Source organism: Eublepharis macularius, chromosome 10, assembly GCF_028583425.1.
Source record: "Eublepharis macularius isolate TG4126 chromosome 10, MPM_Emac_v1.0, whole genome shotgun sequence".
In the NCBI taxonomy this organism is placed as follows: domain Eukaryota; kingdom Metazoa; phylum Chordata; class Lepidosauria; order Squamata; family Eublepharidae; genus Eublepharis; species Eublepharis macularius.
In genome coordinates this window covers 93,026,619-93,098,707 of record NC_072799.1, presented here as the reverse complement: position 1 = coordinate 93,098,707, position 72,089 = coordinate 93,026,619, and the positions used below count along the sequence as shown (strand labels likewise).

Below are 72,089 nucleotides of genomic sequence, written 5' to 3'. Positions count from 1 at the left end.
ATTCAAGGTGATTTTCTGCTCATTTCTGAATGCTAGACACTTCCTCATGTAGTGACTTGAATCTGGTGCCACCTTGCCTGTTCATATATTCCTTGGCCATCGTATTATCCATCTGTATTATCAAGTGGTGACCTGTAAGAAGATCCTGGAATCTCACTAGACCCAGTCTGATGGCTCTGAGCTCCAGGAGGTGTATACTGTTGATCATCTCGCCTTTGACCAGGTGCTGTATGTCATTCTTGCCTGGGCATGGATTCCCCAGCCCCATAGACTCGCATCCATGTTCATTATCATTCTCGTTGGTTTCCTGAGTGGGATGCCATTGTGGAACCAGACAGGGTCCAACCACTTGATCTCCTGTTTGAGGATCGCTGGCAACTAAACCATCTTGGACCTCCTGTGTGCTTTTATCTCTTGGTATGGTAACAGGAATCTCTGGAGTGCACAGGCCCAGAACCATGCCCACTAGAGGCCCAGAACCAAGCCCACTAGAGGACATCCTGACAGGACACCTGCATACCCAGCAGCTGAGACAGGAGCGTCACTTCCACCTCCTGGATCCTTAAGACCCCTGATGCCATCACCCAAATCTTTGTTGCCTTTCTTGTGACAGAAAGACTCTGTCTTTATCCTCATGTGCAATATTTACTGGTCGAAAGGAAAACTGCTCTTTTTCTTGTTGACCATGAATTCATGATCCCGAAGACAGGGTACTGTCAGTTTCACCACTCTCACCCCTTGCAGCAAGGATGGAGCCAAGATCAAGATATCGTCTAGATACAGAAAGAAAGAGCCACTCTCTGCAGTCTCAGATGTGCTATTGTAGCCCTTGTCCACTAGAGGGAGATAAAGAGTTGGGGTATTCCTAATAAGGAAAAAAAGGTGCAATTTCCCCTGAGAGATTGGAGGGCCTGAAGCTGCAGGGAGAAGCCCTCTCTCCTCAGAAACACTCCTTTCACAAACTCTCTATTGATGTTGTAAGTATGAGAATTTCTTACACTTATTACTGGAAGGCAGGATTGTGTTTATATTAATTGGCTGTTAGTTGTATTTTGATTATTGTTGGGACTATTTGAAATGAATGTTACATGTATGAATTTTCCTTGAGAGACTGGAGGGCCTGAAGCTGCAGGGAGAAGCGCTCTCTCCTCAGAAATGCTCCTTTCATGAACTCTCTATTAACGTTGTAGACTCCTGTGAAGAACAGAAGACATCCCTATGCAGAGCACAGCTACAACTTGTTGCAGTTCAAGGGACTGGCTAGAAGAAGTCAGAAAGACTTGAGTAAAACAGGCCCGATTTGTTACATGTTTGTTGTTGTATATGCTTTATTATTGTTCCAAATAAGATTCCCCCCCCCCAAATTGGTTCATTGTTATTTTTATAAATGCAAGTGTCACAAGGTGGGATCACACTGTCATAGACATGAACTCTCGCAGTTCTTAAATTATATATATATATATATATATATATATATATATATATTTGATATTGTTCCTTGAACTAAACAGATTACACTATCAGGGCTACTAGGATTCTGGTAAACACCCTGGGTGGCACTTTTAGGTCAAAAGGCAGAGACCGATATTGGAAGTGCCTCTGAGAGATCGATGGAAGCCAGAAATTCTCCCTTCTGAATGGCAGTCTTGATAGATTTGAGCATTTCCGTTCTGAACTTTCTTGTTCTGATGTGTCTGTTTTATTTGACAAATTCTTTTGGATCTGGAGGAAAAGCCCAGGTGGCACAGAGTTGAACTTCAGTAAATACCCATTGGTCACTGCATCCAGCTCCCACCTGTTGCTTACTGTCTGTTGCCAAAGGTTTACTAAGCGTTGTAAGCCCCTTCCTATCCAAATGGTGCCTGCCACCTCAGCATAGTCACTCTAGATTCCCTTCTTTGGCCCCTCTGGCTCTGTTTTTAGATGAATTAAGGGTTGCTATCATTTGTTTATCACTGATAGGCAGAAAAGTACTATTAGATACTTCTCTGAAGACATTATGAGGGAAACAGAACTACCATCTCCTTTGCAAATATAACAACAATAACATTGTATTTATATACCACCCTTCAGGATGACTTAACACCCACTCAGAGTGGTTTACAAAGTATGTTATTATTATCCTCACAACAAAACATCCTGTGAGGTGGGTGGGGCTGAGAGAGCTCCTAGAAGCTGTGATTGACCCAAGGTCACCCAGCTGGCTTCAAGTGGAGCAGTGGGGAATCAAACCCTGGTCTCCAGATTAGAGGCCTGCACTCTTAACCACTACACCAAACTGGCTCTTGTAAACATAATACATTATTTTTATCCAATAAATAATTCATTATTCAAAAGTGGAAGCATATGCCTAGGATGGGTTAATTTTTCCAACAAGATATAAGAATATGGTTGGGGGATTCATAGAACTCTAAGTATTTTTGTAACAAAAAAGCTTTGTGGGATTATTCTGCAGCTTCATTTGGTTCTGTCAGATGCAAGCCTAATGGCACAGAAATGTGGTTGTTCTGTTGTGTGGTTGTTCTGTTGCAAGTCCTTCTCTTCACCTCCTTTAGCTCTATATTAAAACACAATGATGTTTGTAAAAGTCCAAAAAGAATTTCAGCCTGAGATTTTATTGAAGGAAAGAAAGCCAAACACAAAACACATTCGACAGTCTTGGGGTTCAAGGTAAAAATTGCTTATAATTCACAATTTATTAAAATATTCCCTTTTCCTTTCTCTTTAGCTTATCCTTCTTAAAATAGGCTCCGTTGGTGTCAGACTGTCATATGTGTCCATTAAAAAGCTGCAGTCATTTTTTTTCAAAACAACTGTCTAGCTTGTTTAAAAAGAAAAAGGTAACATCAATCTAATTATCCCCTGTGAGCAGGGCTTTTTTTCAGCAGGAACGGAGTTCCGGAACCTCTTGAAAATGGTCACATGGCTGGTGGCCCCGCCCCCTGATCTCCAGACAGAGGGGAGTTGAGACTGCCCTCCTCATGGAGGGCAATCTCAACTCCCCTCTGTCTGGAGATCAGGGGGCGGGGCCACCAGCCATGTGACCATTTTCTCCGAGGGCAACCCACTGAGTTCCACCACCTCTTTTCCCAGAAAAAAAGCCCTGCCTGTGAGTCTGTTTTCCATCCATTTCCATTTGTAAGAGAATTGGCCACCATTCTAACTGCAGCTTCAAACAGGTTTTCTAGATTTCTGTAAAGCTCCTGCCTTTTGTTTTCTAGTGTGTATCATCATAACCATTAACTGCTAATAAGATTTGCATCACCGTTTCAAACTCTTTCAGTTGTTGCATTAACATTTTTTTTCACCTCAGTGATGTAAATTTTGTGGCGGGATTGTCATCACCTTACTGCCTTTCTTATAAATTTACCACAGCATTTGTCTGTTGGCTGGATTAGGTAGGTAGATGTTGGTTGAATCCAGTCAATGGAGCAGATAGGTAAGTTTAGTTTCTGGACCTTCCCATAGTTATGAGGAGTAGTAATCTACAAACATGGAAGTACCTTGATCTCAATGGGAGAGGGATCTACTTTGCATTCTGAGGACCACATATTAAGAAGTAAATGTAAGACCATATTTCTGGTCCAAGAAAGCATTTCCAAAATCCATTATGCTTTGGCCCAACTGAGTTGCCGGCTGCTTTGCTGGCAGGGCTTCCATGCTTTTCACAGCTGCGCACAAAGAAAAACAGACAATCTGCAGGGAAAACTTTCTCTGCCTACATTTGCATCTTCTCCTGTTTTATTTCTTCCCATAATGCAGTTGTTGTTAAATTTGCAAGAACTTTGAGAGACAGAATGATGGCAAGCCATGCATGAAATAAAGCCATTCAAATAAACAGGCATTACGTATTTCCATGATATTGAATTCTTCTGTTACAACGCCTGCACATTTTTATGAGTGAAACACATCTGTGAGAGACACACCATCTGAGGTTTCACAGTATGTTGATCTTTTCACACAAAATTTCACAGGTGTGAACAAAACACACATGCATGAACGTGTTTATGCAGCCATTATAATATTTTTTTGAAAAGTCAAATGGATTTTGTACTGTTTAGGGGGCTGCAAACAACTGGAAGAAACTGAATGTTGCTTGGAGGTTTCACATGTTTATACAGGAGAAATGTCTGAGCGATTTTCTTACCTCGCTGTGACCTTCCGCATGACTCTTCCTTCTGTGTTCCTAACATGCACTGTTGATACGTTAGCCCAGTAACTTGCCACTGTATCCGATACATAAATCACAGTTTCAGGCAGAATAAAAGCCTTATTTATGCTGCTGCTTTTTGCCCAAATCAGAGTTATATTCAAATTGTCTGCTTATAGCATGAAATCAGCAATATGTGATACCCAATGAGCAGGTCTCCTTGTGACTTGGTGGAATTAATATGCAAGGAGAGGCAGCAAGAGGCGGGTAGCTTAGTAAGATCTCCACCTGTGTATACGAGAGTGCCTTCCTCTAGAGAGCTCTTTAAATAAACAGGCAGATGTTCAACCAAAAGGACTTTTTAAATTTATAAAATAATAAATACCTATGGCATAAAATACACACAGCAAATACACATACAGCACATACACAGAGCTAATGAGAGAAACTGTGAGGAAAATGGGAACAGAAGTTCAAGGGTTGTGTGATATTTACCAGTTTCAGAAGAGTGTGGAGAGTGAAAAAGTTTCCATGGAGGAGCAGCATGGATGGCCAGTGTCTCATGAAAGGGGAGAGGGGGATTCAGATAGCCTGAACGTGTGTGTGGAAAGATTCCAGAACACACACTGAACATATGGCAGGACAGTCAGATAAACATGTCCTGAGGCAGGACTGAGAGTCTCTGCCCTAAAGTAATGGATTGATGGTTGTCTCTGAAGGTGGGACAATAGGACTGGGAAAGCTTGGTTGTGCCTTCCTGAGAGGAACTAAAGGTGTAAAAAGATGATTGAGGACTCCTGATGGCTGGATGGGTGAGCTTATCAGTCCCTGAGTGACTCAGGTGGGGGAAATGGTATCAGGAAAGATCGGCAGGGAGGATGACGGGATTAACTCAGTCTTCTGGAGACCTTTTTGTTCTACAGTTCAGCCCATCTCTGGAGGTGAGGGCTGAAAGCTGGTTCCACCCAGGGCTTTTTTTCTGGGAAAAGAGGTGGTGGAACCCAGTGGGTTGCCCTCAGAGAAAATGATCACAAGATTGGTGGCCCCACCCCTGATCTCCAGACAGAGGGGAGTTGAGATTGCCCTCTGCGCCGCCAGCGGCGCAGAGGGCAATCTCAACTCCCCTCTGTCTGGAGATCAGGGGGCAGGGCCACCAGCCATGTGACCATTTTCAAGAGGTTCCGGAACTCTATTCCCCCACGTTCCCCCTGGGAAAAAAGCCCTGGTTCCACCTAACAGTTCACATTCCAGTAATTTCCCATCTTTCTGCCTAGCTTTGGCAGTGTTTCTGTGTTTAAAACATGAGGGAAGGGACTTACGATATAGCCATATTCATAAGTACCTCCAATATCGTGAGAGCATGTCTGACCATGAACATGTGTATGTCATGATATTCAATAAATGAATATCCTGGCCATTTTTTTTTCCAAATCTGCCTTTTTTAAATGTAACACATGCTAATTTTATAAATATAGTATAAAATACTTCCTTAAGGAGCTGTGCTTCATGACTTGTTCTCTTCAACTTCCAAAGCTTTACCACAAAGCAGTCACAGATCGCCATTATCAGATTGCACCCCCCCCTTCTATTATATTGAATAGACCGCCAACTTCAGTTGGCAAATTGTTCCACAAATAATGTGTGTGTAAAGTGCAGTCAAGTCATAGCCTTCTTACCACAACCCCTCATGGGGTTTTCAAAGCAAACAACAAACTGAGGTGGTTTGCCATTGCCTGCCTCTACTTAGGTTACCCTGGATTTCCTTGATGGTCTCCCATCCAAATACTAACCTCAAGACTGATCCTGAGATCTGATGGTTTTAGGTTAGCTTGGGCCATCCAGGTAATAATACACAAATAATACCCAATAACTTCTTTAATTGGGATGAAAATACGGCTTGTTGTTGCTGCCTTTAAGACATTCCAGAAGACACACATCTCCATATGTGAACATGGGATTGCAATGACTTCATATAGCATGAAATGCTAGATCTGTTGTGCGTCACTAAGGAGCCCTATAAGTAGCGTTGCCAGGTTCCTATGCCCTCCTGGTGAAGGAGCTGGCATTTAACTCGTGCTGTCTGCGTACTGCTCTGGCACTGGTGCAATGATGTCACTTCCAGAAATGACATCATCATGATGGCCAACGGGAGTGCTCCTGCGCTCTATGTGGGATGGATTCAGCCTGTTGGGGGCCAAAATTGCCCCCCAATGAAGCATGGGAGCACTCCCACAGCCAGTGCACGATATCACTTCTGGGAGTGATGTTGTTGCGCCCTTTGGGACACAAGAATTTTAAAATATCTGTCTTTAGAAATGTATTTTGGCTTATACACGTGTCCTCAATGTGTAGCTGCAGCTGCAGCTGCAGCACAAACTGGGCCTCTTATAAACACACAATCAGACATGAAGAAATTTGCATACTGGATAATGAATCTTTCCACTCCAGTCAACTTCCCCCTATAAAATGCTGGTAAAAATTGCTTACTCTGTATGAGCAATCAAATTTGGAGACAGACTGATTGTTCTCACCACGCTGACCTCGTTCTACAGATGCTAAGAACCAAGAATCATTTTAATTCTCCCCTTGTGTATAACAGAAGCAAGCAATTTGCTTTACATCTTTTTGTTATTCATAGTTGTTGTTAGTGGAGAGTGCCCTCAAGTCATAGCTGACTTATGGCAACCCCTGGTGGGGTTTTCATGGCAAGAGACCACTAATAGAGGTGGTTTGCCATTGACTGGCTCTGCAACCCTGGTCTTCGTTGGGAGTCTCCCATCCAATTACTAACCAAGGCCCACCCTGCTTAGCTTCTGAGACCTGACAAGATCAGGCCCGTCTAGGCTATCCAAGATGGCATTCATTGTTGTTACCAAGGCAGTAATTATGGACTTCGGGTGGAATCTGAAAAGAAAACGTCACAGCGTTTTCACCCAACAAAGATGTCAAAAAGCATGTCTAATGCATGTCCTCTTCCCAAGGTACCTGGAACAAGTTTAGTGAACCTAGTCACTAAAAAAAGTCTGAGCACTATCACTAAACTTGTTAAATATAATGCCAGTTCCCAGAATTCTTTGTGGGAAGTTATTTGGAGGGAGGACAAATGACAGAGAGAGGCTGATAAAGTGCATTTCCCTTCCCCAACAGCGGCGTTTTGGCTCTCCTTTATTTTTTAACAGTCATTCCCCTTCACTGCTGTGTGGCTGTGGGAAACCCAAGTTGGGTCTGGGGAACCTGGAATCTTTAAAAACCTGCATGTTTAGTTTGACCCGTAGTTCCCCTCAAAGAAACAGAAATGCTGACTCAAATTCAAAATCAGGCCCTCTTGCAGCACAAAGGGGCAGGTGAGAGGGGGACAAGCAAATTGCTGACTGTGAATTGTCGGTAATAAAGAGAATACAAATAGGGCTTCTAGATAAATGCTTGTATCAAGTTATTGCTGACCAGGCATAGTGGAAGCAATAACATTACACTGTGAAAAACGGTCTATAGTAAACCACAAGGGGGGGGAAATCTATTGGGAAACTTTACCAAGCAAGGGCATTAATGCACAGAGTAATGTGTATCATTCTTAGATAGAGCCTTTGATTAGTTATAAACAGGGCTTTTTTTCAGGGGGAACACGGTGGAACGGAGTTCCGGCACCTCTTGAAAATGGTCACATGGCTGGTGGCCCCGCCCCCGATCTCCAGACAGAGGGGAGTTTAGATTGCCCTCCGCACCACAGTGGCTCAGAGGGCAATCTCAACTCCCCTCTGTCTGGAGATCAGGGGGCGGGGCCACCAGCCATGTGACCATTTTCTCCGAGGGCAACCCACTGAGTTCCACCACCTCTTTTCCCAGAAAAAAAGCCCTGGTTATAAACGTTACATCTGAAGAAGAGAGCTATGGTTCTTGAAAGCTTATGCTACAATAAAGTTGGTTAGTCTTAAAGGCGCTGCTGGACTGTTTCCTATTTTGCACCTCGAGGTTGGCAACTGTAAATGGGAGCCCAATGAATGGTCCTGTTGGCCTTAAGAATGTTGATGGGGTCACCTAGAGGTTCTGAAGAGAGAAACCAGGACTTCCAAGTATGGAATTGCGTGGGTAGGTGGATGTAGTTCTGATATGCAGACCCAAAGGGGAGATCCTAGGAGGTTTCAAAATGATTTTCCATGGTTGGGAGCAATCAGTGATACAAACCAAGCAAACGATATGTGAATTGCAACCTGTGCGCTTTCAGATTGAGTCTTACGTGCCACAAGTACACCCAGGAGAACAGAGACAACAGCAGAGCAGACGAGGGGGCCTGGGTCAGGGACTCCCCTTCCTCTAGGAGTGTTCAGGAAGGACCCCCTGCAGGCTTGCAGCAACCCAAGATGTCAGAAGGGACTGCTCAAAAATGGTCCCGTGCTCTACAACCACCACGTCTAGCCCTGCCCTACCCTGTGGGGCACAGCACTTCGGGCAATTCACGTGATCTTGCTGGTGGTCAGAGTCCTTCCACTGGCCAAAGCTGGAAGCTGCTAACTCTAGGCATCTGAACTGAGCAGGGCAGATTTTGCTCCAGGAGCAAACTGAACTTGCTGAGACAAGGGCGGGAAGAAACTGTTGGAATATAAGTGTGTTGCAAGGTCTGAGATTCAGTCATTATGGGGTTAATGTGTTTACCTACCATGCTATTGTTTAGATTGACCTGGAAAGGGAACCTGGCACAAAGCCAATAATCTGCAAGCCCGGGAAACTTGAGAGTGTTTGTAAACTGTTATTGGTCAACAGGTCAGGTGACTGTCCTTTCAGGGTCAAGGAGGAAGAGGAGGAAGAAGATTCTCCATTCCATTATCCCAGCTCTTTGTTGTAAACAGTAGTGAGAAAATGTAGCTCCAGGTGTTTGTTGTTTTTGTAGGCAACCTGTGATCCTTTTCCTTTTAGAAGTAAATGTTTTTAAAAGCTAAACGCGTGTGCTGACTCTCTGTTGATCCAAGATCCATTGCGCCTCTGAAGTAAAGCTTATTTTTAACCTTCCCCCCCCCCAACAGAAACATGCAAAGTTGAGATGGACTACACTTAGGGAAGGAGAGGTTTGTTTGATTACAGTTGTAAAATAAATACTGCTGTACTGGAGCAAGATTTACCACTTTCGGGGGTGGGGGGATGCAATAAAGCTCCTAAAATGAAAAAAAGGAAATAAGAAAAAACTCACGAAATGGCAAATCTTTGCTTCAGGAGACCTGCGGACAGCCAATTCTTGTTGAAGGGCTTGATGACCATTCCCAAAGGGGGGACTACTCAATCTCAGAAGATTTTAGAAAGAAAAACAACAACAAAACAATTACACAAAATGGGATGGATTTGCATCACTTATCAGGAATGATGTCACCTGTACTAGCCAGTAAATTCCCCTAACATTTGTGAAACTCTTCTGCACACAGCCATTGTGAATATGTTTCGGCAGCGTTAGGGTGCAGAGAAATTCAGTGGTTACTCAAAATAACTAAAGATTTGGGTCTAAACATACCGACACCTGCCATCCCATATGAAGATAATGAAACAAGTATTCGTATATCACAAACTGAAGACATCAGTACATCTTTGGAGCATATTGACCTGAGGTACCACATAGTTAAGCACCTGTACGAAGTTGGGACTAATAAATTAGTCTATTGTCCTAGCAACAAAAAGATTGTTGATGTTTTAACTAAAACTCTCCAGAGAGAATGCTTTGAAGCTCTCTGAATGAAGATGGGCCTGGTACACTGAGTCAAGATCCATCGAGAGGGGATATTAGAAAAAGAGGTATCTCTGGCTCAAACCTTCAAGACAAGAACCATAGAGTTAGGCAGATAGATAGGCTAGTATCAGTCTCCTTCCTGCCTACTCTACTATCACTCACTTTCTCTGACTGGTAGAATGTAGTCCAAGGGAACTTCCTTCCTCCACCCGCCCCTTCTTCTTCCTTCCTTTCTTCTCTGCAGGCATCAGGAGAAGCAGTATGGAAGCAGATAGCCTGTTATCAATCTGAAGCCATCCTAGTTAGCTGAATTAGTTAGTCACTTTTACTTGCTACTATATTTAAGTTAATGTACTTCTATAAATAAATAGACCATTATTGGTTCTTTGACTCAAGGGAGAGGCATGCTGTGTGCAATTTGTAAGATAGTGTGGTAAATATTACTTTAGGCCACGCTGCTGCACTGAAGCTCAGGAGGAGCACTCTGTTAATAAGGAAAGGAAGGGCTGTCTGACTGGTCCAGCCATCCTTAACTAAACCCAACAGAAACCTCCCAGCCTTGTAACTGCCCCCATTTAGCAGCACCCACTTCCCTTCCTCTAAGGGCCAAGCTAGAAGCGATGAGTTACACCTGAATGGCAAGCGAATAGACTCACATGTATTCCTCCCTGTGTAATTCGTCACTTCTAGCTTGGCCCTCAATCCTCAGTGTGCCCAAAGGCTTTGTATGTGTGGACTAGATACTGGCAGAGTGCCTTTAACTTCATCACTCAGCTACCATGCTCAGCATGACAACCAGAAGACACGTCCAGATGTCGATCTCCTCTAGCTCTCCTGAGTCTAGCTGGAAAGAGCTTTCCCTCAGCCCTAAGCAATAGCTCCCAAACATCTGGAACTGGGCAAGGTTTCCTCCAGAGCAGAATGTATGGCTTCCCCGGAGATTAGACAGAAGGCAGCTCATTTTAAAAAAATATTTTAGAAACTCTATTTAACACGACTTTCGCAACGGACATTGCTGTGTCGTGTGCCATTGGTTTTTCCTTTGCTGACTTACAGTTTTGAAAGACAATTGCTTGCCAGATCAATAATCTGCTTAGAAAAGGAAGGAGGCAGGACAGGCTCATACATTGATTTCCAACTGCATCTTCAGCGGGAACCACCAAACTGTCACTGTGGGACAGAGGAAAACATTGTCACACATGACAGTCTTCATCTGGAGACCAAGGGGAGGGTTTTTGTGTGTGTTTTGAGCAGCAATCTCCAAATACTAGACAAAACACAAGACACATGGGGACTTTTGCTCTTGTAAATCTGCCTTCATCTTACAAAGAATGGGCTGGTGTTCCTTGTGGGAAAGTGGCCTCTCAACAGTTGGGATGATCAACTAGTAGCCACTAGGCCAAATCCAGACTTCAAAATATTTGTCTCTGCTACAGACTTCTCCACCTCTTCCCTCCCATGACAGTCCCATCCGATGGAGAAATATCTCGCACAATTTCTTCCATAAGGTAAATTTGCAAATGTCATCAGCGACTGAGATATCCCAGATTTTAAAATTTTTGTGTGTAGTGGCCTGGCCGACAGCTACTCTGCTGCTTAATTAACCACCCTGCAGCAAAATATATGGGATTGTTCAGGAAGGCATTTTCAGTAAGGGGACAGGTACAGAGCAGGCAGGGCTCTTTTTCTGGGAAAAGAGGTGGTGGAACTCAGTGGGTTGCCCTCGGAGAAAATGGTCACATGGCTGGCGGCCCCTTCCCCTGATCTCCAGACAGAGGGGAGTTGAGATTGCCCTCCGTGCCGCTCAGCGCTCAGCGGCGCAGAGGGCAATCTCAACTCCCCTCTGTCTGGAGATCAGGGGGCGGGGCCACCGGCCATGTGACCTTTTTCAAGAGGTGCTGGAACTCCGTTCCCCCGCGTTCCTGCTGAAAAAAAGCCCTGAGAGCAGGCATGTATGATACGCCTTACATCGTTCATTGCATTTGTGTTCTTAATTTTTATAGTTCGGTAGCACTGTTTATGGTATTGTTTTTCTCTTTTGCAGTGTTGTTCAAACTTTGTAACCCGTCATGAGCCTCTGTGAGAAAAACAGACTGCAAGCAAGCAAGCAAGCAAGCGAATACCTTATGACATGAACTGAAGAAAAGAATTCCTTCCCTTTCAGTAATATAGAAATTGGCCACCCTTGACATGCAGCACAATCCTATATTGTAGGGTTGCCAGCTCCAGGTTGGGAAATTCCTGGAGATTTGGGGGAGGGGATGCAACCTGGAGAAGGAGGGACCTCAATAGAGTATAATGTCAAAGAGTCTGCCTTCCAAGGCAGCCATTTTCTCCAGAGGACCTGATCTCTATGGTCCCGAGATCAGTTGTAATAAAGTTACTTCTATATAAGTCCATAGAAACTTTAGATGGGGACTCTGAAAAGGATGGCTGCATTAGTGTCTGATCTGGCTTTCACAATCCCTGGACTCTTTGCTTTAGCCGCCAGGAAAATTAGAGCAAATGTGCCACTTAAGAAAGCAGCTAGATGAAATGACATGCAACCTCTGGGTTTGAATGTGAATTTCTAGAGATGGATGTAATATTAGAGAAGCTTTATAATTTTAGAGCTGTATATATGTTTTAACTTGCAAAAGGATTGCCAGTCCCTCACTGGGGACAGGGGATCGCCTGTTCCCAGCCTGCACCCCCTGTCTCTGCTTACATGGCCGACGAGGGGAAAAGGCAGGGGAGCATGCCTCCTGGGGTGTGATCCCGGACAGCGTGGCACCCTCCCACATACCGTAGCAGCCTGATTTGGGCCTATTTGACCCCTTGTGGAGCATGGGAGTGCTCCCAGGGGCGGCACGTGGCCTGTGTGATGATGTCACTTCCCAGAAGTGACATCTTTGCACGAGCTGGGAGTGTGCGGACGCATGTCGCCCACCTCCCGCCCAGAGTATAAGGGGACCAGGCAACACTAAGTAAAGGCCATATACAATAAACTTATCTGTCTATCACTTGTTCACTTACCAAGCCTCAGTTACTTTTTCCCATTTGGAGAAAAGTAGGACAGCTACTTTTCACCTCAAGTTTTGATGGGAAATGTAGGCAGCTTGGCGGAATGTTGGACAAGTGAGAGTTGAAAAGTCCATTGGACAGCAGTCAGAGAGCCAAGCTGTAAAACCAGGACACCTACATTCCCCATCAAAACTTGAGGGAAGCTGACAAGGGTCCAACCTGTGCCTTTTGTCACTTGTAGTTCCGCTCATAGACTGATATGGAATACTGGAAAAGAAAGTGGCTGAGGTGGTATCTCCAACCCATATCACCCTAGAATCAAAGTAGACTAAACCAAAATAAAAGAAGTCCTTGTTGGCCCCATTAATTAAAATTTGTCTCCACTGATTAAAAGAAGTGCTGCATAAATGAAAGCTCAAAGTCTTACTTTCTGTAAAAAATTACTTATAATTTTTTTTCATTTAACAACATATATAACAAACAAAATATATAACTTTTTCTCAACAAGTTTAACATTTACAATAAGAATTTTTGTAATTTGTGATTTTAGTTTCTTCAAGAGCTTTTTGAGAAGTAAAGTTCTGTGCTGTACTGTGTTGTACTTTATTTGCTTGAGTTGGGGAGGCTTTGGTTGAAGAAACCTTTTTCTGTCTTAAGTAGTGTTATTTGATAGTCTGTATACTTTAATAAATGAGTGAACAATATATTTGTATTTCTGATTGTACCCCATCGAGGATTGGGAGCCGGGTCCCCAGCTCGATCACCCCATGACGAGGGCCAGATCGAGGGGGGGGCAGGGGGGTAGTCTGCCCCCGGTGCCACCAGGGAGGGGGTGCTGGGAGCAGCTGCCAGCCAGTGCAAGCAGCAGTGCGGGCAGCCTCGCAGCGCGGGGGCTGTGTGGGCAACCACGCCATTTGCCTGCAGGACAGGGGGCAGGCGAACGGTGCGGGTGGCCATGCTGCCTTTTGCCTGCCCTGCAGGACAGGGGGTGTACAGCAAGCCAGCTGCCCTCTGTCCTGTGGGGCAGGCAAAAGCAGTGGGGGGGGGCTGCGAGGCCGTCCGCACCATTTGCCTGTGGGGAGGCGAATGGCGCAGGCGGCTTCCCAGCCCCGCATGCTGCCCCCTCCGTTCCGCCCTGTGTGATGATGTCACCGAAGTGACATCATAACGCAGCACGGGGAGGTGGTCAGCCTAGGGTTGCCCTGGGTGCGGGTGACCCTAGATCCAGCGCTGCCCATGACCCAGACACAGAACCTCCATCTTCAGGGGATTCAATTTCAGGCGACTGTTACAGCCTCAAGACCCTTGGCCAAGGAATCCAGAGCGAGATCAGACTGGCCGTCCATCAGCAGATAGAGCTGAGTGTCATCTGCATACTGGTGACAACACAGCCCAAAGCTGCTGGCTAACCGGGCGAGGGGGTGCATATAGATGTTAAATAGCATTGGGGAAAGAATCACCCCTTAAGGGACGCCGCATACCAAAGAATGGCGAGTGGACATCTGTTCCCCAAGTGCCACCCTCTGTCCCCGATTGTGAAGGAAGGAGTTCAGCCATTGCAGGGCTGTTCCACAAATCCCCACATCGGCAAGGCGGTGGGTCAGAAGATTATGATCGACCATGTCGAACACTGCTGTAAGATTTAAAAGTATCAGCAGTGCCAACCCGCCCTGGTCCAGGTGTTGCCACAGATCATCTGTGAGGGCGACCAGAGCCGTGTCTGTACCATGGCCACGCCTGAAGCCAGACTGGAATAGATCCAGGGTAGAGGCATCACCCAGGTATACCTGCAGCTGTTCCGCTACCGCCCTCTCAATTACCCAGGAACGGAAGATTCAAAACTGGGCGGTAATTGGCTGGATCAACAGGATCCAGTGATGGTTTCTTTAATCAGGGCCGCACCCCTGCCTCCTTCAGTGAGTCTGGGAAAATCCCAGAACTCAGAGAAAGGTTAATGATGTCCGCTAATGGTGCCCGAATCCCATCACCGCCAGTTTTCACCAGCCATAATGGGCACGGGTCCAGTGGGTTTCACAGCACGCAGGAGCCTGCCTCCCTCCTCCTGGGAGAGTGGCCTGAATTGCTCTAATATCAACCCTGAGGGCGACCAAGGGGCCCCGAGTTCACATCCTGCATCAACCGTGGTGGACATGTCCCTGCGGAGTGACCAGATCTTATCCGCAAGATCTTTGTATTGTGCGAGGAAAGCACTTATCTGTGAATTTTCTCGACTGTATGTTTAATTTTATTCATTTCTCTCATGCTTCACACGCCTGACCTCTTGGTGCCCAAGGCAAACAAGCGGAGAGGCGGAGGGGGCTGAACTGTGTGTGCTGCCCGCCCCCCCCCTTTTGTGTGTGAATGACCGTGCGGACGCTTCTCACACAGATTTACCACATCATGTTAGGCACAGCCACTAGGCTCATTGCCTGCACAGGCTCTCTGCTTGTGATGAGCCTTTGTGAATACAGTCCACAACCATGCAAAGAGAACGTGCGTAGGACGGGTGGAGCCAGCAGATTTGGTCAGTAGCAAAGCTCAGAGGGGGGCTGTACATTCATTCTTCTCTGTGTGAATCTTTCAAACCAGTAAGTCAGTTTTATAGGGTTTTAGTCATATTTGTCTGAATCTTAAAACTGTCTGTTTGGAAAGCTGACAATGTGGTAAGGGCTTAGAGAAACTGTTCGAGATCAAAGTGCGACCAGGTGTTGCTGCAAAGTGCAGGATGTGACACCAAGTCGAGAGAGATAATATGTAGTTGTGAATATTTTCTCACTATATTTTTTAATCATCTCTTTTTAAAAATCATCTCTTTTCCTCAGCAGGTCAAAAAGCAACTTTGTGGAGGAAAGATTTTTGAATAGGAAAATAACCAGAAATGGAAAGGACTTAGAACCAAGCTAGAAGTGACGAGTTACACTTGAATGGCAAGTGAACAGACTCACATGTATTCCTCCCTGTTCACTTGCGCGCCACTCGAGTGCTTAGCAGATGCTCTGCTCGGGCCCTTAGTAGATGCTCCCTTGCTGTTCCTCTAGTCAGCCATGCAACGTCTTGAGTTTTGGTTTTAAAAAATTGTGAAAGATTCACGCAATTTCTTGACATGTCTACTTCGGCAGCAGTCAGCTTGGCTGACCAGACTCAAGAACTGCAGGTTAGCATTGTGCTAAAGTATAGTAAATGAACCAAAATGCAACTCAAAAATTCCATGTTCAGTACATGTATTATAATGAATTCAAACTGAAAAAAGAATGACAGTATTAACTGGAAATGATATACGGCCATTATTCTGATGTCTTTCTTACAGTTCAAGAAGGTCAGAAAGTGTGGGGAGAGCAAGGAGAAAACGACTCAGCAGACAGATAACTGACAGGGACATTTACCAATCAGCAGAATTACACACCGCTCTTCCCACTGAAGGGGACTGTGCTGACCTGTCTTTCCAAAGTGTGATTTACACCAAATCACATTCCTGTCTTTGGGGGGCGGGGCTTAGATTTGATTCATACCAGCCGTCTATACCTGTTTGCTTATTCTTCTGTTCTAATATTGCATTCACTAGGCCCAGGATATCTTCCATCAGGGATAGGATCTGGAATAGTTCTCAGGATTATCAGAACTGACTCAGCAAATCCACTTGATAACCCCCTAGGAGAGAAATAATAGTTGCAAATTCAAAGAACGGAGCTCTGATAGAGAGTCATGATTGTGAAACTATACAACGTCCTCAAAAATATCCTTTTTCTTCTATGATATGGACTTTTAAAATAGCATATATACTATCATGGGTGGTTGGTGGGCTGCTTTAATGTCCTTACTACATAGCTCTGAATTGCTTCTCCCAGGTTCACAGTGCGATGCCCTGCTGTCTAAGCCCACTGGAATCCATTGACTATGGAGGCCTATGGAACTGACCTCTCTGACTCAGGCCACTGTAACACCGAACTTGGTATTAGTGGTAACGAAGCTGGACTGAGTCCCACCCCCTGCACATCAGCACCCATATGGACCACCAGTCACCTGACAGCTCCGCAGCAAGGGTCTGCTTCTGAGCTGAGCCGCACATCAGGGCATCAGGGCAGGCCTCGCCATGGCGCGGGGGGGGGGGGGGGCTCAGGAAGAGGGTGCTGTAGCCCTTGGTAACTGGGTTGGCCCAAGCCCTGGGGGCAGGGCTCAGAGGTGGGGCTGGGTCTCAGCCAGGAAATAAAAGTGGGATCCAGACCCAGAGGTTGCCTCTGTCTAGACAGGGGTTGGGCAGCTCTCCAGGGAGTAGCTGGGAGCACAGATGACGGAACCTCCCAGCTCTCCCGGTTCTGGAGCCTCTGGTGAACCCTTGAGTGAGGGAAGCCAGGACAGCAGGCAGATGGCAAGAGGACCTTGCCCAGCCAGAAGTGCCACAACCTTTCATTGTCGTCATGACTTTGAATTGAGCCCCGTAACTGATGGGAAGCCAATGGAATGACTGCAGAGTGGGAGTGGTGTGCATGCTCAAAATGAGCTGCCATGTTTTGCACCATTGGGACTCTCCAAGTTGACTTTGACGGGAGACCTATGTGGAGTGGATTGCAGTAGTCTAGTCTCTCAATGTCACGATGGCATGAATCCATGCCAGCACTGTCAAGGTAAGGGGCCATCTTCTGGTCTACTCTAAGTTGAGAGAAGGCCTTTTCAGCCCCGGCATTTTCTTGCTTCTCTAGCAGAAGTGTGGGATCCAATATAACCCCTAAGTTTTTCACTGAGTCATCAGGGGTCAATTGGACCCCATCAAAGGTCAGAAGCACAATGTCCTTCACGTTCTCTGCTTTTCCAATCAACATTACTGTGGTCCACGTGGCAGAAAATACACCATGCAACAGCCAGCATGGTGAAGTGGTTAGAATGTTGGCCTGGGATCTGGAGACCCTGGTTCAAATCCCCACGCTGCCTGACTTTGGGACAGTCACCATCTCCCTTAGCCAATGACAAATGTTCCAGCAGGCAGAGTCCGAGGCTTCATGTTATCACTGAACTAGATGCTATTGACATATGGACCTATAAGTAAGGAATCTCTTGGTTTAAATTTCATAGGCCATGTAGTGTAGTGGTTAGACTGCTGTAGTAGGATCTGGGAAACTTAGGTTCAAATCCCTCTCCTGCCAGGGACACCTGATGGGTGACCTTGGACCACTCACACATTCTCAGTCTAACAAGGCAAGTTGCTTTGGGTAACCATTGGAGAGAAAGATGGGGTATAAACTAAGTAAATAAAAATACCACATTTTGACTACACTTGGAGAGTTGTCTAGGCTTCTAGTTGCAGTAAAATATCGAATCAGCAGCACAGAAGTTCCTTTTGCCGTGATGTCTTCTTAACTGAGGGTTCTTTCAGCTCTCTGTTACAGCTACTTTGTAGTCAAATGCACCTACTGGTCCAGTTCTAGACATTTTTTGTAGAAGACGCAAGGGCAATCTAGAGCTGCAAAAGGTTTTTTAAAATCTTAAATGTTAAAAAGGACTTCCACCCCATATATTTATGCAAGCCTAACGATAGCTGTCACTGACACTGTGTAGTGATGAAGAAATGCACACAGATAAAAAATAGTCCAGAAATAATATTTTTGTTAGAAGAATGTCTTGCTCCTCTAATTTGTCTACAGCATCCCATGGAAACATCTGGAATATTTGGCTTCCTTCCTTACTATGTTGTTGGCCATCTGGGTATTTTTGGAAGCTGTAAACTTCAGTCACTAATCATAAATCAGATGATAGATCTCTTGGCCCTCTGAAATCATTCCAGGAAAAAAAATGGCTCTGGCCAATCATGTAAGCTACTCCAGGAGTAAGTACTGTCTGTCGTCCCTCAATCAGGACAGAACTAATGTTTAGTTATCAAATCATTAACCTGTTGTGTGTGATAACTTGAAGCACAGCCTCTTTTTACATTCATGCGTCACCAAATCAAGGCATGTGAGCTTCCTTGTAGATCTCTCTTGCAGGCCGCAAAGCTACTTCAGATGTCATAAATGTCCATAGCTAGCTCACAAGGGTTTTGCATGTCTGCTGTCCTTCTCCTTCCCTCTCCACTGCTCCTGACTTTCTAGGCCCAGCTGCGATGTATATGTATGCTCTTATGTGAGAACAGTGAAAGAGTAAGACGCAACCTCAATGGCAGTTAAATCGGGGACATGGGGCTGCATTGGCACCAACGGGAAGGTGTTGCCAAAATATCCATTTGGCATCTTTGCCCCCAAACTTTGTTCAGAACTTTTGTGTCAGGGAGACAGGGAAAAAGTAACTCCCGCTATAATCTCTTCCTGGTCCTCCTTTCTTTCACAGGAGTACCTTTCCCTCAGGAAGGGAGCACAAACTGCTACAACCTCAGCAGTTTTTGTTTTCTTGTCTGCTAGCAGTGACAGTCCTTCCCCTCCCACATAAAGCAGACATAACAGATGCATAAACACAACCAAAATCACTGTATGTGAGCTAAAAAACAGCCCATCAAAATCCTACAAGAGTATAAGAAGTAACTCTGCTAAATCTCGATTAGAAGTGCTTGCTGCTGAATATAGCTGTTGAAAAATTGAGTGTCAATGAATGTTGCTATGAACAAGAGTGTTTAATAAACCATAACAAGAAAGATAAAGAAGCAGGATATACAAAATCAAATACCAGCTACTACGAGTAGCTGGTAACAAACCCATTTCAAGCAGTTATTTTCGTCAGGTACATTACAGTTTCTTGCTTCCAAATGTTTGTGTAATTATACACACTGCAGTGCATGCAGTCAGATTCTTGAGAAGTAACTGAGCCGCAAAGGGAGTAAATTTATTTTGGAAAACTCCAAGAACAACATATACTCCTGCTTAATAAGCAAGCACAACAGGAAAAATCATGGCTATACAAATCAATAAAGCACCACTTCCCACTATTTCTGAAGAGCAAAATGTCACTAAAGTTCTTTTTGCCAGCTATGTGAGACCTACAGGATGTTGCCGACAATTTGTGAGTGGCTATGATAAGAATTAGTGACATTCAATTTTTCAACAGCTATATTCAGCAGCAAACACTTGTAATGGAGATTTAGCATAGTTACTTATACTCTTGTAGGATTTTGGTGGGCTGTTTTTTAGCTCACACACAGTGATCTTGATTGGGTTTATTCCTTACATACCGCGGTCCCTTGTTGTGTTATAACTAATGCATAAGCAAAAAAAGCAGGCATAACTCATGTCCCTCATATATAACCTGCTTTAAAAGTCAGTCTCTGCTCCATGCAAGAAGTCCTCTGTCTTGCACTTACTGTTGTAGCCACAGATGATGATGTTCCAGGGGGAAAGGTCTTGCTCCTCTACTCATTCTTCTTGTGTGGCGTGAAACCACAACAGCCGTGGGGAAGGTAACTCTACCCAGCCAGTGCTCTCGTCCATTAATTCTCTTGTGTGGGGGACACTAGGAACTGGTACCCTGTTTTTCTCCCCAAAACAATTTGCACCAAAATTAGTCCTATGTTGAACAATCCAGAATTCTTGAATAGTTGCATCGACAAGAGCGCAAACATCATTTGGAGGTGCTTAATTCTCCTACATGTATAAGATTTCTCGTACATCTGGTATGAAGACTTAGGAGACATAAGTGGCCAGAGACAGCAGGTCAAGGTAGTGAGTGATTACCTTGAACATGTGCTGAATTGAAATAAATGTGTCTGAGGCACAGCCCCCGGACTTGCCGGGAGGAGGAGACAGGAGACAGCCGCTCAGTCACCCCAGCAGGCTCCCAGGGCCAGAACCTACCTACACAGGAGGGAAGGAAAGAAGCACTCAAGCCTCAGAGGGCTAGAAGGGGCAGGTGGAGGCCAGCTAGTCCCACCCTCCAGTGGGAGTCTAGGAGGCCAGGCAGGGAGAGTGGGGTCAACCCAGAGAGGGCCAGAGCAGAAGGAAAAGGCAGTGGGGACGGACAGACATCAGCTATCCAAACAGAAATCTTACCAGCCAGGGAGGAGAAGCAGCCACATCAGCTCAGAGCCACACCTCAGCCTGCAGCCCAGCTAGAAGGCAATAACCTCGCCCAGGGGATGCCAGGAACAAAGCAACTCCAGGTGGAACTGCCTGAAGCACTCTGTTGGAGAAGCTGGGCAGCCAGCCAAGGAGACACAGCTGTAGCTGGCCAACGCAGCCAACATAGCTACCCCAGCTGCAACTGCTTGAGGCAGCCCAGGGCAATGCTGGAAAGCAAAAGGGGAGTGTGGCCTGGCAGGTGGAGCCTGGGATGAGGGGTAGGATATAAGGAAAGTCCACCCACAGGGCAGGGTGGGTTGTGTAGGAGGAGTGGAGTAGGAGTTGTTGGAGGTTGGAGCAAGCAAGCAAGCAAGCAAGCAAGCAAGCAAGCAAGCAAGCAAGCAAGCAAGCAAGCAAGCAAGCAAGCAAGCAAGCAAGCAAGCAAGCAAGCAAGCGAAGGAGGTGAAGGAGGTGGAGGAGGACACAGGAGCAGGTTGAGCAGGCTTGCTGGTGGCTTGAGAGGGTGCATAGGTGAGGTATACCTCCCTCCTTCTACGAAGTAGGACCCTGCAACATCCCTAGCGGCACTCCAGTACCAAAGCCAGGTACCCGGGTGCCCAATGCAACAGCGCCCGGGAGAAAACCTGACAAAATGCTATTCCTTTTGACCCTGAAGACCATTTAAGAGTAAGTTGTAGATTAATTTCACTACATTTTAGGTTTATTCTGCCATTATATCCCTCCTCCCTATAAAAACAAAACAACTATTCATGGAAAGTTCTGGACTCCTGAGAAACTGACGTTTAATGCTATGGTGAGAATTCATAGACCAGTTACACTCATTCCCTCAAACTCGTCGAAATGGTCCATCAGTGAGACAGAAAGTGTAGCTACCCCCCTCTTGAGCCTTTTCAATCAGGCTCCAGAGTTTCTTTCTCATGTGATTTCTTGATGAGTACTTCCTGGTAATGTGATTTCATTTTTGGAATGCTGTTGTAGTTATGCCTTTGTTGGAACTGTTCATTTTACGAGGCTGAATTTTATCACAACATGCTACTGTTATGGGCTGTGAAGGAAAGATGATATATACATACAATTAAATTAAAAAATACTTAAATACATCTAGGAGTTTAGTAAGAGGGTAACTAACTCAAATGAATTTTCCAGTGGAGGTAAATATTTTTAGAAATAAAGTGAGTTATAATAGTGCTTAGCATTTGTAACATGTTTGTGGGCAGCTGGACAGATTAAAGAGTTTCAGGACTTAGGAGATGTGCCAGGGAGTGCAGGAGCTGATTGAATGAATAACAACAGCAACAACAACAACATTTGATTTATATACTGCCCTTCAGGACAACTTAATGCCCACTCAGAGTGGTTAACAAAGTGTTATTATTATCCCCACAACAATCACCCTCTGAGGTGGGTGGGGCTGGGAGAGTTCTGAGAAGCTGTGACTGACCCAGCTGGCTTCAAGTGGAGGAGTGGGGAATCAAACCTGGCTCTCCAGATTAGAGTCCCATGCTCTTAACCACTACACCATCCCCTACAGCAGGCCCTATTGTTGCTCTGGACCCTTTACTCTTGCCTTGCTCCTGATCTTTTCAAAAATGAAAGCTCATTTATTTGGCCCATTTTTGTTTGGTGCATTATGCACCTCCTTCCCAGTGTCAGATTTCTCTCTGATGTTAATTCTCCACACAGTCTCCCCTCCCCACCCCATCTTCTGATTGGAAGAAACATCCTCTGAAAAGCCTTACCTCACTGCACATGTCATTTGTTTTGCACCATTGTAATCTGCTAAAACAACCAATCACCAACATCCTGCCTGAGAATCTCCCCTCCCACAGCTGTAGCATATACAAGTTCTGCCTAAATCCATTCTTGTTCTGAGAGATTAAGACAATATCTTCCTGGCCCCTGAAGTTAGAATCTGTCGTGAAGTCTCCTGGAATCTCCTCATAGTACAGGGGCTCTATCCCCTGTATTGTGAGGCACATTTTGCATTTTTATGCTCTGGGTGATCCTCATTGCTCTGACTGTAAGCCGAGTGATCTATAATTACACTGTAGCAGAGATGACTTGAGCCTCAAGTCATCTAGAAACCTTTGGATTACGTCACGTATAGATCGAACGAAGGTGCCAATCAGAGACGCAGTTCTCAGAATGGCCAAAGCAAGGTGGGAGGACAGCAGTGGCTGGACCAAGTGCCTGCAAGGAGCTGGAGGGGGAGGGAAAGGAGAGGAGGACGTAAGGGGGGAGATGAGCTGGACAGACTGAACATTGCGCAGGGGGTGGGTCTAGGGCGGATGGAGGAAAGGCAAACGTAAACATCTGCATGGGAGTCAGACTTGGCATGTTCTCATTGAGGAAAATGTCACTGGAATCCAGCATGCACTAAACTCATGCAAACCTCAGAGCCAAGCTACAAGTGACAAAGTACACTTGAATGGCAAGTGAACAGACACGTGTATTCCTCCTTGTTCACTCAATAGTGATCAAGTGGAGCGCAAGTGAATGGCAAGTGAACAGGGAGGAATACACATGAGTCTGTTCACTTGCCAGGCAAGTGTACTTCGTCACTTGTAGCTTGGCTCTCAGGATAGAGTTGGGAGCACCACTGAAGGTACTGAATGCTGTGCATAAATCAGAAAAACATCCAACATGGGACAGGATCAAATCGGGGACAAATAGCCCATGCTTAGAAGGTTCCAGTCCTCCTGCAGCTGCAAGGAAGTTTCAAGGATCGAGCTTCTGCTTGGAACCAAACACTGGTCTCAATGTGTGTAGCACCTTTATAATGTTCCTAGCATTTCACATTATATTAAATATTTCCAGGGCTTTTTTTCAGCTGGAACGCGGTGGAACGGAGTTCCGGCACCTCTTGAAAATGGTCACATGGCCGGTGGCCCCGCCCCCTGATCTTCAGACAGAGGGGAGTTGAGATTGCCCTCCGCGCCGCTCAGCGGCACGGAGGGCAATCTGAACTCCCCTCTGTCTGGAGATCAGGGGGCGGGGCCACCAGCCATGTGACCTTTTTCTCCGAGGGCAACCCACTGAGTTCCACCACCTCTTTTCCCAGAAAAAAAGCCCTGGATATTTCTACAACAACCTGAGAGGTATTATCTCTGAGTTGAAGGTGGGAGGCTGAGCCAGAGAGAGAGAAAGAGAGAGAGAGCGAGACAGAGAGAGCGAGAGCGAGAGCAAGAGAGAGAGAGAGAGAGAGAGACTTGCTTAAGGCTACCTAGTAAGTTTATGCAAGCTTCTGTGTTGGCACTGCGGAAGGATTAGTAAATCCCTACCACAAAGAGCTTCCATAATTCCTCCTACAGAACTAAATCTCCAAAACTGGCTGCCTGATGCAATTACAACACAAATGCCAACCCATTCCAAACAGCAAGTGCCTTAGGTCTTGAAATTAACTTGTACATTGAGAAAGGAAGATGAATTGAAAACTACGCGAGCATCTATTCCTCTTTTATTCGCTCTCTTTTTTTCAGCAAGCTGCGACTAATGGTCTGGCTTTAAACTTTAATTGAAGTTTGTGGAAGAGCAAAAACAGCGTGAAACAATTTTCCTGCTCTGTGTGTGGGGAATGGATGTTGTTACTGGCTAATTTCAGTTCACGTACCCAAAAGAAGATTGTGATGTGGCAATAATCTGCAACTCTGTAAACCGCTCAGCTGACTGGGATTTTATTTTGCTATAAATTAACGTGCAATCACTACAAAAAGAAAAATATACTATTCAAAGTTCATTCTCTAATTTTGTATTAAGCTAGTTTAATACTTTAATATTTTTGTATCAAAGCTGTTTTAATTGAGCAGCTGTTTGATGTAAAATGCGTGGACCACAAAGCTCTCTGAGGGAAGCCTTCTAAGCGGCTGCCGTCCTCATCCTCCAGTTCCCTTCTAGGGGTCAGCTCCTTCTGTGTTCCCAGTTCTGTGAAGCTGCTCGCAAGATCATGCCTCCCCTACACATCGCAGCTCTCAAGTAAGGCTCTGAAGGGAGACTGTAAAGGGGGCCTGTCATTTTTCCTGAGACAGCTTGAGAAACCTGCAGAGCTTCAGAGAGTGTTCCTGGTACACAGTGACTTTGTGAGATAAGATAGTGAGCTAGCCTTGCTAGCGAGATGGAGCTTCCATGGTACAGTGCCTGCCAATTAACGTTCTTGTCTAATTGGACCATTTTACACCTGCGAGAGAGAGAGAGAGGGGTGGCACCAAGCTGCAAACTGGTCTTCCTCCTCCTTTTGCACATACGCACCTAGCAATGGTGACATCAGTTCTTGGCAGGGCCGGCATGTCTATTGAGGCGATGGGGGCAGCCGCCGCGAGCGCTGAACTTAGAAGGAGGTGCCATCCCCGCTCGCCTCTCTGCCCCTTCACCGCTGCTGCTCACCTTGGCTTGGTCCCGGCGGTGCGGCAGCAAGCAGGAAGGCGAGTGGGGTAGCAGGCTGCCCTTTTTTACCTCTCCGCCCCTTCGCCACTGCTGCCCGCCTTGGCTCGGCTCCCGGGGAGCCGGGCACCCTGGAGGCGCAGCAGCAAGCGGGAAGGCGAGTGGGGAAGCAGGCCACCCCACTTGCCTCTCCACCCCTTTGCCGCTGCTGCCTGTCTCAGCTTGACTCCCAGCTTAAGCTGGGCTCCCCACGGCAGCAAGCAGGTATCTCGCCTCAGGCACCAGAAACACTGGTGCCGGCCCTGGTTCTTGGACTCCTGATTGGTCAACAGGCCTGGATCATTCGAGACTCCAAGAACCATAAGTTAACTACCTAACATGAGACCTTAAGCTCTAGTCAGGCCATAGCTAGAAATGCTGTGTCCCAGCTATTGCTTCAGTTCTGTCTCTGTTCTGTAGGATGGAAGCTCTGTTGCAACCATCTTTGTGTCTTGTTATGCTGAACAACTGAAATCCTGTGTGCCTCTGTAAAGAGACTTTGGTTCTGCTTAACTTCTGTTGGATTACCATGGTATGTATAGTTAGTGCTACTTGCTGTAGGTGTTGTTATTTTAAACCATCTGTCTTGTCTAATTTTGTATGTCTTTTGCACCTTAAATAAATTAATTATATTTTTATTATGTGGTCCTTGACTCTGAAACCTCAAAAGACTGGCAACAGCCCATGCCTGACCCTTGACCACCTACCAAAGTAAAACTCTGTTTTGGGAAACTCTGCTTGTAAGTCAACCCTTGCAAGGTAGACTTTCTGTTTAAGTCCCCTACAGGCTTGAAGTCTCTCCCTTACTTCCTAGCTTGGGGATAGCGTAAGGGAGTGGTGGCAGTTTATCAAGCTAATGTGCAGGGCTTTTTTTCTGGGAAAAGAGGTGGTGAAACTCAGTGGGTTGCCCTTGGAGAAAATGATCACATGGCTGGTGGCCCCGCCCCCTGATCTCCAGACAGAGGGGAGTTGAGATGGCCCTCCGCGCCGCGAAGGGGGAGGGGCCACCAGCCATGTGACCATTTTCAAGACGTTCCAGAACTCGTTCCACCGCGTTTCCCCTGAAAAAAAGCCCTGCTAATGTGAGAATAGTCTCTCATTGGCAAGTTTGGTAAAGTTTCGTCTGCAAGGACCCAGCCGTGGGTGTCTGTGTGTCTGCCCTCTGAGCTAGGGAAGAGCCACGGAACTGCAATTGGGATCCTTGATAATTAATGACCTATTTGTGAGGCATTTTATGGACAGAATTGCTCACATCTTCTGCAACTCGGACCCTGCAGTTTACCCAGCAGTCTCAGGATGCTTTCATAGAGGTAATGCTGGTCAGAAAGGCTGATATTCTAGAGGGACTGAACCTAGGCCGTTTCCTCATGTCTTACAGGCCGTGCAAAATCATGCAAAACGCTCAGAACGATGGTGTCTTCCTGGCGCAATTTCCTGTCATGACTCTGGTTTGTCGCGCCACAAATTAAGAGTCATGATGGGAAATCACACCAGGAAGATGCTATTGTTCCAGGAGTTTTGTGAGATTTTGCGCGGCCAGTAAGATGTGTGGAAATGGCCCTACTTTCTCCAGGTGGAATGATGTTAGCTTCTTCAGAACAGGTCGAGAGCCTGGGGGGGACCATGGGCCCTACCTTACTCTTTGAAAAGCCAGTTGGCATGGTGGCCCAGAGCACTTTTTATCAGCTGCTCCTGGTGTACCAGTTCTCTCATATGACCTAGACTGAGCCAATCTGGCCATGTTTTTCCATGCTTCTGTAACTTCATGGTTGGATTACTACCATGTGTTATAAGTGAAGCTGCCCTTGAAAATAACCCAGAAACTACAAATGGTCCAGAATGTGGCAGCTCGACTATTATCAGGGACAGCTGCTAGAAACGTATGTTTCCCATTTTGCCCAGTCTGTTTCCAAGCTCAATTCAAGGTGCTGGTTATGACTTTTAAAGCCCTTCACAATCTGGGACCCGCATACTTGAAGGAGAATCTCCTTCCATATGTCCCTTTGTGCCATGTTTGCTGAGCCAGTTTAGTGTAGTGGTTAAGAGTGGCAGGACTCTCATCTGGAGAGCCAGGTTTGATTCCCCACTCCTCCACCTGAAGCCAGTTGGGTGACCTTGGGTCAGTCACAGCTTCTAGGAGCTCTCTCAGCCCCACCCACTTCACAGGGTGATTGTCATAAGATTAATAATAACACACTTTATAAACCAGTGGGTGTTAAGTTGACCTGAAGCGTGGTGTGTAAATAGAATGTTGTTGTTGTTGTTATAAGTATAGTCTTCAGGTAACCATCTGCTGATAATCCCACCTCTTAGGGTGGCCCAACTGGCACTGACCAGAGATCAGGCCTCTTCCACTGTGGCCACTGTTCTGTGCAACGGGCTCCCTGAAGGGGTGAATGGAGCCCCCACCTTGGGCCTGTCTGCTTGCCAGGGCTTTTGAAAGGATCTGAAGGGCAGGCAGCTTTTAAGGTGGGGAGAGAAGGAAGAATTGTGAGATTTTAAAGAAAATCTTATTGTTCAGTATAAGTCTATGTTACTGATGATCCTTCACACCTGTGCATTTACACGCATACCCTTGGGAGCTGAAGTTTACCCTTGCCCTGCATTATTTAATTATCCGATCTAACTGTGACCCTGATCACTGGTGCTATAGATCAATAGAACAAAGATTTATTTATTTATTTCCTAGTGGAATTCCTTACCCTTAAACACTGCGGTAGGCCTGTGCAGCTCTGTACTGGTAGGTTTCTGCTGACTTGCTTGCTTAAATTGTGTGGTGCTGTGTGCACTGAATTTCTCATACATGCAAGACCTTCACTCTGGTCTGGATTTGGCTAAGGTTGGCCTGAGAAGGGGCAGCTGATGGATAGGTGCCAGTTGATTACCTGATGCTGTGGGTGGCCATCACTTCTTCTTGGAAGTCCTATTTCGGGGCTTCCTGGAAGCATCTGTCTGGGGATACCACTAGAAAGAGAATTGTGGGCTGGGTAGACTTTGGTCAGATCCTGCTTTATAATCAAATAGTGTCAAATGAATCATCTGGTTGTTTCAGGTCCACAGGATGGACACCACAAAAATGCCTTCTGGTAAGCAACCTTTATCTTGCCCATCAAGATTTTCAGGGTATAAGCTTTTGAGAACCAAGCTCCTTTCATCAGAAGGAAGCTTGACTTTTGGAAGCTTATACCGTGGAGAGCTTGTTGGTCTTAAAAGTGCTACTGGTCCCAAATCTTGCACTTCTACTACAGACCAACATGGCTACCCACCTGAAATTATCTTGCTCATGTTTTCAAATATTCACCACACAGCTCATCTTCAGGGCTTTTTTTCTGGGAAAAGAGGTGGTGGAACTCAGGACCGCACAATGACGTCACTTTGGTTCAGCTGGAACATGGGGGGGGAGGGGGTGTTGAAAGTTTAAATCACCCTCAGCGAAAATGGTCACATGGCCAGTGGCCCCGCCTCCTGATCTCCAGACAGAATGGGAGTATAGATTGCCCTCTACGCCGAGGGCAATCTAAACTCCCCTCTGTCTGGAGATCAGGAGGCGGGACCACCAGAAATGTGTCCATTTTCAAGAGGTTCCGGAACTCCATTCCACCGCGTTCCTGCTGAAAAAAAGCCCTGATCATACTGTAGTCCTCTTTCCTGATAGCTGTGATCAACAAGGAGTGAACGCATGAAGACTCACAAGGTGGCAGAGGTGAGAGACCTGAGGAACACTCACAAGAACTGTAGCAGTGATATGGATCACCTATTAGGGCGAGACCATTTTTATAGCATTTCTGTGTCAAAAACAATATATGATCCAATCTTTACTTTATACCTGCAAAGGCTCACATTGTAAGCAGTCGGCCCCGGCCCCCACCATTTTTAATAGCTGTTTGATAGCTGCCTGTGATATAAAAATCACAAGGCCCCTGGATTAATGCAGCCTGCTCTGCCGCAGGGGAATTCCAGCCAGTGTTGCTGAGTCCCGCCAGGGAAATGAAGCCTGGGATGGGATGTTCATGCAAGTTGCTGAGGACAGAGGTGATTTGATTTACTGCCCCACCAGCTGCAGGTGGAGTCGTTACAAGAAAGGGTCTCGCTGAGTCACCCTGCTTAACACATTGCGATATCCTCCTTCCATGATTAAATCCCCACCCAAGATCGAGAGTTGTTAATCTGCCCTGATAAATTTCTCAATTTTCCCTGGGAACATGTAATCAAGATCCAAATTCATCAACTTAGCTCCAGGAACATTCATTAGCAAACTGCTTCTTTGTGAAGCACCAGGAGAAAATCTGCATTTCCTTTATCACACCCTGGCAGCACCAATCAAAGGTAATCAAACCTTTGTCATTCCCAGGAGATGACCTTTAAGATTTTTGCTCCAACGGCTGAGGGGACATGTTTTGCCCTATAAGAAACAGGGCTTTGCCCCATTTAAACTGTGCATGCTGCGCCTTCAGATCTGAGTGTTGTACCTTTAGGACCACTCTCTCCTGGCCGAGAACGTGGGACATTTGAATCACTCTTCCTCCGTGGACTGCTCTACTCTTCTGGAGAGGTAAATATACCCCTCACACACTCTATTCCAACCTCTGGCTAATTTCCTAGGATTCTGTGTGTGTGTGTGTGTACAAAACCATGTATTTGCCTCTTGTGTGAATGTTGGTTTTCCCTCTTTAAATAAAAATACTCCTTTATTTAAGCACCAGGCTTCGTCTGCTGCTTTGGAGAGGGGACCCCGTAAATACTGGTGGAGTATCCTGTTGTTACCCCTCTTGTATAACCTTCCTCCTTGCTGCTAATTCCCCCTACTTACAAGAAGACCCATTCCAGCCAGCAACAAGATAGTGGCAGAGTTTTCTGTAAATGTATTATTTGTTGTTGGCTCCTTCCCCATAGAATGATGGAGATTTATACATTACATGCTCAGATTCAATACTGGCTTTCGGCAAATGGATCTGGAAATTACCTTGGCTCTGCAAACAGTACTGTGACAGCAGGTGGTAGTTTAGTGGCAATTATAAAATCAAACATGGCTGTCCATTATTCTGTCATATGACCTATCATGCCCATATTTGGACTTCTATTTCTTCCTAGATGTGCACCCACCTGCACCTCATCCTCCCACACATATAAAATAACGTCTTAACTGCCCCTGCCTAGCTTTGTAGTTGGTTCTGCACCTAGAGCTTCTTCCTCAGCTTTGTGGTTAACTGGCTGAATCACTAACTCCCTTCCTTACCACCTCAGGCCTCCATCCCTTGCTTGGATCCCCAGATTCATAGTTGGTTTCGGTTTTTGGATTTTCCTTCCTCTGCCTTAAACCACCATTTTCTCTTTAGAGCTGGCAATGTATAATTTTATTTTCCCCCTTTACTTCCCTTTAGACTCCCCATTTGCACCCTAAGTAGGAAACAACCAAGGATAGAATTGCTAGGATTGCATTACTTTCCCTTGAATTTCATTTTTCTATCACTGTTATCTCAATAGGCACCCTAACCTGGATAGCCCAGGCAAGCCTGATCTTGTCAGATCTCAGAAGCTAAGCAGGGTCAACCTTGGTTATTAACTGGATGGGAGACCTGCAACGAAGACCAGGGCTGCAGAGGCAGGCAATGGCAAGCCTCCTCTGTTAGTCCCTTGTCATGGAAACCCCGCCAGGGGTCTCCATAATTCAGCTGTGACTTGAGGGCACTCTCCACTCCCTCTTAATAGGGGAATAAAGATTTTCTAATTTAAGATTTAAAAGTCTTTTCTTCTTTGGTTCTAAAAGGGGATCTGTGTATAAAACAGGTAGGAACATTCCCCCTGAAATACCTAGGAACATGTGTGTGGTTCTGCCCATGTAGAAGCATTTGGCGGGCTGGACATGGGACCGATTTGGGTAACACTGCCCCTCCTAAATTAGCTAAAATTATTCAAGGGGCTAAAGGTAATTTTTGGATTTGAGTATGTGTGTGTGTGTGTGTGTGTGTGCGTGGTGGAAATGCAGTAGGGAAATGCTTTCTAGAGCTATTTCTGAAAGAATGAGTTACCTTTCTCTCTTCAATGTTTCTGAACTAGACACCAACCTCTGTCTGGAGCAGACTCTTTCACCCTGATATGCTAGTTTTCTGCTTGCAGGATTTTTTTGGGAAACAATAAAAATAAGCACCTCCTGCAATCTATAATTGGAATCTGGAACTGATCCTGATTTCTGAACATCAGCATTGAAATGTGGCTTAAATTTTTTAGTAAGTCGTACGGCTAAAAAGAATATGATAAAAATGTTTTACCAGCAGCATCTAGTCCCTCCTAATTAGCTAAAGTTATTTAAGGGGCAAAAGGTAATTGTTGGATTTGTGTATGTGTGTGTATGGTGGAAACGCAGTAGGGAAATGCTTTCTAGAGCTATTTCTGAAAGAATGAGTTACCTTTCTCTCTTAAATGTTTCCTTTTGAACTATGAAGACCTCCTTCTCAATGGTACTAAATCATTTATTTTAAATGCCATAGCTTCTACAAAGTTAGTCTTTACTAAATATTGGGAAAGAAACATAATCCCAAATAAGGAGGAGCGGTTGGAGTATGTACAGCTGAGTTAGATAAGTTTGATAAATGGAATGTTATTTTGAGTAGAATGGTGAATTGAGTTTAATAACTCCTATACAACTTGTTTATAGAATTGCAGATGAATTTATAAAGCTCTGATTCCAACTTCCATAACCCAACATTTCCCAGAAAATGGCCAGCAGTGCCATTCTAAACCTTTTCGCTTCAAAGGACTTAGGGGTGTAATTCTGCTTAGGGTAATTCTACTACAGGTTTTGGACCTCGAGAGTACACAGCAGAGCCACGTGATGGTAGGTGGGAATGTGCTGGCTTCTTCAGATGGATATTGTAGATGTGATCACACGAACCCTAGCACAGCACACGGCATTTCATACAGAAATCAGTAGTTGGAGCAGCTACTTGGAGAAGCCAATAAACTTGGTCATGATGAGTTTGAGGTTGGCCTTGTGCTCTCCCAAGGTAGTTCTGTGGGAGCTGCCATGATCTGCAAACCACATAGTTTTCCTCTCAGGAACAAGCTTGTGTAGTTCCCTGGTTGCTGCTGCAGCAGCCGTGGCACAGAGCTAATCAGCAGCCACAACAGCAACCAGGGGACCACACAGGCCTGTCCCCATAAAGTTCCCTCAGTTTCCCTGTCCCAGCCCACCCCACATCATCACAGCTTTTCCAGTTTTTTTTAAAGTGGCAATTGAAAATTATTATATCATTACAGTAATCAGAATTTCTGAATTCCTAGCTTTTATTTTAAAAAATCGTTATTTTATTAGTGCAAAGCAAAAACAAAACAAAAAAATAAAAAAGCGAACAGAAAAAAAACGGTGCTGGCTACAAACACAAACACTATTGGCAAATCTATACATAAGTATCTGTAAAAGGTTCCCAAATATCTAAAAATAAGTCCACATGCAATTGCTGTCTCTATGAGATACATTCAAATGTTGATAAGTTTATAAGGTCTTCAGTCCAGTGAATCGCAGGAAGTGGGCTTTTGTCTTGCCAGCGTTGTAGTAGAAGCCTTTTAGTAACTGTAAAGACGCGGAGGGTCCATTTCTGTTGGACCATCAGTTAGATTCCAAGAGACACGAAAACAGTTTAACAGAACATTGTCAAAAATAAATGATTTTTATAATACAAAATTAAAAGGGCTGAATGACTAAAAATGTCCCAATCATATACTTAAAAGATGCATCTGGTGAATTACACTGCCAACAGTTAACACTGAGCAATAACCTTCGGCAAAAAGGCGCTGTAATGTCCAATATATCCTAAACATAATTTTTTTCTGAATTAGCTGCAATTTAAGATTCGTTGCAGATTCTTATCTTATTGAGATCAATATTCTAAAATAAGAAATAGCATCTGAGCACCATCAGAAATATCCCTTAGTAATTTCACTCTGTGATATATTGTCTCCCAATGGCATCAATTTTGTCCAATTAATTGAATAACCAGACAGATCACCAAAATTATTAATCAAACTCATTAATTAATGTGAGATTGAAATAAATAATAAAAGATCATCTGCATGTAAAATAATTTTAAATTCTGATTTATGTATAAAGAGTTATGTATAAAGTAATGCATATTATTATTTTGTCTAATAGCACATGCCAGAAGTTCGAAACATAGATCAAAAATGAGAGGAGAAAGAGGACAACCTTACCTAGTACCTCTTTCAAGAGGGACTGGTACAAAAAGAATACCATTGGTCTGTACCCTAGATCTAAGGGATGAATACAAAATTCTAATCCAGTTCAAAAATTCATAAAGGAAGCCAATGTGGCAAAAACAAATTTCCAATATATTTTGTGAAATGCTTTTTCAGCATCAAGTGAAATAGCAACTAACCCTAACCCTCCCCACAGCTTTTTCAGTTTTTCTTTTAAATTGGCAATTGAATATTATTATATTGTTATAGTATCTGTATATCAGGAATCTGAATTCCTAGATTTTACTTTGAAAAAGTAAGCCTCTACCCCTTTTCATTGTAGAAATATGCCTTTCCCCTTATATCTCCACAGCAAACAATCTAAAGACTACAGCCCGGAAAATCCACAACAACCAATCTAAAGACTTACTTTAAAAAAAAAAAAAGTTGGGAATTCAGAGAATGTGCTCGACTCATTGGTATAACATAATGTCTCTTGAATCTAGGTCATGTTTGCTTTTAAGCTATGGCTTAAATTGCTTTTTAGTACAGAGTATGGAGGGATACCTAGCTCTTTTGAAGCAAAGTTCTTATAGGTTCCTCTGGCAAAAAGCTTTTGATGAGAAATGGTCGGATATGATTAGAGAACTTGGGATGCGAGGTTTAACAGAATTCCCTATGAGAAAAGGCTTTGCCACTGCAATGATGGAGAAATTGAGACTCTAGATCACGTTCTTCTACATTGTCCCTTCTATCAAGATGCTCACTTTAAGCTCATTACTTCTTTGATCAATAGCATACCTGGAAGAACGAGCTTGGAATATGCTAGGCTACTTCTAGAAGGTGGAAATCTGGCAACTACAGTCTCAGTCACAAAATTTTGAGCAATAGCCTACAAAATCTGTCAAATGGTCTCATTATCGGAGTTTATGTAAATACCACCCTTTTATATTGGTGTTTTAATTAACTATTTTAATTTTGTGCTATTTTTACTAATAATTTTACTCTGTAATTTTGTAGTATTTTTTGGAAGTGTTTCTTTTATACTGGTCTTTGACTGTATAATAAATTTGATTGATTTGATTGATAGTGAACTTGGGAAATCAGAGGCTTTTACCATAGAGATTGATTATGCCAATAGGTGATTTGAGCTCATCATGTTCGTTCATCTCAGTTTCTTGGTATTCCTTCTCCAAGATGTATGCCACCATATACATATTTGTTGACAATCTCACACTTTATCAGAGCTGTTTTTCTTGCCAATCCTTCTATAGTTATGAAAGGCAGATACAGGGCTGTTTTTCAGGGGGAACGTGGGGGAATGGAGTTCTGGAACCTCTTGAAAATGGTCACATGGCTGGTGGCCCCGCCCTCTGATCTCCAGACAGAGGAGAGTTTAGATTGCCCTCCACGCCGCTGAGCGGTGCAGAGGGCAATCTCAACTCCCCTCTGTCTGGAGATCAGGGGGCGGGGCCACCAGCCATGTGACCATTTTCTCTGAGGGCAACCCACTGAGTTCCACCACCTCTTTCCCCAGAAAAAAAGCCCTGTGCAGATATGTTACATTATCTTACCCAGCAAGCATCTCTTTGTGTCCCTCTTGTTCAATGGATTCTTTAGAGCATGTTATTGGATTGTCCCTTTTTTGAGGATCTTCAATTGTGTTATATTATTCCTCTTTTATCTGATTGGCCTGGAGTATCTGCGTCTGAGGTAGTGCCTTTTTATTGAGTCACGGGGATCCTAAAGTTACGCTGGCAGTTGCAAAATTTATATCGGTCTTTATGTTCCTTAAGCAATAGGTTGAAATAACTCCACTGCTCAAGATCTACCTATCAAGGAGATTCTAAAGGAAAAAGGAAAGAAAAGGTATAACGTAATGATATATTGATAATAAATTGCTGATAAAAAAGACCCCAACTCAGTAGAAAGGGCTGTCGTGTAGGAGAGACTGGGAAATCCAAAGTTTCCCACCCACAGAACAGCCATCCAGGTTCCCAAAACTACACAACAAAAAAGGGTTTGGGAAATATCAGAGAAAAGGTGGAGGAAACCCTGGAAATGCATGAATGCTGTGGGGAAACAAGCAAAATACCCTGCTTCTTAGCAGCATTGCACCCAGGGCAAATAACCTGTATGAAAACAGCAATGGCATCTAGAACTGCAGAACGGAAAACCTCACGCATTCACATTTCGTATCCAAATGATACAAAAAGCAAGGTGTGCTTTTTAATGTTTTTTTCAAAAAAAAATTCAAGTACTTTATATAGCTTTTTTTACAGTTCACTCAGTAAAATGCTTTTAAAAGGAAACATTCATCGCTTAATGCTTTTGCTGTGCAATTATTAACATTCTCTTCCTGGTGTTATTTCATTTTCATCCATTAAACAAATAAAATGTAAATCATATAATCTAATTTTGTTAATGGAGTTTAATGCATTACTGGGTGGGGGAGAAACAGAAAGCATTAAGATGTGACTTGGTTGAGTGGCGCACAGCACGCATTCGCACATATAAGCTTCCTTCCATGTTAGACCTTCTTTTGACTGTTTAATGCTCTCACACAGTACCACTTTCATCTACAATTCCCACTCACTTTACTTTCACAATTAGGGTCACACTGTTGACACCTCTCTCTCTTTCGCTCTCTCATGCACCATCAATATTCACACACAGGGGCTTGCTTCAGGCATCATGTAAAAACATGGCTTCATTAAACCATGGTTAGCTAATTATTGGTATGTCCATCAATCCACTAACTGTGATTAGAGAAACCATGGCCTGAGGTTGGTTTAAAGTGCAGACCTAAGCACTGTTATACCCTTCTAAACTCACTGACTTCAATGAACGTAGAAAGGTGTAACTCTGCTTAGGATGGCACTGATGGCAACCACAGTCAGTCTTAACTATGGTTTTATGTAGTGTGCTAATACAGAGAACCTGACTTGTTCCCATCACTGCAGGGCTGGCCAGGATAGTAGCCAGATCTCTATTGGGGAGGTAAGAGAAAGAGTGTAGGTGATGAACTCAGCATTTGTTAAACCACACCTGGAAATATACAGGCTGGCTTCGCAAACTAACCAAAGAATAAAACATGATCTTACTATATAAAAGAGTAAGTGTATTCTAGATAACTCACTTCCTACCTTGATGCACCAGCAGAGAGCGCTGCTGCAGCAGGAAACCCAGGCTGAGATCAGGAGCGGAGCAGGTGGCAATGCCTGCTCCCCCCTCTACCCAGTCAGGATCAGGAGCAGAGCAGGCAGTAATGCCCGCCCTCCTTCACTCTGCCAGAATCAGGCTTGGAGCAGGTGACAATGACCACTCCCTGCCTTCACACAGCCGGGATCAGGAGCAGAGCAGGTGGCAATGCCTGCTCCCCCCTCTACCCGGTCAGGAGCAGGAGCAGAGCAGGCAGCAATGCCCACCCACCTTCACTCTGCCAGAATCAGGCTTGGAGCAGGTGGCAATGGATCAGGTGGCTGGGATCAGGAGCAGAGAAGGTGGCAATGCCCACCGCCTGCCTTCACCTGATCAGGATCAGGCACAGAGCAGGTGGCAATGCCCACTCCCCGCCTTCATCCGGCTGGGATTGGGAGTGGATCAGGTGGCAATGCCCGCTCCCTGTCTGCACCAGGCCAGGATCAGGAGATGAGCAGATAGCAATGCCCACCCATGCCTTCACCCAGCTGGGATCAAGAGCACAGATGGCAGCAATGCCCACCTCCTTCACCCAGCCAGGTGAAGGTGTAGATTAGGTGGCAATGCCCCCCCCCAACTTCACCTAGCCAGGATCAAGAGGGGAACAGTTGGCAATTCCCACCTCCCGCCATCACCCAACTGGGATCAGGCATGGAGGAGGAGGCAATGTCTGCCTGCCCACCCTCCCCTTTATAGAGCCTGTTGTATTTTTTCTCACAGTGGGCTTTGTTGCTACTTTTGTATAATGTCTGAACTGAGCCACAATGCAACAACTGATGTGAGTGCTCTTGACTCATTTATCTGCTACATTCTTTCCCACAAACAGCATATACCCCTACTTACAGCTAAGGCATTATATACTCACAGCATTTTCTTTTTTGGAAGCAACTTCTGAGCATTTGTAATCTTTATAATCATCCCATAGGGTTCCATTAGCTGAGTCATTGGCATAGAGGGGAGATTTGAGTCTGAGGAAGTCAGAGTTTGTTGACCAACAAATTCAGTCTTGGTTTACCTAAGCTTCTCTCTCTCCCTCTCTCTTAGTCCAGCCATCTGATTTAGGGAAAGTAAATTGGCATAACCCCCATTCTTCTGCACCTCTGCATCCCTTGCTTTAATTTGACCATTTCTCTGCAACAACACTAAAAGATTTCCTATAACTGGTTTTCAATCATGCAATTTGATATGTAGACGAGGTACAATAGCTAGAAAATGCAGCTCAGAAAACAGTCATAAGTGCAAACAGGCCATAGAGTAAAGCACAGGGGTAGGCTACCAGAAGCTGCTGGCCTTCCATCGCCAACGCGGAAGTGAATATTTTGGAGGCGGAGAGGCTGCACCATCCAATAATGATCAGCGCTAGCAGAGTTCCTAGAATCCCCCTGCAAGAAACCACAGCAAAAGGCAGGAGGGAGCCACTAATTAATACAACTGGAATCATGACAACACGTCAGCTTCTTGCTAATCAAGGGATGCAACCAGGGCTTTTTTTCAGCTGGAACGCGGTGCAACGGAGTTCCAGAACCTCTTGAAAATGGTCACATGGCTGGTGGCCCCGCCCATTTAGACCTCCTACACGCCGCTCATTGGTGTGGAGGGTGATCTAAACTCCCCTCTGTTTGGAGATCAGGGCCACCAGCCATGTGACCATTTTCGCCAAGGGTGATTTAAACTTTTAAAAACTCCCCCCTTGTTCCAGCTGACCCAAAGTGACATCACTGTGTGGTCCTGGGAGCAGGCGCGCACTTTGCGCACGTGCATGTGGTACCAGGGGCACCACCTCCCGCCAAGAGTTGTCCCCTGTGCTGGCAACCCACTGAGTTCCACCACCTCTTTTCCTAGAAAAAAAGCCCTGGGTGCAGTGATAGCCAAGGGCTACCAGCAAATTAAAACAATACAATGTTAAGCCAAACAAACTGATGAATGGCTGAAGCCAAGTCACTTGTCACTTTGGATGAAAAGCAGGTTTATAGTTTGCAGCTTTAAAGAGACTAAACTGCAATAAGTATTTATTTTTATTTATTTTATTTAATTTGTAGTCTGCTCTCCTTGCAAGCAGGCTCAAAGCAGATTCACAACATATACATACATATAATAAAAATGTATAATAAAACATTGGTAGCAATCATATGATACACTACACTCAAAGCATCCCAGGTGACTCACGTTCCACCCCACATTTCAAAAACACCCCCAGATTCTGTGGGCAGGATGGCTAAGATTTAATAAGTACAGGTGAGAGGATGTCTTCCCCCCCCCCACTAGGAGGGGCCAGTTGGGTGATTTGTCTGCCTCAATCTCCATCTTACCGGCCCAGCGAAATGATAACAAATCTTGCTGAGACCAGGCCTCCACAGACAGAGAGTAAATTAGTATTAATTTGCTATTTAATTTACAAGGACTTCAAGACAAACAACCAGAAGCATCTGACGGGGGGGGGGGGGGAAGCAATGTAAACATCATGCAATGCATGTATTATACCATCTTGACATAGGCGTATCTGTGGTACAGTCTGACTGTCTGACTGCAGGCGGTAAAATGCTGAGGTGGGAGAAGGGATTCTACCACTTCCAAATACAGGCAGTAGATCATGGAGGTTCACATTCTGAAATGTCCCCCCGTATTTTAAAAAATCCCTACAAATAGAAAATGAACACAGAGAGGGTGTCACTGTGCTGTTTTTTTCTATGTGCATTTACAGTTTGAACTGTCTTGGTTAGAGGTGGGCACGGACCAAAAAAACATACCAAAATTTGTCACAGACCGGCCTGATTCGATGTTTGTGAACCGGCGGGTTGTGGAGCGTGTGTTTTTCATGGGCATGATGACTTTTGGGCCGGTCCTTCGGGCCGTTGGTCCATGAAACCAGACATCCCGGCGCCGAGCAATCAGTTCCCTAGGCAACGTAGGGGAGTCGCCTGCAGACCTTCTGCTGCCTTTGGAACATACCAATCTTAGCCCTGAAAACCTTGATAGGCAGCTCTGGTTGCCAACCAGTGAGCTCCCATTATTCTCTGAGAGCAAGCAGTATATATAACACCCAGGGTTGAACCATGGTTTCACTTTCCAGCTGGTTACTGAAAGAGGAAATGCTTGTTGCGGGAGTTTTTTTGGATCGCATGAGAGGGAGGCTTGGGGCTTGTGCTGCAGCAAGGCTCTGGAAGCAAGCTTATTGAGTTTTCTCAGCTGAGGGCTCACTCTTCTGTTTAATATTTTAATTTCAATTCTTATTTGCTTATAGGGTGGTGGGCTGACCTAGGGCTCTGCCCCAATCCAGTCTCAGAGCTGCAGTAAGGCTCTGAGTGCAAGCTTATTGGGCTCCTTGAGGGTTTACTCTTCTGTCTCATTTTCCCCCTTTCAATTCTTATTTGATTGTGGAGTGTTGGGCTAGTCTATGGCTCTGCCAATTACTGCAAGCCAATGCAAATCAATTGGCGTTTGTGGCTCCTATTCTATCTACTGGAAGTTTTCTGGGGCAGCCGCTTTGGGGGTTTTGTAACTCTGACCTCCAAAATGCAATCTGGGCCAAACTAGAAGGGTGGCTGTTCAATGACTTCACGCGTGTGCACTCCCAGAGCAGCGCAATGATGTCACTCCAGAGAGTGATGTCATCATTCAGGAGCCCTAAGTGCTTCCGCACTTCATAGCAGGCCAATTTGCACCCCAAATAGGTCCAATTTGGCTCATGCCTGAATCAGCCCACTGTGAAGCGCAGGAGCACTCCTGGGGTGGCGTAATGACCTCACTCCCAGGAGTGATGTCATCGCACAGCCCCGGGAGCATGCCCAGGAGACCTATTCCCAGACCTTCCTCCCACCAGCCAGGTGAGGGGTGGTGAAGGGTGGAGGGTGGGAGCAGGGGATCCCTTGCCCCCACCAGGGGATCTGGGATCCCTAGCTGACAGGGTGCAAGCCAGGTATCCTCTATTCTATTACCTTCATTCTCTAGGCTTTCTGTTTGTTTTGAAACAGTTTCATTAACCTAGGGTCAACCGAAGAGTCCTGGCAACTGTATTCCCTAGAACTACTTTTTCTAGAAACCACAAGCATGCTTATATTTATTTATTCATTTATTACCTTCATTCCTCAATTCCCTTGTTCAACAGATTGAGGGCTACACTAATAGCAACTTCACCAGTACGTAAGAAATACGGGTGACTTTAAGAAAAAAAAGGAAGGCAAATCAGAAATAACCTGTTCCTATTTTCTTGTCCATGTTACTCCTCTTTTCCCCTAAATGCAGTTCTCTCAAAAGACATAATTTGTTCACATTCCTCTTCCCTTGCCAATTCTCATTATCTCTCACTCTCACACACACAAGCACATATTACTGGGAAGAGGGTTTAATTACACATCATACTGAAAGTCTCACAGGTGTAGTTCCCATGTTTTTTTTTTCTTTTTGAATAGTAGCTTTAGGGCCCTCCCCAATTTGATATGGAGGAGTATAGTTCAATCCTTCCACCCACACTGTTATTCCAACCTAAAATGGTCTTACTGACTATTATGTGGCAAATAAGGCTAATTCAATCCTGGGTTGTATCAAAGGGGCCATAGCATCGAAATCGCAGGAGGTCATAGCCCCTCTCTATACTGCCTTGGTCAGGCTGCACCTGGAGCACTGTGTGGAGTTCTGGAGGCCTCACTTGAAAAAGGATGTGGACAAAATTGAGAGGGTGCAGAGGAGAGCGATGAGAATGATCAGGGGTCTGGAGACTGAGCCCTACGAGGAAAGGCTGAGGGCCTTGGGAATGTTTAGTTTGGAGAAGAGGAGGTTGCGGGGGGACATGATTGCTCTCTTTAAATATTTGAAAGGCTGTCATTTGGAGGAGGGCAGGGAGCTGTTCCTGTTGGCAGCAGAGGACAGAACTCGAAGCAACGGGCTTAAATTACATGCAGAAAGGGTACCGGCTGGGTATTAGGAAGAACTTTTTCATGGTCAGAGTAGTTCAAAGGTGGAATCAGCTGCCTAGGGAGGTGGTGGGCTCCCCTTCACTGGCAGTTTTCAAGAAGAGGCCGGATGAATCTTTGTCAGGGATGCTTTAGGCTCCTCCTGCATTGGGCAGGGGGTTGGACTAGAAGGTCTGTATGGCCCCTTCCAACTCTCTGGTTCTGTGATTTTGTGAATGAGGTGAGGCCACTCACTGGAGGAAAGATTCCTTTGCCAGTCCCGGGCTTGTGCCATGCTCCTCTTGATGCTTGGCTTGTGTTTTCTGTCTTCAGCTGTTCTGGTCTTCTCAGTGAGTCCCATGCTTAGTGGGTCCTGGTTCTGGAGAGGCTGAAGACCTCTATATTCACCATTGAGCCTTTTGGTTTGCAATAATGTACAAATTCTTTTAAAAATATTAACATGTGTATTGATTTCCTGCACATTTTTATGATGCTCTGATAGCATGAATACAATATGGTCAGTGGTGCAACTAGCTGTGTAATGTACAGGTTATATGTGGTTATGTTATTCTTCTTGTTTTAAATATATTATTTTTGTTACAAATTTTGCTTCATACACTTCCTATTCAGAATGCCTTCATTTTCCTCCTTTTCCTGCTCATAAGACAGCTCATTCAAAAGGCTGCACATTGTCCTTTTTTATATATATATATGCTATTCCTGTAGAGCTATCTAGAGATTTATAGACAAACTTAAGTAAAGAAAAAAAAGAGAGAGGTACTTGCTCCAAGGATGCTACACATTAAATTATAGTAAGTTCACTGGACATTACATAGATGGTTTCATATGTTGGTCACTTGATTAAATCAGCAACAATTCTGAAACCAGTGTGAGTCTCATCTGGCTCTTAAGCACACACAAGCACTACTGTATGAATAAAAATTATTAACGAGACCAATTACACCTGCTGATTGCTAACAAGGCACAACGGAATAAATGGCTCCTTCAGCATGGTCTGTCCTATCAACAGAGCAAGACATCTTTTAGAATCTGGGCTATTGCCAGCACTGGCTCAAAGCATTCTTAGGAAACTTGGACTAATTACTTTGCTTTAAAAGAACTCCCTAAAAATGAGCATCTGTGACAGCAAAAAAATAAAATAAATTAATGTATATTAGTACATCAGGGAATTTTTCCATTTCCTGGCTGCAGCTTTCCAGAATTGTTCTACAATTTCTGCTACTAATATTTTGACATGGGATAAAAGAGGAAGAGGAATCAACAGGCAGCATGTCAAGTATGAAGCAGAGGATAAGGTGGGAGGTCTAATTCTTTACAGAAAATTGAGTTTGTTGGGTAGAGGAGCTAAAGACTACTCCCACCTCTGTTTTACCTTACTCCACCCTGGTTTTGGAATATTTTTCTTCAAATTAGTTTCTGGCATCAGAACCAGGAAAAATAATTGAGTTGGATCTCAGGGGAAGCACCAAGGGAAAGATCCTTCCATTGGAGGAAGGCGCCCCTGCTAGTGGAATGGATCCGGAAGAACCACCCTTTCGTCTCCACAACAATGTGGCTGACACAAAAACTCTGCAGAGAGCCCTACATCTCACGTGATAATTTTCAAGTTTCCCTCTGTTCTTCCTGTACTTTTTAGGCCGTTGTTTTTGGCACCTTTTAGAAAATTTTTAAAACAATAAACATTACAAGGTCAGTGCCTAAAAATAACCCTTGCACGTTCCCTCAGCCACACAACTGAGGAAATTGACTGATGATCAGTTGGGGAAATTTACATGTTCCCCAGGAAGTAAGCAGCAGAAATGGCATTTTTCTAGTGCAGAAAAAATAAACAGACACCCCTTTGGTTCAACTCTTTCAAGTGCAGAATTACAGAGGCCCAAATCAAATCTGATTCTTGTGGCTCAAATATCCAGAAAACCTTGTGTCGGTGAGTAGGCGGAAGACCCCTTCTCTTTTTTAATGCCTTGTAAACATTTTTCATCGAAGCATTAGGAAATAAAACATCAGCACAAATCGGTGGCCCTAGATTGGCACGTAAATTTAGAACACAAAGACATGCAACTGATTGGCAGTAAGTTCAGTAAAGAGAAAATACATCATACAACAAAGTTAACAGTACAATCATATTATTGCAGATCTGGGATTTGTTGTCACGGGATGTGGTGAAAGCTATCTTTGGGTTGTTTTAAAAAAACGGAGAAATCCGTGGAGGATAAGTCTTTTTATAGGACAGTTACATCTTTTATAAAGGCATCATGTGTTTGAACCCTGGATGCTGGGAAGATGCTGGCCATCATGGGGATGGCCACCACAATTATAGCCTGTTTATAGGCTTCTGCGTCTATCTGGCTGGTCATGGTTGTAAATAGAAAACTAAATTAGATGTATCTGTGATCTGCTCCAATGACATAATTCTTATATTCTTAAATATTTGTAAAGACCCAGCTCACCATATCCTCTTTCCCCATAAATTCCCTCAGACACCTATATGTGTTCACAGTCCAAGTAATCCCAGAGTAACAGCAGTATCCTCCTGCCCCAGCTCGGGCCAGCCTAAGGGTTTTTGGCACCCTAGACAAGCTATGACTCTGGTGACCTCCCAACATTCAATATGGAGAGGTTGAGTGATAACATAGACAGACAGACAGACATACACACACACACACACAATAAAACTGCTTCCATCTAATTTGAGGCCCCTTAAAGCTTGGTGTCCAAGGCAACTGCCTAGTCCACCTATATGGTTGGGCCAGACCTGCCCCCAACCATTCAAAACAACCTACCAACATTCCAGGTGATACACTACTTACTGTAGGGAGAAAAACACTGCATAGCTGGACAGGATCACCATCGGCAGCAGGCAGTAGCCTAGTACACTGGCCACGCATCCATATGAAACACTTGCTATGCTCATCAGGTTCAACAAAGCATGGATTGCGATGCATCCCGTAGCACTCATGCCATACACATAACCAAAGTGAACTTTTCCTGCCTAGGGAAATGAACAAAGATAAGGGTGATGTCACTGTGCCATTCATGGGTGGGCTTGAAAGGAGGTGGGAAGTGTCTTCTTTATATCACAGTAATTGAATTCTTTTTATGGGTTGGATCCTGAGGCCCATTCATGGAACAAGGTCATGGGACTGATATATCTCCATTCTCCCTGCTTTGGTGGTCTCTTGGAAACAGTGGCTGGGGCCTGGGGGCTGCAACTTGGACAGAAATGATCCCCTCCTCCTATTAAGTTCTTCTGTGAATGAAGGAAGAGCTCGTGCAAGAATTAGAAGCAGATATCTACACATTTCCCTTTCTTTCTACATTCCAGTCTAGGGTCCCCTAGAAGTAAGAAAAAATATTTCAGAGGATATGAGAAGGGGGAGAGATCTGTTCCATAAGCACCTTCTGCTTGAGTTTATATGATTCAACTCCATGCACCTATTTAAAAATGACTGTCATTAAGATTTTTTAAACAAATGATCAAGAACCATAAGTGCTAACATTTTATGAAGCAGCCATTAATGAAGGTCCAGCTTTAGACAAAGATCAACAAACTGAATCCATTGAAAAAGCTCTCTTAACCCAGTTAAACACAGATTCTGAACGGTGCATTAGGAGGATCTAGAAGGGAATCCTTGTCACTCTAGTATAGGACTATTAGTTAATGATTAATAAGGGCATCTTTGTGAATTAAATTGTTAAAATAATCATTTTTGATTAGGGTGTTTTTGGAAGTCGTTGGTAATTTAATTATGGCCCAATTAAAGCTGATATTTTAAAAATTAATGGGCTGAATAATCCTCTTAAAAGAAACTAGTATCAAGGGAACTTAACAAAAATCTTTGATGTTACTTTGATGCAGGAAACATATTAGAAAGTATGATCTTAGATATCTAGAAGGGTTGAGATTGGGAGATGTTTATGAAGCCTCAGCAGAAGAAAAGAAGAGTGGCCATTTTTATCAATTCCAAGAGGACTATTAGGATTCCAGACTACAGGAAAAAAGTGACCAGCCAATATGTAATAGCAATTGGGAAATATACTTAAATCAGTGTTACATTTGTTTGTATTTATGCCTCAAGTATAAGATTAAAGCAAGGTGAATTAATTATAGCTGGTAGTTTCAATGGCATAATAGATAGAACTCTAGAGAAAGAAAAAAAAATCAACAGCCAACAATTCTCTTAAATGAAATGGAAGGCTTTCAACTTATTGATGCCTGGAGATTTTTTACCCAGGAATAACAGATTATACTTTTTCCCCAAACACCCCAAATGGTATTCAATAATAGGTCTTATGTTAATAAAATCCTATCTCTGGTACATGATATGAGTATTATCTGTGTATCATCATATAAGCAACTGGGATAGACTATTGGATCATAAATTGGCATGCCTAGGCATTACCCATGATGTGCTAGAAACAATGAGTAGTCAAGAATTGTCCCTACTCACCAGAAGATGTCTTAGGGAACTTGATTACGAGAGCATGCTGCTTAGAGCCTGCAGAGTGTGCTCATCTTTTTCAGTTAATCCTCAAAAAACAAGATTAGGAGTACACAATGAATCAACCTCTAAGCATACAACTTTTACAATTACTCTTAAAGTGACTAGGTGCTTATACACAGTGCTATATATTTTGAAACCAGAATAAATATAATTTCATCAAAATTACATAGAAAAATAGACACACACACAATATACCCCCCTCCTTCCACAGAGCGGGGTCCCACACACTCCCTGAAGGTCCTTTAAGGTTGAAGTCAGGCAGGCCAGCGTCTCACAGGGCGGTGCCCTAGGCAGAACCTCCCTCCCTCCCTCCCTCCCTCTCTCTCTCTCTCTCTCTCTCTCTCACACACACACACACACACACACACACACACAAACACACATGAATAAATAGCATCCATTCACAAATACAAACAGCTGATAATTCATGTTACTTACAAAAATACAATCTATACAACTGACTGTGCAAATTTATATCTTCAGAGAAATTGTCTTTAAAATCTCTTCTAACTCAGTCGGGAAGAAGCTCCACGGAAGATGCAACAAAGCAGGTAAGTAGTAACAAAGGTAAAGTGGATTAAGTAAGTCTGTTTATTCTCTCTGTGGAAAGCAGCATGGATAGAGGAAGGAGTCCAAGTTTGTCCAATGCCCTGACCAAACCGGGGCCGGCTTGTATGTGTCAGCTTTCGTCAATGACTTCCTCAGGGGCAAGGAACCTAGCCACACTTCAATTTACTACAATAAATGAATACACATACCAACAATGAAGGCATGAAAAGTGTAAGGGATTTGAGTCCTTGGAGTGTGAAAAGCCTTCATTGTTGGTATGTGTATTCATTTATTGTAGTAAATTGAAGTGTGGATAGGTTTGTATTTGTGAATGAATGCTATTTATTCATATATACATGTCTATAATATATATCTATTTTTCTATGTAATTTTGATGAAATTATATTTATTCTGGTTTCAAAATATATAGCACTTTGTATAAGCACTTAGTCACTTTAAGAGTAAATGTAAAAATTGTATACTTAGAGGTCGATTCATTGCGTACTCCTGATCATGTTTTGGGGGGATTTGCTTGTATTTTTCAGGAGAGCCTTTGTTGTGTTGCCATTTTTTTCAGTTGCCATCATCCCTCCAACAAAAATGCCGAATTATCTATCTGAGTTAACTATTCTAAAGTAAAGAAGGGCTATTATGTTAGTGCTTGAATGCCGTACCTTCTGCAGCGACGCTAGGAAGATTCAGTGGAATTCCGTATTCAGATAGACTCTGCAATTGTGGCAGTAACAAAATTAACTCAATAACTTTGTTTGGATTAGATAGAGAGTTAGGGTAACATATGAGATCTTGCAAAAAGAGAAGAGCATGGGAAGATTATCATGCCAGAATTTAAAGCTCTACTATTTTTCTGCCATCTTAAAATCCATTTTTAAATGGATTCATACAGCTAGTAAAGCACCATGTCTTATGTTCCTTGGAATGCTATGGATTATAAAAAGATTATAAATGATTGCTTATGGAATTTCAATCCAGTAATCGAGACAGTGTTTGAGACTTGGTGTAAATTCAGGGTGAGACTTACAGTGCAATCCTTAGAAGAGTTACGTCAGTCTAAGCCCATTGACTTCAATGGACTTAGACTGGAGTAACTCAGCATAGGATTGCACTGTTAGTCCCCAAATTTCTCCATTACTATCTTTTATATATTTTAGAATAATGTTGCCATGGAAAGAGTGTGTAGATGTAAATTGCATAAGATTGATTGACATTATGAAGGACAGGACTTGTCTCAAGTTTTCTAACTTAGAACTAAAAGTTCCCGTTCTTAAACTGTTTCAGTATTTTCAATTACATATTTTTTTGTATGATAAGGGAACCTCAACAGAACAGAATTAACATCCTTTGAAAAACTTACTTATGAATGTAAAAAGTCAAAGGGACTTACCTCAGCAATTTATAAGATCTTAAATCATAGTTCTGTCTTGAACTATTCTTGGTTAAAAGAAAATGGCAAGGAAGAGTAGATAATATTTCTGATGAGCAGTGACAATTTATTTTTACCTCTAAGGTAACAGTACGTATAAGTGTTTGTTTGAAGGAAAATTACTATGAAGTCATATCTATCTCCTCATAGGTTAAAGTAAATGTATGGAACCAACAAATATGTACGCTGGAAATGTGGCTCCCATACAGCTGGTGTCAAACATAAGTAGTGGAGCGACACTACAATAAAAAATGTTTTGGAAAGGAGTGTTGAGTGAAATACATCAATTGGTTGGTTTCTATTTACCTGAGGATTGTTTATTAGGGCTGTTAAGCGGTCATTAAACACAGATCTATGGTACGGCATATGCTTACTGCTGCTAAGATAATGATTGCAAGCAGCTGGAAATCTCTAAAAGATTAAATGTTAAAATCTGGATCACTAAACTATGAGAATTACTTAAATTAACAGGCTTGGTTAAGAGATGGAAGGTTTAAAAAACAACATTTTTTTAGATGAGTGGAAACCCTTTTACAATGACTAGAGTGAAAAGCTGTACTTTTATATAGATTTGTATAACTGCTATTTTTCTTTGAGAAATATGTTTTAAAGGCAATACAAAAAGTACTGTTTGAATTATAGTTTGGGCTAGAGGAGGTCAAATAGGGATCCCATTCCCCTGGTGGGGGCGGGGGATCACCCGCTTTCACCCTCCCCCCCCGCCTCCAGGTATCTGGCTGGCGGTGGAGAAAGACATGGGAGTGGGCCTCCTGGGAGGGAGGTCACCATGCTGCCCCAAGAGCACTCCTGCGCTTTACCATAGGCCAATTTGGGCCCCAAATAGGCTGAATTGGGTCATTTGAGGCCTGAATCGGCCTGCTTTGAAGTCCATGTGCACTGCTGTGCCTGTGTAGTGACATCACCGGAAATGACATCATTGTGCAGCTGTGGCCCCACATGTGTGCAGCGCACACAAGTTCACCATAAAGAGTGGGAAAAGAAGGTAAGAGCCAGAAGGGTAAGAGGACCTGGTCTAGCCTAAGCCCAAATGAAACAAGAAAATTGCATTAGCAGGTGATAATGCGTAGAAGAAAAGCATTGAGACAAAGTATGTAGGTATTATTGAAGTGTGGGACTCTAATATGGAGAATTGGGTTTGATTCCCCACTCCTCCACTTGAAGCCCGATGGGTGACCTTGGGTCAGTCACAGCTTCTAGGAGCTCTCTCAGCCCTGCCAACCTCACAGGGTGTTTGTTGTGGGGATAATAATAACAACATATTTTGTAAACTGCTCTGAGTGGGCATTAAGTTGTCCTGAAGGGCGGTATATAAATCAAATGTTGTTGTTGTGCTGTTGTTGAAGATAATGATAGTTGAGATGAGAAAAAGTAGGAATTATGATATAATTGCTGTATTACTTCTCTCACTGAGTAAACAAATGTTAAATTATCCCATTTATGGATAATTATTTATAATCTATCTGACTTGCTGAGTAACGTAATATTATGACAGACCGTGTTTATGGTCTTCTCAACTCAGATATGAAAATACTGTAGTAGAATGAGTTTGTATTGTGTGTGTGTGTGTATAAATTAGTTAAGAGAAAGTTATATAAAAATTAATTAAGAGAAAGCTAAAATTCAGGAAGAAAAATCATCACGATGGGATATCTTCTGACGGAAAGAATCATCCTTAGGATAACTCTCCACTGACACTACTGTTTAAAACATGGCCATTTAATAGGCTGGTGAGGGATGAATCAAATCAGCAGACTCAGTCAAGCCAGCATCAGCCCAGAGATATTTCTGTTTACTGGTTGCTCCAAACCTCTGTGTCTAAAGAATAATGCATAATATGAGCATATGGTTGAGGCCAGTCTTGTGTCCATCTGATGAGCTTCCTTACTGGTCTCCTGTGTCGGGGGGGGGGGGCTGTATAGTCATCTTGTCGTCCCCCACCATACGAGTCACAATTTGACCACAGTGGCTGTCACCTCCCCCTCCCCCATGTACTATTGGCAGGGGTGGATGGTACGGACCGCTATCTTGGAAACCATATTTTACTGTATTTTATGATCGTTATGATTTTATTGTGATTTCCATTGTATTTATACTCAGCTCAGCTGTAACCTACTCTGAGCCCGTTTGCAGGGAGGCCAGGCTAGAAATCAAATAAATAACAACAATAAAAACAACAGCAGCAACAACAATAATAATAACTTTGAATTAAGGGATTTGAGGTTTAAATGACTGTATTACTGTTACAACTTGCAAGCTACCCTGAGAGTCCTTTACCTCTAAAGTAGGTTATAAATTGAGTAGCCCCTAGCTACTAAAGAATGGACTCTGCAGGCACATAGGTGTGGTAGCAGACAGAAGGGCCCTGGGCAGGAGCTTTAACATAAAATACTCTGCATATAGAAAAGGGAAGAGCCCAGACATGGAACACTTTATAGCTGATCATAGTTAATAGAACCTTTTGCACAGATCTGATTAACAAAAGCTGGATTAGAGTAAGGCACTTAAGATTCCAATTTCCTCTGTTTCTTCATATTTCTGATTTACATTATTTGCTCATTTCTCTGTCTGGCTGAATCCACACTTACCGGCATAGCGCTAAACAGTCGGAATGGTAGCACCTTCTTGGCGCAATTTCTGACGTCATTGCGCCACGAGAGCATTCCGACTGTTTAGCGCTATGCCGGTGAGTGTGGATCTGTCTCCGTATGTGTACGGGGAGAAATTAGACCCCTTTTCCATACAAACTGAAGAAATGGCCCCAACACCATTTGCAGTCCCGCAGACACTGACCCATAGAGAAGGCACTGATCTGAATGCCTGCGGTTTCTACCATGCCTTACCAGCAGCAAAGTGGCTCCCAGGCCCAAGCAGAAAACCATCGGCCCCGTCAAGTCAGTCTCATTCATAATGCTGCCATCTGCTGGTTTAATTGGGTTCAGAACTGTTAATGTTTTTTGCCAGATGTGATCAAAGTTGATCCCTAGTTCTGCAACAGGAAAAAAAAAATTCAATATTGTTCAATATCCAAAAAGAACCCCCTGGTATAATAGTTCATCAGGGAAACTTTGAGTCCCAAAATAATAAAACAGAGAACCGGCTGTAAGCAAATAATTCTAATGACTCGTGCGCTGCAGCCAAGACTTAATTTGCACTCTAAATTGGGAAGTATTGATTACTCTGTTACAAAAGTAAAACTGTATAAACCAGATGTCATTGTCAACAGGGACTCCTTGTGGCATGGATTACATTTTTAAAAAAATATATAAGTACCTATAAAACAAACTTTGAATAACTGGGCAAATAAGTTGAAAAACACTGAGGATATCACAGAGACCCTCTCCTTTTTATCTGCCGATTCCTGGCTTGCCCCTTGTACCATTCCTGTTTGTTCTCCAGGAGATCAAAGCGGGGGTGGGGGCAGGCAGGAAAGTTGTGTTTGTGTGATTTATTTACAGAGCTGTGTGCCACCCACCAGAGCTTTTTATCTGGGAAAAGAAGTGGTGGAACTCAGTGGGTTGCCCTCAGAGAAAATGGTCACATGGCTGGTGGCCCCGCCCCCTGATCTCCAGACAGAGGGGAGTTGAGATTGCCCTCTGCACCGCTTGGCAGTGCGGAGGGCAATCTCAACTCCCCTCTGTCTGGAGATCAGGGGGCGAGGCCACCAGCCATGTGACCATTTTCAAGAGGTTCCGGAACTCCGTTCCACCATGTTCCAGCTGAAAAAAAGCCCTGCCACCCACACACCTTTCCTCTGATACCACACCACTAGAAATCATGCGCAGCGAGGAGCATGGGTGGCAGGAAGACTGGCAGGTGAGCAGGTGGGTTGGGGAAGACCAAACAAAAGGGCAAGAGAGAAAGCAGTAGGCAGCAGACCCCACTGGATGCCCTGGACCTTGGCAGCTGCTCCACTGTGGGGCATACTAATTCTGGTCTTGAGAAAGCATGAAGTACAAGTAGAGTTATTCTCAGGTTATGTTTATTTATGTCAGTGGGATCTTGCGGATACAAAAACTTTACGGGCATTAATATAAAGTGATGAGACTGAAGTTTATCTCAGCTAGGCATTTGACAGACAGTTTTTTGAACCATTTTTTTCAAATGAACATAGTTGGTTCAATGTTATTATAGAGATATAGACATAACATGATGCACAAGAACTTTCTTGAGTTTTTCTTTAGAATTAAAATGAGCCACTTAATATTCTTTTCTTTTTTAAAAACTGGCAAATTTATTACAAAATATGTAAACAAGATTATAACTAGTGTTTATTAATTATAGGCACCTTAACATGATCTCTGATTATGCAATATAAATACAGAGGGAAAGGCGATGCTATGAAATCTGAATGCAAAATTTATCGTGAGACTGTCATCCAGAGGCAGTAAAGTATATGATGCATATGCCATAAAAATGACTTAATGCCTTTATTTTCCATGCAAATTGTGGCGCTGCCCTTTTGAATGTAAACATGTGTCTGAGTTACAAATGCAAAACAACAAATCAACCTTTATCCCCCCCCCCCTCCCCTTTCTCTGATTTGGCAGACCAGGATTGAGTATTAGTTGCGAGCATAGTTTTTTTACTTAGGATTTTGACTGTGCTACAGTCGGTCTATACAGGGGTAACCTACCCACATGTCTGCTGACACAGCAATGAAGGCCTGATAAACTACAGGGCTCAGCTTGCATCCCAGCCATTGGTGGCAACATGGGAGAGGACTGCTGTCCATTCCTGAGCAGAGATGGGCACAAACAGCAGTACGAACAAAAAAAGCCACGAACAGCCCAATCTGCTCTTCATGAACAAGCTGTTTGTGAGGCCCCATACTAAACAAACTGGTGGTCGTTGCAAGCCTCATTCGTTGCTGTTCGTCTTGCTGTTCGTCAAGCCAGACAGTCTGGCACCTGCATTCAATTCCCTTGGCAACTTAGGCAGGGATTGTCTGAACTCTGTCTGAACTCCTGCTGTTGCCCTGGAAACCCCAATCTAAGCCCAATTTAGCTTGATAGGCAGGTCTTCCTTTCAAGTGTGGAGTTCCAAATTTGTTACAAGGGAGCAAAGAGCAGGGGGGGAGGGGGGCTCCCGGCTCTGGCTTAGTTTGCAGACAGTGGAGAGGGAGAGAGTTGCTGTTGGCATTTTGATAGAGTGCATTGGAGCGTGAATTTTCTTTATGTGTGGTGGGATTGGGATCTACCCCTTCAAGTTCCAGGGCTGCTGCCAGGCTCTGGGGCCAAGCTATTATTTATTATTAGTACCTTTCCTGGTGCCTGCTCAGGTCAGGTTTCTGGGAGTGATGCAGTAGTGATCTTGACTTGGATGATGGCTGGAGGAGAGCCTGCTGGCCCCCATGAACAGCCAACCACAAACATGTTCGTGAACAGGGCCATGTTCGTGGTTGTTCGTGAGTCCCTGTCCGTGGATGGTAATGAACAACAAACATCATGTTTGTTTGTTTTTCTGTTCATGCCCATCTCTATTCCTGAGCCCAGCCAGCACTGCAGGCCCAAGAGGCAACAGGTGTGCCTTGTTTGGCATCACCAACTACCTTGAACGAGCCCTGGGCCTGTGGTCTAAGGACAACTGACAGAGGTTTGCTGAACCCTATCTGATAGGGTTGCCACTCATTGGCTGACAATTGAATACGACTGGACCCTGGTGTGAAAGTCAGAAGTACAAAATGAACACTGTGCTATGGATTTATGAAACACAACACAAAATCTACTTGTAACAGTGTTTGAAAGGAGAGGCTAAACAGCTCTGAATAATTTACAAGCCTGCTAAGAAATCATAGGTTTGCTGTGTGCAGGCAACTTGTGAAACACGACTCTGAGGAAAGCATTGAAATCCATGGCAATACCAGATGTGCATAGGCTGTTTTTTCTTCCACACAAGGATTGGATATTGATACTATGTATACTGTATATTTTATTTCTGCATATTTTGTATTATTTTGGTTGATGGTCATATATCTTCCTGTTACAAGTAAATTTTGTGTTGTGTTTCATAAACCCATCGGCTGACAAGCAGCAGCAGAGGAAGGTGGAGAAGGGATGGGGGAATGGCATCACAATTCGGCATAAACCCAGAAGTGACATCACTGTGTCAGAGCCAGTTTGGTGTAGTGGTTAAGAGTGGCAGGACTCTAATCTGGAGAGCCGGGTTTGATTCCTCACTCATCTGCTTGAAGCCAGCTGGGTGACCATGGGGTCAGTCACAGCTTCTCGGAGCTCTCTCAGACCCACCCACCTCACAGGGTGATTTTTGTGAGGATAATAATAACACACTTCATAAACTATTCTGAGTGGATGCGAAGCTGTCCTGAAGGGTGGTATATAAATTGAATGTTATATAAATTCAGTGTTATAGGATCCCCCCACAATATGGACCTGTCCCAGGTAAGCCTACCATCTGAGTCTTGTCACTTCCTGCATAGTAGCTCACCCACATTTATGATGCTTTTAGGAGCGCAATGGAAGAACAACAACATATAGCAAATAAATACATTGCTGAGCACAGGGCAGTTTAACATTAGAGTTTAAGGCAGGGCACAGCAATTATGTAATTTTAATTGACTTTTTGTCTGGCATTTATTTATTTATTCATTTAGGAGAAAGCAAATTTTCATATGGATTTGTAACTTCTAGGGCAACTGATGGGAATGTTGGACATGATGTGTGTGTGACTTTGGCTGCATGGCTAGTCCACTTCCAAGAAAAACCTGGATGTGATGTACAGTAGCTCTAGGAACGGCTGGACATTCTATGGTAAAACCATTGAGTTTCCAGCAATTCCTAGAGCTACCTATGTCACTGTTTTAAATTTTTTTTCTCCCCCTGCTGTACAGAGTGGTAGTGGGCAAAGAGGGTTGCCAGTGGGAAGTCTTGAGACTTCGCTGCACTATCACCTCATATTTTGGACTTTATCAGTTAATAGGCTGAGATTTGCTGCTGGATTGTTTTAATTTATTTACTATTATTTATTATACCACACTCTTCCAGTAAAATCCCAGGGATGGCTTGGAGCAAAACAACAATCAAATCCAACTTACCTTTTAACTGGAAAGAACATGCTTTAGTGAATCTATGCAATGTGCCAAAGTCTTGGTTTTAAAATTCTGTTGTCCTTCTTGCTGCAGGAATTTAAGTGTGGGTGTGCCCAGAGGCATGAGCCTTTTGGCATGAACCAAAGGTCTCTAGGCCCCTGGCTCACAACCTACAGCTGTGAGTGAGCCAGTCCATTACATCCAGGGCCAGCTCAGGTGTTGGAGCTGTACTGAATATTTTGTTGCTGTTATTGGTTGTTTGTTTTAATTATATTTTGTGTTTCTTTATAAGCAGCATTAGAAGCCCAGTGGAAAAGGAAGCAGAATAGAAATCAATGAATAACTAAAGCTATGGAGTTGTCTGAAATTGTACAGGTCTATTATATAACATTGTCTAATAGGGTTGCCAGCAGGAGACTGAGGGGGTTGGAGACATGAGGGCAGCTTTGGTGATAGCAGGACGTCGTTTCTGGGGTTTTCCTGGATGATGATAACAACAACAACAATAACAACAGTGTGCTTATACACCACTATGCTACAGCTGCTCTAGGAATTGCAAGAAACTATGGTGAAACTGTTTTGGTGATTCCTATAGACAACTTACATCACTTCCAGGGAAAATCTGGAAGTGATGTCAGTCCTCTCTAAGAATCACCAGGAACTCTATGGTTTTACCGTAGGTTTTGGTAATTCCCAGAGAGGCTTGATGTCACACCATAGACCCACCAGCCACTTTTTATTTTACTCGCACTGCTGCTCAGAGCATAAACAGGAGTGCAGGTCAGGGATCCCCTACTACCAGGTGATGGAGAAATGTGGTTTTCTCCTGTTGGCTGCAGGGAAAGGAACACATTCCAATGGGAAGCATTTGCTATTGCAAGGTTGTCATCAGTGCAAAAAATGTATTTGTTTATTCAATGTTGATCCCACCCACTCATCAAGGAATTCAAGGTGGTTTTGCACAGCCTCCCTTTTATCTTCACAACAAGGCTGTGAGTAGGTTATGCTGAGAGACAGTGATTGACTTAAGGTCATCCAAATGAAATTCATGGCAGAGTGGGGAAAGAAAAGTTCCTAGCTGTATCCAATTAATTCATAAAATTAACATTCCGCCTGCCTCTGGAAATTCAAGATGACATAAATAACTTCTTGTTAACATCATATATTTGGTAGTGTATTATTGAAGTAGAAGATCCTTTACCATTATACATTAAATATAATATCTGGGCAAAATAAATAATCGCTTTCTTGATACCACAGAAATCTGTGATGAGTATGAACAAATTCTACTTTATGCATAGCTACTGGAACATGCAAAAAAGGGTAATTAAGTGTTTTAATTCTGTACCTTCAAGCAAAGGAGGTTCTTCATCAAAGCTGTCAGGATAAGTGTTATCAGATGGAAATTCAGAAGCATTTGCTGGCTGAAAAATCTGGCCTGTGTATGGCTGAGATAATGAATGCATTTCTGGATGAGTGGATGCATTTGATTGTAGCGCATCCCCTGTTTGACCCCTACAATGCAGAGGAGAATAAAACAAGAACAGAGTATGAGTTAAATGCCATGTTCCTGGAAATAATCAGTACCCTTGACTTAGATGAATACTGTGGGTCTTAAATCTCTGGACCTTACATGCAAACGTATTTTTAATACCTGCATGTGATGTTCAACTCTTTCGAAATTTTCCAAAAAGTTTTTTAGAGGTTGGCAGGGTGTCACTTTGAAGCCAGTGGTCCCTATAACCTGAGTGGGATCACTCCGTCTGTTCTGGCTTCTTATATTACAAGCTGGGGACCCACAAGGACTTGCAGGGGGCATCTTATTTTCCCCTTCCCCACTATTTCCTTTCTTTCCCCTGAAAGACAGACACACACACCCCCTTCACTCTCCCGCTCTGAGGCAGATTTTCTTGCCAAAATCCAACCTTGCCTGCTTTGGTGGGCAGCCCCAAGTAGCGTGTCTCTTTTTGTGTTTTTAAAGTTCTTTTGTGTCCCACCCTGATAAGCAGTTATAATTTTGGCTTTTTAGCCCAGTTCAGAAACTTGACGGGGTGGGGCGGGGGGACGGGACAGGAGCCTTCTTCCTCTGGCCGTTTTCACGTGTCTTTACATAGCGCAAAACTCATGGAACGAGGGTGTCTTCATAGCACAATTTTTGACATCATTGCGCCACGAAAATGGAATCGTGGTGCAATGACGTCCGAAATTGTGCCATGAAGACGCCCTCGTTCCGTGAGTTTTGCGCTATGTAAAGATGTGAGAATGGCCTCTGAGTTAGAAATGGCACTGTAGACTACATGACGTTCAAAATAAACAGCAACTTTATTGAATAGGCAGGGATGGAATTAAGGCCAGTTGGAGAATGAAAGAGCTGAGGTAAATTTGTTGGTAGAACAGAATACTCTTTAAATCATGGACAAAATATATTTCTTTAAGCTTAGTTTCTATGTTCTAAATCCTTAACAGTGAGGGGTGTTTTGGTTACTTTGGTTACAGCAACATTTCTTCACAGAGTTCCCTTTTACAACTCCGGTTTCCTGACCTTTCCAGGGGCCCACCAAATGTTTCTAGAAAGTGGGTGGGGCCAGGTGGGGCTTTTGCCAAGCGTGGCTTCTGATAGGCTATTGGAGATTTGATTGGCTATGCAGATTTTTAAAAACATGGCTTTGGCAAAAGCTGTTTCCACAGCACAAAGCTCTTCACTGTGAGACTGAAGGTAAGATGTAGCATCCATTTTGTGGCTGGCTCCATCTCCTGCAGCAGACGTTTTGTGGCAGCCATTTTGTTGCTACTCCCACCACACTGTGTCCGAACTCCAAGTGTGGTTGCAGGCTTTAAAAGGTTGAGGACCCCATCCTAGGCTCTTAACTGAGTCTGCAAGACTCAGACAAACTCCATCAAAAGTGGGGAGTATGTCATACTTCAAAATTTCTGCCTTCCCAAACAGCATCACTTCTATCTTGTCTAGGGATCCCAGACTCCCGGGAGTATGTCATACTTCTATCTTGTCTAGGGATCCCAGACTCCCGGGAGTATGTCATACTTCTATCTTGTCTAGGGATCCCAGACTCCCGGGAGTATGTCATACTTCAAAATTTCTGCCTTCCCAAACAGCATCACTTCTATCTTGTCTAGGGATCCCAGACTCCCGGTGGGGGTGGGGGATCTCCTGCCCCCGCTCCCCACACCCCGCCCCCACTTACCTGAGCAGCGGGGGTGGCGCACACCTTCCTTGCGTGCTCCCCTGCCGCGCGGCGCACTCCTGTGCACCACAGCTGCCAGGATCGGGCCCGTTTTGGCCTGGAGCGGGGCCGCTGCAGAGCGCAGGAGCACTCCTGAGCTCCACAGTGCTCAAAACGGGCCCGATCCGCAGCAAATCAGCCCGTTTTCAGCAGCCCAAAATGGGCCTGTTCTGCCACAGATTGCCACGCTCCTGCGCTCTGCAGTGCCTCAAAACCGGGCCCGATCCGCAGCAGAACGGCCCGTTTTGGGCGCATTCTGCAGCGCCTGGCCGTGTGTGCCATGCCTGTGGGGGCGCGTGTGTGCACCCCCCTCTCCCAAAAGGTAAGTGCCAGGCCCCTGTCCCCCCGCCGGGAGATTGAGGGGGCCTGGCAACCCTAATCTTGCCTGGGTTCAGTTTCACTTTAAAGGAACAGTAAAAATGAACACCAGAACTAAGTACATATGAAATAAAGGTGTTTGAGAATAAAATAATCACTTGGTGCTTCAAGGACCACAGCGAAGTTGAATTCCCTGCTACTAAGGAGACCTTATCTCTATTAACATCTGAATGTGCTTTTTTTGTTTTTGTTTGTTTGCAGGCTGGGAAGCATTTATATAATTTGGCAAAAAAGACGCTTATAGTGACTGTTCAAATGATACAGAGTACACACCCTTAGTGACATGAAGAGTCGCCTGTGCTGGTTGAGTATAAAACTGCCCAAAGCCTCAATCAAGAAAAGTACTGCCAATATGAGAATCTCAAGCAGTATGCTTGGAATAACGTATGTGGTTGATGCCGGAGATCAACGCAGACTGCAAAGGCAAAGTCACATTAAGAAGCCCACCTGACAAAGACAAACATTGCTTTCAGCGTTAGGATAAATAAACGTACCTTTTGCTTCCATGAACACTTCCAGTGGTTCCACGCCCACTGTAATCTTGGTTTTGATCACTGACATTATAGTTTGACTGGTAAAAGTCTATCTCAAATTGCTCGAAGTCTGACATTCTGGAGAGAAGGAAATGTTCTTTAGTAACGATAAAATGTTAAATATGGTAAACGTTTTGTTTGCCTGTCTTTCGGAGGTAAAGTTAGAAATCCTAGAGCTGTGCAAACTAACAGCGCAGTCCTTTGATATAAAGTATATAGAGACTTTAGGTTGTAGATTGTCATTCCACTCCCTGGCCGTTTCCAGACGGCTTACCTGGCTCCGGAACGTTGCGCCATCTTGCGGGGAAAACGCGAAATATCGCGTTTTCTCGCGTGAGTTTTGCGTGACATCATGCGACGTCGCGCAAAACTCGTGCAAGAAAACGCGATATTTCGCGTTTTCCCCGCAAGATGGCGCAACGTTCCGGAGCCAGGTAAGCCGTCTGGAAACGGCCCCTGTTAAGTGAGTTGTCCTCTCCAATAAGCCCTCCCTGCTACAAGAGGCTCTTACGCTAGAATGGGATCCAGTTTGTTGTCAGCTGGCAGGAAGAGAAAGTTTACATAGGAGGGGCTGTAGCTGGGTCACCAACCTCCTGGTGGAGCCTGGAGATCTCCCAGAATTACAACAGGTCTCCAGACCTCAGTTTCCCTGGAGGGTGGAGTCTGTGGCATTATAGCCACAGTCCCTCCCCTCCCTAAAGCTCACTATCCCTTGGCTATACTCCCAAATTTCCAGGAATTTCTCAAGTCAGAGTTGGAGACCCTATGCTGCAGGCAGAGCTAAATTGCATAGTATGGACCTGTTGAACACAAGTCATTCAAAAGTGATGATACGGCAATAGTATCTTGCTGTTTAAAACTGATTTCCTAGCTGAGTTTAACAACTAGAGGATGAACTGACCTTAGACATAAGAGTGTATGACAGTGACAAGAACCGGAAGAGGGCAACGGAGTCTGTTTTTTTAAAAGGGGCCCCAGAAAATGGAGTGCAGGAACGCTGGCCTCCCCGCTGTGGCGGCGCCCTCTGGAGGCCATATTGGCAACAACTCAGTTTTTATCCTGGTGCTCCTGCGCAGGCACAGGATAAAAACTGAATCGTCGCCAATACAGCTTGCCTTTTATATAGAAAGATGCATGCAAGGAAGAGAAAGGAAGAGACCAGGGGGAGTTTGTGAGCCTGGGGATCTCAAGCCTCATTCATGTAATAACGGCCCATGTTTTGGAAAGAAACATAATCTTTCTTTCCATCTCTGGAAATTCTTCCCTCCAGAAGGTGCCCCCTCACTTGATGCCTCCCCATCTGATTCCCAAAGCCAGATCAGGGATTTAGTCAGGGAACACCAAATAAAACAACGATGTCTTTACCCGCTTGTGGAAGATGATAGAAGGACATAGATGAATCTTCTCAGGGAGGAAGTTCCAAAGTTTTGGCACCCTGACCAAAGGGTCTTTATCAGGTCACTTCCCAGTAGGCTTGTCAGCACCCCACTGGTGGGATCCCCACCCCCATTTTTCACCCCCACCCCTGTTCGCCTGGCTAACATGAGGGAAAGGAGTGAGGATGCAGGCCAGGAGCCACCATGGGGTGCTGCCGCATCCTCCCCCATAGTTCACCACCCCTGGAGGTCTCCCCAGGCCTCAGATAGGAGACCCACCAGCGGGGTTGCTTCATCTTGTCTCCTAAACTGGTACCTCCCAAGACCCCAGGCCCCTCGGTGTCCTGGCTGGGCACCCTTGCTTCCTTCCCAGATTGGTTCTGGAGCCCCCCTTTATTCCCTCTCTCTCCTCCATCCTCAGCCCCACCTCCCTGGTCCTACCCCTCGGACATGTTCCATCTCTAGGGTCAGGGGTTGGAGGAAGACCCAGCCTATCCCCTCGCTCCACCTTGCAGGCCCTCTTCTGGGCTGCTGTGTCCCAGGGATTGGGCGGCTTCCTGCTCAGGGCTCATCCACAGGCCCCTCCCCTCCTGTGGTATTTCTGGCTGCCACTTTTCCGGTCCTAGGGATCCCATTTCCCCCAGTGGGGTAGGGTATCTCCCACTTTCACTCTCCACCTTCCACCACCCCTCACCTGGCCACCTGGGGGGAAAGCTGCAGAAATGGGCTTCCCAGGTGCACTCCTGGGGCTGCACAACAACATCACTTCCTAGGAGTGGCGTCGTCACACCACCTCGAGAGCACTCCTGCACTTTGCAGTGGGCTGATTTGGACCCCAAATCACCCTGCTGAAAAACATGCATGCATCCCCCTGCCTGCGTGATGAAGTCACTTCTCGGAAGTGACATCATTGCACACATGGGGGGCCACGTGCACATGAGGAGCATCATAGGAGCAGCTAACGGGTAAGCCCTGTGTCCCCCCCTCCCACTGGGAGGGTAAGGGGACCTGGCGACCCTATCCTGTTCTGCCCCAACCCACTGGCTCATGGCCCACTGAGGCAGCAATGGCAGAGTCGTGTTTTTGTTCCAGCACTTGTACTAGGCCTGCTGCAACCCCTGCTATGTGACCTTCCTCCCGGCGCAAACCTCTAGCTCTGTCGCTGCTCGGGGAGAAGCCTGCCCCTTGATGCTGCTTCCCACCTCCCTGCTGGAGCCTGTGTTCATGCTGGGCACCTTGTGCCGGCCCGGCAGTGGCGAGGCCTCCCTCATCCCCAAGGTATTCCAGAGGTGAGTCGAGTCCTTCCCGGGGGCTAGGGGAAATTGGGGTGGCAACTGCGCTGCTGCTGGCTCCAGAGAAGCTGCTGGGCATTGTCTTGAGTTCAAGTTGGTCTCCTGACACAGAGCATGCAGTGAAAAGGCACACACACATTTCAGAGGCACCAATGACACCTTTGACGTTGGAAACCTGAAGCTAATAATAATAACAACATTTGATTTATACACCACCCTTCAGGACAACTTAATGCCCACTCAGAGCGGTTTACAAAGTATGTTAGTATTATCCCCACAACAAAACACCCTGTGAGGTGGGTAGGGCTGAGAGAGCTCTGGAAGAGCTGTGACTGACCCAAGGTCACCCAGCTGGCTTCAAGTGGAGGAGTGGGGAATCAAACCCGGCTCTCCAGATTAGAGTCCCATGCTCTTAACCACTACACCAAACTGGCTCCCTACAGGGTCTCAGCAGGGCCAAATCAGCCCAAATATAGTGAAAAGAGATGGATCGTGCCCCATGACTGCCTACCAACACCCTTGTCCCCTGCTTTTAAGGTAGAGAGGCTGGCCACCCTATTACCCAGCTAGCCTCAGGTGATGGTGGCAGTTGAGCAGGGCCTCTGAAGTTGTACAAAGTGGTTGGGTAGGTCCATATGGGAGACGGCACTGCCAAATACCAAAGGGTATACAGTATGGGGGAATAAAATGAAGAGGGAGAAGAGAGAGAGAATTTCCACATAGCACCTGTTAGTTTGGGACCTCAACTTGACCAAGCTATAGAATATCTCATTTGTCTTTGAATGCATGAAGCAATAACAAAAAAAATCATACACGGATGTCTTCAACAAGTTTTTAAATCTGATAAACATTTCCTACAGAGATATTTTTAAAACCATGCAAATCACATGTTTATGAATTTTGAATGATATCCTACAATCAAATTACAACCGACTATCGATTGTACTCTGTTGCCTTCTTGCATCAAAAATATTTAACACAAATATTTAACACACAAAATATAACAACTCAGTTTCACACAAGTATACAAATCATACAGGTTTCCAAATTAAGAACAAACATCTGATTTATTTTTAATATGCCCAGTAAATTAGGATTTTTATTAGAAATGTGACTCAGTGAATTATGCACACATAAAATTACAAACTGAAGCATAACCATTTTTCTATCTCTGCTTCATATTTTAAAATTTAATTTTCAGCTGAAATTTAATGCTTTTTGATATTTTTCAGAAGCAGAAAAAAATCTTAGTTATTGCTCTTAATTACTGCAGTGTGTATAAAATAGTTATTTATTACTAGCTAGAAGTTTGAACTAGGCTCCTTAAATAATCTTTTAAATTTAAAGTTCATACCTCTCACTGTTGTAGATGAAAATTTCCTACCATCAATGCAGCTTACATGAAGGGAAGCGAGTCAAGTGTTCAGTTGAGTTAAGTTTGGATGAGTTTGTACTATATATAAAGTCCTAAATTTGGCACTCCAGCAGACTCATGACGGAAAGAAAGTCACTCGGTGTCACGGACAGTGTTTGGAAACAACAATAATAAATGAAACAGAAAGTAGCCACCTCACAAGAGGAAAAACCTCTTGGTTTGGAATCGATTCTTTTCATTTTTAATGTAAAAATCCTCATGTCTAAGTGAATAGATCCAAAGGAAGATAAAGTTTCTGTACTGTGAAGAACTGTACAAAGCCATTTGGGCTGGGCTAAGGACTAAAGCCTTTGGGAGAGGGGGTGACGATTTCCAGACCTTCCATGCTGTTCCTAACTGACCCTCAGGAACAACACAGCAGGGGCTGCCGTGGAAGTGGGAAGTGGATTCACACCAGTGTCTGAGTACTTCCACTTTAGTACACTTGAACTGAGTACTTTGTACTTTAGTACACTTGAAATCTGGGTTTTATTCAGGGTCAGAGTACTGGTACTGCAATTCACTCTTTTTGAACTTCTGATTTATCTCTGAGCCATGCCGTAATACATCATATGCGAACTGTCTCTAAGACTAGAACCTTCTTGAAAAATTAATGCGATCATGCAAGAAGGAAAAGACACTTTCAAATGTCACATTACTATGCAGAGGGGAGGAAAGATTCATTAGCAGCGAAACTCCCTCTCATCAATAACATTTAGTGCTTAAAAATTCCTTTCCTTATGCAACATGTTTAAACAATGCCACCTCGATTTTAAAATTGCAAATTAAAAGCACAGCCAAAAGATGTGAGGATGGCTTTCAATAAGTGTGCTTCTGAACCAGCTTGTTTCTTGAAATATATCCTGGGAACAGCTGGTAGTGTTTGCCCCAAATTGCAGATGAAACCACTATTCAGTTTTTAGGTTCCAGCTTTGGTGTGAGCAAAAGAGGAAAACCCTTATTGCGTGATATCTGAAAAACTCTCAGTGTGACAACTGAAATGGAAGCTTCCTTGGCTTGATAAGCGGATGTTTTTGTTGCTACCCTTGGCCTGGAAATGGTGTCAAATCTATTCATGATAGTGTGGACAGGTGACCGTTGTCAGTAGATCTATTCATGATCACTTTTTGTGCATTTAGGGAGATGAAATACCACACAATACATAAACCTTCTGTAAACAGTACATAAGCAAAACACATGCTCCTGCGTAACTTCAACGAAAGCACCTATCTTTGGATGGTCCATAAATTTTGGTCCATAAATTTTGGTTTGTTCAAAAATGATGATCAACTGTGGATGGTCCAACAAATACGTTGGTTTACCAAACTGAGATTTCAAACTAGGGTTTGAAGTGAATTTGTTAACCGCAATTAACACTAATGAAGATTTGTTATGGTGTCTGAATTAATTCTGTCTGTTGCAATAGGTAACTCAGCATGCCTTGGACATTGTGGGGTGCTGCATATCTCTCTTGATAAATCAGCTGCCTCTCTTTGTCTAAGATGGGAACACCTCTTGATTCCTCCTGTCTGTTTCCTTTCGGAGATTCTTTCTTCTTGCCTCATTACTTTCAAAGGAAAGGATGTATTTTTCAGATTTTTTACCATGAAGGCCTGATCCATGTACCCACATCCAGCTTCAGTACCGAGTTAGTCAGCCGTGCAATGAAGCAAGTAATGCTTTACTCTTCCTTTTCCTGTAAGATATTGCTATGAATGGAATTTACCTCAATAAACTAAGTTTTATCTTTGAACAGTTTAATTGCTTGAGGATTAATTACTGCATGTTGGGGAAAACATTTCTGACTGGGAAACTCTGCTACCAAACAAAATATAACCATTTCTAATAGCAACCACCTTGCTGCTGGTAGCAAAATATTGGCTTGCCAACTTCCTGAGGACACAAATCTGACAAGGGGCATGGCTAGGGAATTCTCCACCCTGAGCTCTTGGAACAATGTAAAGAAGACAGTATTGCCAGTGTGACAATGGCACTTTTGGGGAAAACCTAGACACGATGGCAAATAACTTTAAGAATCTTTTGCAATTCCTAAAGATCAGGGCTTTTTTTCTGGGGAAAGAGGTGGTGGAACTCAGTGGGTTGCCCTCGGAGAAAATGGCCACATGGCTGGTGGCCCCGCCCCCTGATCTCCAGACAGAGGGGAGTTGAGATTGCCCTCCGCGCTGCCAAGTAGCCACCAGCCATGTGGCTGCCACCAGCCACCAGCCACATGGCTGCCACCAGCCATGTGGCCATTTTCAAGAGGTTCCAGAACTCCGTTCCATGGCGTTCCCGCTGAAAAAAAAGCCCTGCTAGAGATACCTACCATCATTTCCAGGTTTTCCCCTGAAGTGACATCATCATAGTCGTGTCACTGCCCCCTATGTCCCCACTGCAACTCTAGGCACGGCGACCCACCTTAAACTATATTAAATAATGAAAAATACAGCCTATTCCCTATTCCCTCAGTCCTAAGGAAAAACCATCCTCTGGCCCTCAGAAAAAAGATATGAAAATTAGTTGTGCTGGTTATCATTGCCAGGCCACAGGCAACAACTGCTGGGTGGAATTGGCCTGGTGTGCTGATATCACTTCAAACTTCTATCAAAACTAGAAGTAACATCTTTGGACATCCTAGCATTTGCAGATCCTCTATGGTTTTACATCCACATGGCGTGTTCAGTTTCTACCAGAAGTGACATAAACATGGCAGTGCACCCCTTTCCCCTCCTCATTGCCTTCTGACATGGATAATGAATCAGGATGCTATGAAGCCTCCCTAATACCAGTGGAAAACTGGTTTGTGGGCAACTTTGCTGGTATAGACAAAATGTCCTCCCTACTGGGAGGCCCAGAAGGGACAAGATGTAGACTGACAATGGGATTTATGCCCAGAGATGAGTTACTTACATCTGGTAGGTGAACCAGAATTTGTTGTGCAAACCATAGTTTAAACAAACCACAGTCATGACATCTGAAAGTAGCCTTCATTTTTATTCCTGAGAATAAATACTTCCTAGGTGGTATCTTAGGGTTACCAGGTGTCCCTAACCTGTCAACAGTGGGGGACTGGTGCTTATCTTTCAGGCCTTCTCATGATCCTCCACATGTGTGCGCTTTGTGCATGCTCCCACATGTGTGTAATGATGTCACTTCCAGGAAATGACATTATCAAGTAGGTGCAGGGGTGTGTGTGTTTCGCCATGGGCCTATTTTGGACTCAAATTGACCGTTTGAGGCCAAAATTGGCCCCTGACAAAGCACGGGGGTGTTCTTGAGATGGCATGATGACATCGCTCCTGGGAGTGACGTTATCGTACCACCCCTGGGGCGTACCCGGGAGGCCTGTTCCTGCACCTTTCCCCCCTGCTGGCCAGGTGACAGGTGGCCGGGGGCAGAGGGTGAAAGCGGGGAATCCCCCACCCCCACCAGGGGAATGGGATCCCTATGTCACATGTTATATGAGGTTAATATAGTCTGCCCTGAAAAAAAGATTCCACAGGGAGCTGTAGCCAGCGTCAATCACCTTCTGGCATGTAGATATGTTCTGTGTAGTGCAAGAGTGTGGGCAATTTTGGAATTTTGAGAACACTGAGTGGGAGCCATCACAAAATGGCTGCTAAAGGGCTGGAGCCAATCACAAAATGGCTGCTAAAGGGCTGGAGCCAATCACAAAATATCAGTAGGTTCTAAGCCAAATGCCCTCTTGTGATGGAGCTGTTCCCATACTAAAGCTCCCAGAAGACACAAAAGTGACGCCTCTTGGGCTTTTCTAAAGAACCTTTTGTTCAAATAAGGTAGAGGAAAGTTAGGATTGGTTCTTTGCTTTGAGGACAAAAAGAATAGGAAAACACACTGGTGGGCCCCATGGGCACCACACTGGGGAATCACTGGTGTACCATATTGGCACTTGGTATACGAGGCTGTGCTGAAATTCAGCCCCTTAGCAAGAACAGTTTCACTTTCCAGTTTCAGTTCAGCTTGGAACTTGCTGGCAGCCAGTTCAGTTCACGGTCTTGTCCTAATGGACCTTTGCAGTTACAATAAAGTTACCAGTTGGTTACATCCCTTCTGTGTGGCCTCCCTTCATGAAACATAACATTGTATACCGCGGGTATAAATTATAAATATGTTCTATATAAATAAAAGGATAATGCTTTTTTTTACATCTGATGAGTGCCTTGGAGTGTGGGTTTAGAAAGAGTGTGGGTAGTGTGGTGTCCTGCTACAAGTGGAAAAATAATAAATAATAATATAATAAAATAAAATAATATTATCTTTGGAAGTAATTCTAGGCTTGGTCAAAGTACAACCTTTTCCTCATGAAATTTAATGTGTGGTGGATCTGATTTGTTCACTGACCCTTCTGGCAGAGGAGATTGCCACTGAAAACTTACTTTAAAAGGGAGCACACCTCGATTGCATGTGGCCAATGGTTCAAAAGATGCTAACATAAGGCAGGACAGCACCAGCGATAAGGACCATTAGGGAATGACCGGAAGTACCGGGGTATATAAATTGAACATTCTTCTTAGAAACTGGCAAGACGTCTGCTGTGAGAGAACACTAACTTCCCCTCTACCTGTACGTGAAAGGTTGAGATGGCTGCTAAATGAACCTTAAGTGATGTTGTAGCTAGACTCTTTGACTTTAAGTCATACAAATAGTCAAGAATGCTGGATAACGGGCAGTTCTCCAGTCTAAAATCCTTCCCTTTAATCCATGTTGCAAAGCGTGCGCATTTATATCCATGCAACCTCCTTGCTAAAGGTCTTGGAAATCAACATAATATTTTGAATCTGTTGAGAGAAATTCATGACGGATGCCCCATGCGGTAAGGTGCCTGTTAGTGGATTGTGACACAGGATCCTTACCTTTCAGACTAAATCTGGAGCTTGTGGGAGAGTGATGCAAATATGTTTTGGGAACCAAATTTGTCTCGGCAGGAATGGGGCAATGAGTATGCAATCTCTGTTTTCCCTCTCTATTTGACAAATGACTTTGGGTAAGAGTGCAATTAGGGGAAATGCATAAAACAGCTGGGAGGGAGCTTTTTCATGTCTTTTCTGCTCCACGTGGAGTATTCTGTACATGTGGAGCAGTAAAAACAGGGGGGAGAACTCCCTCTGTGCTATTGTAATGCAGGAAAATGGTCTGACTCAACTAGAATCTCTCAGAACTCCATACAGAGTCATTGAACTTGGCAGAACAAAGAGGAAAACCCTGTAGTTCAACCATGAAGTCAGAGAGAAAAAATGCATGGAGCTAAGGAAGTAAAGTTCTTGTGGCAGCTCAGAGAGAACTCAGGAAAGGGGGTCGCTTCTTTTGGATTTCACATGACCATTTAGGCAGGGGAAAGGGTTGCTATGTGTCCGGAAGAAGCAACTCCTAAGAGGCCATAAGGAAGCGACAGAAACTTCACTGGTCAGCTGGCCTGCACGTGCACAGTCCCAATGTGGGACTGCACAAAAGAATGAGGATGAATGCATGTTTATTTTTTTGCATTTGATACATTATAGTGCCTGTGTCCTGTCTATTTCTGGTTATATTCGTGGTTAATTTTGCTATGTCAAAAGTTTCTTCTTTCAATGACAATTCGACCCGACTGGAAGGAGAACATTTTATTCTAGTTCCTTGTGGAAACAAAAACCACAGCCTTCAGTCAGAAGGAACACCTGCCTCCCTCCATCAAGCACCAGTTATATGGCCATCACGGCAACAGAGACTTAGCTGATTGTCAATAATGTATAGAATTACTTCAGCTCTTGGCTTCATATAGTAATTGACAAGACTTCCAATATTCCATCAGTGTATAACATGAAACGCCTGCCTGGCTAAAGACCTCAGAAACCAAATCAATGCGCATTTGCATTATTGTGGTGCATTGCTAAAGAGCCTGGTTTAAATGCATTAAATTCAGGGCTCATTTTGAGGGGGAACACGCAGGAACGCAGTTCTGGTAGTTCTCCAAAGAGATCACATGTCAGGTGGCCCTGCCCACCTGATTTTTGGCCATTTTGGGCCCATTTTGGCCTGGATTGGTCCCAAAATGGCCAGGATTGGGCCTCTAATGGGTGGTGGATCACTCTCCCACTCAGCAGCAGCCCAATTCTGACCATTTTGGGTCCCTTTTCGGCCATTTTCAGCCCCTTTTTGCCATTTTGGGCACAATTTCGGCCCTGAATGACCAGGATTGGGTCCAAAACAGCCAGGATAGGAGATGTCAGGGGTGTGTGGCATATGCAAGTCAGTTATGCTAATGACACACTTCCAGTGATGGCAAGGGGCGTGGCATATGCTAATGAGTTATGCTAATGAGTTCCTGCCGCTCTTTTTCTACGAAATGACCCCTGATTAAATTGCATGTTGACCATTCAGAATATCCAGCAAATGCCTAACATTTGCCCTATTTAATGTCACAGGTCTTTTCTGGTGGAGCACAATTTACAAAAACGTGGAGGGAAAAAACCCACTGGTGTCTATTGGCTGAGTAACCACAGGGTAGGATGCCTGTTGCTTGCCCCAGACACATCAGTGATGGAGTCTCCTGAAAGTTCAACCAGGTGGCTGGGATCACATGCAGTTCATGTTCCTCAACTGACTCCAGGTTTAACAAATGTCATTTTCATCATATTATTTGACAATCCCTTTGACATTTGATCATGTAGCTTCATGAAATTGTGCTTTATTCAGAGTTCTACATCTGCATACAACAGAAGTTTCAAGGCAGTTGTTCTTTTAAAAAGAGCAGCTGCTGTAAACTGTACTGCTTCTTGGGTATCTTTGGCCATTCTCCCGGGCAGGCACTTTGTAAGGCTTACTTGCAGACTTTAATAAAAACTGCTGCATTGCTCAGTCAGTGACTATATCTAGCATTTGCTGCAGTATTTTAAAATATTCAGAAAGTTCTTTTTATTTTGCTATATTATGCAACGCATTATCTATCATACGGTAGTTCTAAACTTCAGCTCCATGCCCGATGCTTAGGTACATCAGTGAGTGGCATAAATGAATAAATTAATCCTAAATTGATCCCTGAACTATCTGGCAGTCCTTTATTAAGAAGTGTTATATGCCACCCTTTTCCACAACGGACAGGCTCAGTGAGGTCCTGGGAATGATAGGAAAATTGTATCTGAGCACATAGCCCAGATAAAACTAAATGATTGTAAATATTAGAGCATTAGGTGTGGATTGGGGGGAAATGGATTAAATAACCAGTCAGACCTAGAATTCACTTTCAGCCTAACCTACCCTCAAAAGATTGCTTTGGGGATAATCAGAGAAACATACCAGCTTGAACTTGTTGCAGCATATGCAGAATTTGTGACAGTCCGCCAGACCCTTGTGCAGTTTCTGACTTATGTTAGCAGTTATTGTGTGGTGGCAGGGCCGGATCGACAGGGGGGCAGGGGGGGTTGTCTGCCCCTGGCGCTGCCAAAGAGGGGGCGCCAGGGGCAGCTGCCAGCCGCCAGGAGCATGCAGGCGGCAGCATGGGTGGCTGGGAGGCCGCCCGCACCATTCGCCTGCCCCGCAGGACAGGGGGTGGCCGGCTTGCTGCGCGCCCCCTGTCCTGCAGGGCAGGTGAATGGCAGCGCGGGTGGCTGGCCGCCCCCTGTCCTGCGGGACAGGCAAATGGTGTGGGCAGCCTCCCATCCACCCACGCTGCCTGTGCCAATTCCGCGGCATGCCGGGGCAGCCAGCAAGCCACATGGGCGGCACGCTCCTCCCCGCGTGATGACGTCATGGAAGTGATGTCATCACGCAGCACTGGGAGTGCGCATACTGTGCACGCATGCGAGGAGCCGGACTTGGGTTGCCCTGGGTGCCGGTAACCCTAGATCCGGCCCTGTGTGGTGGTTGCACATGCAGTAACCTTTGCACTGTCTCTGTCGTGACCCTCTCTGACCAGCCCTCTGACTGGGCCAGTGACTCAGACCTGGAGTGCTCAGAGGAAGAGACTGAGGACCAGCGGGGTCAGGGCAGGCCTGGTGTTGCAGAGGCACCTGCTGACCATGTGCCAGTGGCTCCAGAGACCACCCTGCCAGAGCCTGCAAGCAAGTCCTTGCTGCCTGCCCCAGAGCTAAACTGCAAGAGATGAATTACAGGAAGATGCACACATGAAGGGAACCACAAGCCAGGAAGATGAGTTTTAAAAGACAGATCAGAAGGCTCTGTCAATTTCCCTCTCTACAGAGCCAGCAAAGATCATTCCTCAGAGGGTTTGTTAACTTCCTCTTCACCTCCCGGAGGCTCTGTCAGTTTAACCTCCCCTTCTAGGAGGTGAAGAGGAAATAAATAAACCCTCTAAGGAGAGATCTTTGCTGCTCTGTAGAGAAGGGAAATTGACAGAGCCTTCCGATCTGTCTTTTAAAATTCAGTTTCCCGGCTAACATTGCGACTCCCTTCACGTGAGCGTTCTCGTGTAATTCATCTCTTGTCGTATAGCTCTCAGAGATCTCCACTGGACCCCTGCCAGGCAGGGCATGAACCAGGGCCCATGGCCCCTCCAGATCATCTCCCATGCGACAGGAATGGTGGCAGCGAAGTGCCCAGGCAGAGGTGGCGCAAAGGCAAAGTGCGAGGCTGGCTGGGCGCCACTTCCCTGCAGCCTCAGCCCAGAACACTGAGAGCGGGACCACAAGTGACGCCTGACACAGGTTGGACACTAGCCAGCTTCCCTCAAGTTTTGATGGGAAATGTAGGCATCCCGGTC

At 44.5% G+C, this 72,089-nt stretch overlaps 1 protein-coding gene across 1 annotated transcript; it reads right to left on the bottom strand.

Moving 5' to 3' along the window:
- Nucleotides 1–34,983: 34,983 nt before the first annotated feature.
- On the bottom strand, nucleotides 34,984–63,378 carry YIPF7 (Yip1 domain family member 7). The gene is made up of 6 exons (XM_054990114.1): nucleotides 63,314–63,378; nucleotides 59,253–59,369; nucleotides 56,487–56,653; nucleotides 50,934–51,079; nucleotides 44,388–44,569; nucleotides 34,984–38,049 (listed from the first exon to the last, which is right to left on the bottom strand). Exons 2-6 carry the CDS (start codon nucleotides 59,366–59,368, stop codon nucleotides 37,887–37,889), a joined length of 774 nt encoding a protein of 257 aa, XP_054846089.1. The 5' UTR covers nucleotide 59,369; nucleotides 63,314–63,378; the 3' UTR covers nucleotides 34,984–37,886.
- Between the last annotated feature and the right edge of the window lie 8,711 nt (nucleotides 63,379–72,089).

Bases quoted from the DNA above. Each gene is read 5' to 3' on its own strand.
- YIPF7 (XM_054990114.1), bottom strand. From the start codon at position 59,368: ATGTCAGACTTCGAGCAATTTGAGATAGACTTTTACCAGTCAAACTAT. The intron at 51,080-56,486 runs GTACAGAATTAA...TTCCTGTTGCAG, and splicing joins AGAACCTCCTTTGCTTGAAG to AACTAGGGATCAACTTTGAT. The intron at 44,570-50,933 runs GTAAGGCATGGT...TCATTTCCCTAG, and splicing joins TGGGAGCCACTTTGCTGCTG to GCAGGAAAAGTTCACTTTGG.